This window comes from Mauremys mutica, chromosome 10 (assembly GCF_020497125.1).
Source record: "Mauremys mutica isolate MM-2020 ecotype Southern chromosome 10, ASM2049712v1, whole genome shotgun sequence".
NCBI lineage: Eukaryota > Metazoa > Chordata > Testudines > Geoemydidae > Mauremys > Mauremys mutica.
In genome coordinates, this window is record NC_059081.1 from 76322145 (window position 1) to 76392110 (window position 69966).

General features: G+C 54.9%; 1 protein-coding gene, 1 long non-coding RNA gene and 1 other non-coding gene across 6 annotated transcripts; 2 read left to right on the forward strand and 1 right to left on the reverse strand.

Annotated features, from left to right (window-relative positions):
• Positions 1-2647: 2647 nt before the first annotated feature.
• Positions 2648-28153, forward strand: LOC123343436. Of its 2 annotated transcripts, XR_006572239.1 has the most exons (4): positions 2648-2852; positions 14812-14902; positions 23330-23444; positions 28108-28153. It is a non-coding gene; the product is annotated as an uncharacterized LOC123343436 (long non-coding RNA). The 2 variants fall into 2 exon arrangements; XR_006572240.1 differs by lacking the exon at positions 28108-28153 and having other exon boundaries at positions 23330-23463.
• Positions 6429-29555, reverse strand: LOC123343435 (tripartite motif-containing protein 15-like). Of its 3 annotated transcripts, none has more exons than XM_044978560.1 (6): positions 29523-29555; positions 16619-17716; positions 16337-16359; positions 15570-15685; positions 14835-14876; positions 6429-7485 (listed from the first exon to the last, which is right to left on the reverse strand). In XM_044978560.1, the coding sequence occupies exons 2-6, from the start codon at positions 16877-16879 to the stop codon at positions 6971-6973; spliced, it is 957 nt and encodes a 318-aa protein (XP_044834495.1). In that variant the 5' UTR covers positions 16880-17716; positions 29523-29555; the 3' UTR covers positions 6429-6970. The 3 variants fall into 3 exon arrangements, with proteins under 3 accessions (XP_044834495.1, XP_044834494.1, XP_044834496.1); XM_044978559.1 differs by lacking the exon at positions 29523-29555 and adding an exon at positions 19634-19868; XM_044978561.1 differs by lacking the exon at positions 29523-29555 and having other exon boundaries at positions 17621-18065.
• On the forward strand, positions 24112-24193 carry TRNAL-CAA. Its single transcript has one exon. It is a non-coding gene; the product is annotated as a tRNA-Leu (tRNA).
• Positions 29556-69966: the final 40411 nt, after the last annotated feature.

The window sequence follows — 69966 nt, forward strand, 5'->3', positions numbered from 1 at the left end:
AGACACTATGGCCCCTTCGAACCGTTTGGCCCACGGTGGGATGAGAGATGTGAGAGGGCTTTTCGGGAAATCATTACTCGCCTAACTCATGCTCCCATCCTAGTCTTTGCTGATCCAAGCAAACCATTTATCCTGCATACTGATGCCAGTTTGGAGGGTCTGGGAGCAGTACTGTACCAGGAGGTGGAAGGCAATCACAAACCTGTAGCCTTGGCCAGCCGAGGACTGTCTGACAGTGAAACTCGATATCCCATCCACAAGCTGGAGTTCTTGGCCTTCAAATGGGCCATCACTGAGAAATTTTGAGACTCTTGTATGGTGCTCAGTTCCAGGTGTGGACAGACAACAACCCACTGACTTATGTGTTAACGAGTGCTAAGTTGGATGCTACAGGGCAGAGATGGGTGGCAGCCTTGGCTAGCTATGAGTTCAGCATTCAATACCGATCCGGGAGAAGCAATGTAGATGCAGATGCATTGTCCAGACGTCCGCAGACACCTGAGGTTGCTGTGATACCCACAGATGGAGTGAGAGCTATTTGCAGCGTGAGTCGCAGAGAGCCGGAGGCCCATGAGAGCCTTCATGGATGTGTTGCTGAAGCTTTGGGCCTGCCCCCTGAATGCGTGCCTTCTGCTTCAGTGAACTATATTGCATTGGACCAATCTCCCTTGCCCATGCTCAATGCGGCTGACTGGCAGGAAGCCCAGCTGCAAGATACTGACATCCGTGATACACTACTTGCCAAAAGGGAGGGGCGAAGCCCGGCTGCGGTTGTCCAGCCCAACCCAGAAGGTAAGCTGCTATTGAGAGAATGGACCAAACTAAAACTGATTCAGGGAGTGCTACACCGTGTGACCACAGATCCTTTACAAAAACAACGGACCCAACTAGTGCTGCCGAAAGAGTACAGAGCCCTGGCTATGAGGGCCCTGCATGATGACTTTGGACATTTAGGAATGGAGAGGACCCTGGAACTTATTCGCAGTAGGTTCTATTGGCCCCGGATGGGCGAAGATCCAGAATGATGTTGGGACAGGAATGTCTCCATGCTGATTCTGTAAGTGAGCAGTCTGTGCTTAGGGTGCTTTCCTGACTAAATGCCAAGATTCCTGTACTATGAACAACATCAATATCTACATGGGTTTAAGGTTAATTGGGTTCCAAACATTGGCCAGAGCTGGTATGGATAAAGTAGCTGTTTTCTTTAGCTCTTGGCAAGATCACATGAGACATACAGGAACCATGCTGCAAAAGCTAACCAAGTTATACCTTGAGTTTGTAAAGAGATTCATTCATGTTATTGAACATGACTTTGATAAACCATTTCTGTTATACACTGGTACGGCCTCTAGCCCAACACTAGCTGTAGTGAGACAGACCCAAGGATGGGGGGCTCTTGGGATGCAGTCAGCGATGTTTGTGACATCCCTTCCTGCATCAATTTTGCGTTGGGGGTGTGACGTTATTGATATAAACTGGGACCATATAGAACATGGGTTGCAACCAAGGTCCTGTAGTGGCACCAAATCTTAGGTAAAGGGGGTCATATAAGGTGTCTAAGACCAGATTATGGGTTGCTGGTTATAATTATGCTGTCTGTATGTCTGTATCATTTTTAGTTGAAGTTATAAATGTTGGGTCTGTGCTGTCTGTATTTCAAGTTGGGGCAGTGCTTCTGGGGGAAGCATCCCAGACAAGCTGGTGTTAGCTCTGCATAGCCTGCTTGATGGCCCATTAAGGACCATCAGCTACACAACTGACCCATGGAGAGAAGGCAGACACACCTTGTGACTCAGCAAGGTATGCAGAGACTTGTCCATGTGACTGCAGACTCCATTTTGCGGTGATTTTCCACAGTAAGAACAAAGAGGTTCTTACACCTGGAAAAGCCTATATAAGGCTGATGCATCATCTCCATCTGGTCTTCAATCCTGCTTTTTACCTCTGGAGGGACTTTGCTACAAACTGAAGCTCTACACAAGGGACTGAGGACCCGTCCCGGCGGGGGATGTTTTCCTGAGACTTGATTTGAACCTGCAGTTTATGCCATCACTGCTGCAAGCCTGAACTAAGAACTTTGCCATTACTGTATGTAATTGATTCCATTTAACCAATTCTACCTCTCATCTCTACCTTTTTCCCTTTGTAAATAAACCTTTAGATTTTAGATTCTAAAGGATTGGCAACAGCGTGATTTGTGGGTAAGATCTGATGTGTATATTGACCTTGGTCTGGGGCTTGGTCCTTTGGGATCGAGAGAACCTTTTCCTTTTATTGGGGTGTTGGTTTTCATAACCATTTATCCCCAGGATGAGTGCACTGGTGGTGATACTGGGAGACTGGAGTGTCTAAGGAAATTGCTTGTGTGACTTGTGGTTAGCCAGTGGGGTGAGACCAAAGTCCTTTTTGTCTGGCTGGTTTGGTTTGCCCTAGAGGTGGAAAAACCCCAGCCTAGGGCTGTGACTGCCCTGTTTGAGCAATTGGTCCTGATTTGGCACTCTCAGTTGGGTCCCGCCAGAACCGCATCGTCACACCTTGACGTCTACGTCCTTCTGTTGCTGGGGCAGAACAGAGATCCCACCCTCGTCGCCACGTTGTTATATCCTTGAGGGCAGCAGTTTAGGAAGAAATCACTGGAGACACAGAGAGCTGTAAACCTTGGAGCAGCCATTTATTGCCACACACTGAACTAACCAAACCAGCCAAAACTGGCTGGGCTATCCCCTAATAGTCTAACTCAGTTGCCAGAGCAACAACAAGATTCTGTTACCACGACAACCAAATACACAACACCCCACTATCCCAGTATTTGTCTGTAACCAGCCCTGGGTGCTGGGACAAGGGAGAGGAAGGTAAGGAAAGTTTCGATGAGCCTAGGCAGCCGTGTGAGCTGATGGCTTTGTCTAACCAGTTGGGGAAGGCAAAGTTAGTGGAAAATGAGTGTCCCTATATCTTCCCTGTTCCCTGTGTGGAGGATTGTGACAGTGAAGGAATGTGCCTGTGTCTGTCAGGGGTAATGACTTGCCTATGGAGGAAGCTACCCCAGTCTCCAAGCAGTTGTCTGTGAACAGTCCTGTGTGCTGGGACAAGGGAAAGGATATCCCAAGCTGTGTGTCTGGTGAAGGGGAAGGTTTCTCCAGCTCTTCTTTGTCTGTGGAGCAGAGAGAAGGTGCCTCTCAGCCTGTGATGGTTGAGAGCAGTGCAGTTGTCTCAGAGTTGGTTCTGGTTACAACTAACGCCCAGAAAGGGAATGGTCCTAAATTTGTGTCTGCTAGGGAGAGTGACACTGTAACTAACAAGATCCCAGAGGACAAATGACTCTGGTACTGTTGCTTAGTGTGTTGCTGGGAAAGGGTGTAGCAACTTTATCTAATCAAGTTGATACCCTAGCAAGGGCACAAAGAAACCATAAAACTGATTTGATTTTGTTGCCCACTGACAGTGTGGAAATTTGTAACCAGAAGGAAATGATTCCTGAACTTGTGTGTTTTGAGACTGACAACTTGTATGTTGCCTAGTCAAGGCACCGAGAGAATTTCTCTCCTGTGTGGAGGAGTCTCTGATGTCCAATCTGGTGTTAGCTCCAACTGAAGCATTTTCTAGGCTAAGGACATCTGAGAGGCTCTTCCCTGTATGGACTTGCTGACGCTTGATGCTGTGTGAGCACCAAATGAAGGTACCCCTTCAAGCTCTTTCTTGTGTAAATTATCCGATGGGGAATAATTTGTGAGCTCAGACTGAATCTTTTCCTGCAGTTATTGAAGCTTTTCTTGCATTCCAAGTATTTATCGGTTCTCTCTCTGATGTGAAGCAAGGTTTGATCATCAATGAAACTTTTTCCAGTCGAGGCATTTATAGATACAGTGCCATGTGGATTCTGAAATGTTTAGGAAGGTATGAGCTAGAACTGAAGCTTTTCCCACCATCCAACCATTTATGGGGTCCCTCTCTTGTGTGGATTGTCTGATGTATATTAAGATTTGAACCCTCATGGAGGCTTTCCCACAGTGCAGGGTGGGCAGAAAAGTTTTGCTACTCTGCAACATGGTCAAAGGGCCACAGCGGCCACATTTCAGGTCGGAATCTGGGATAGGGTTGGTTGGACTGAGGTCTACATGCTGCAGTGTGGACACCAGAGCCCCAGATTTGAGCCTAGGTTAGTGTAGATGCTCAAGCCCAGGGTTCTCCGACATGTGCCAGCTGCAGAGGTGAAAGTAAGCTGGTACGGTGTACCGGCAAGAACTGGTATGCTGTGCCAGACTAGACTGGCTTCCCTGGGCCCTCTAAATCACCGCTGGAGCCCTGCCGCCCTGGGGTAGCGGTGGCAGGGCTCCGGCGGTGATTTAAAGGGCCTGGAGCTCCGCGGAGGCCAGAGCCCCGGGCCCTTTAATTTGCCCCTGAGCCCCGGGGCTCCCAGCCACCTCTGCAGCTGGTAGCTCCGGGGTGATTTGAGGGCCCTGGGACCAGGGCCGGTGCAACCATTTCGGCAACCTAGGTAGTCGCCTAGGGCACTGGGATTTGGGGGGTGCCATTTTCTTCGACAGTGACCGCAGCGGCCAGATCTTTGGGGGGAGGGCCGCCTGCAGCAAGTAAGGGGGGGGGCAACATGCAGGGGAACTCCCCACCCCAGCTCACCCCTGCCCTGCCTCCTCCCCGAGCATGCCATAGCTGCGTCACTTCTCCTGCCTCCCAAGCTTGCGGCGCCAATCAGCTTAGGCACCGCAAGCCTGGGAGGCGGGAGAAGTGAAGCACCGACGGCGTGCTCAGGGTGCTGGTGCTCGTGCTTGTGCGCAGAGCAGGGGTGAGCTGGGGCAGGGGGGCGCCTCAGGGCAGAGGGGGGGGAGCTGCCGCGGGGGGGGGCGGACCTCAGGGCGGAGGTGCGGGGGGTTGGGGGGCAAAGTGGAAGTTTCGCTTAGGGCCCGAAACATCCTTGCACCGGCCCTGCCAGGACTCCCAGCCACAGCCAGAGCCTCAGGGTCTCTAAATATGGAAAGGCCCTGCCTCTTCTGGCTGAGGCCACACCCCCGCTCAGGACTCCGTCAAGTACTTTACGTTACTGTCACCCCTGGCCAGCTGACTCCAGACCCAATGACCCTGGGCTTACATTGCAGTGTAGACAAACCCAGAGTGACATACAGGCATATCCTCATTAGAGTGCAGTGACACAACCAGTTCAGGAGAAAAAAAATTCCATGACTATCTTCAAAACTCACATCTGGAAAATGAAAGGGAAATAAACAAGGAAACACTTTTATATGCTTTATATACATAAAGTAAATGACAGGCTTAAAGGGAACTGGAAGGGAACTTTCATAACAAGACCATGTGGGAAAAACATCAAAAAAATTGAAGTATTGTTCTGAAAGGCATTAAAGTGGAAATATTGCAAATCCACTCTGGGGTGGAATTAATGAGCAGAGGTGAAAATGGGACAGTGCACCAATGAGAACTGGCTGCCGGTACCGGCCCGCACACGGCCGATGTTAAAGCGCTGCTGAGTTGCTTTAACGTCGCTGCCCTTTTTTTTCCTGGCAGGGCCACTGATGTGGGTAGCAAAAGGGGCAGCAGCTCTGGGGGGACCCTTCAAATCGCTGCCACGGTCCCAGGATTCCTGGCTACTGCTGCTGCAGCACCAGGGCTCCTGGTCCCCAGCCCCGCCCCTTCCACCAGAGGCCCCGCCCCTTCCAGTGACCAGAGCCCCCCCCCACCTTGCCCAGGAGGGACCTGGGGTACCAGTAAGTCCCTCTGCTTACTTTCACTCCGTTAACGAGTTACAGTCACACATCAGAAAGATTTTATAGCTCTCCCTCTCGTGTTTTCTTTCCTTCTCCCTTTTCTTTTATTTCATCCAGTTCTGCACATCATTTTAGCTAGCGCTGTTCTCCATCCATTTATTTCTCTGTCTGCCCCAAATCTCTTTCATTCCCTATCACAGATCGTTCGAGCTCAGGTTCCCAGTTCTCTCCCCTTCCTCCCCCTCTGCCCCAAGTGTCTCCACTTGCTTTCACTCTTTTCGCATTAGTTCGCTGCCCACCTCACCTTTCCCCAGGTTTCTCGATTTACTCTTGTTTTACTTTATTTCCTGCCCCCCCCTTGATTTCTTCTCTCCCTTCTGATGAAACCTGCCTCTCCCCTCCCCGCAGCCAGCTCACCTTCATCCAAATGACATGCCCTCCCCCGCCTCCCGCCCCCTCACCACAGCATCCCTTCCCCAGGGGCCTGGAGGTCACACCTGCCAGTCCCTGGGACCGGGTCTCGATCTCCCAGGCTCCCTGCTGGTGCAGAGTATCCCCCTTCTCCCCACACCTCCCAAATCACAAGTAATTTGGTGTCTTTGCCACCCCCACAGCTGCCTGTCCCCGAGCCCACCTAGCAGTTACAGCCCCAACCCCCACATCACCTCTGTCCCTGACCCTCCATCAGTTCTCATCCTGCAGCCCCACACATGCCCCTCAGGAACCCTATGCACCTGCAGCAGCTCCAGGAGTTATTCACCCCCCCCCAGCCCTTCCCATCCCTGGGGCTGCAGGGAGGGAGGGGGAGTGTCATAGAGATTAGATATTGGGGTTGGGTAGACAGGTGTCCTCCAAGGTCATGAAGATGAGCCAGAGGCTAGGTAGATGAGAGGCCTCCAGTATCACAGACTAGGATGACTGTGATTAGAGACACCCATTTTTTCATGCCCATTGGCCTATTCCCACCATGTCTCAGTAGCACTGTCTGAGCCAGAATTCCCAGAGTCCTCCTGTGCCAGAGGACAGTGACATACGGCGGCAAAAGCCTTGGGTGGATGAGATTGGCGGAGGTAGAGAAGCCACCCCCTGTTTTCCATACTTTGGCAGGGCAGACACCTAGCAGGGCCGCCAGGGTCGTGGGCACTGCATGGCAGAAAGCCTGAAGGAAACAGGAAACTTCCAATGTCACAAAGACAAGGGTGTGTGAGACTCCAGGGCGATATCCCCCCCATGTCTCAGCAACACTGTCTGAGCCAGGATCCTGTCCAGACCCAGAACCAGGGACGGATTCGCTGCCCGGTGAAAGAGGCTGGCAGGAAAGTGAAGATCGGGGCCTCGTTATCAGCATCAAAAAATGCCACCTGCCCCCATTCACAGTCCAGAGAAACCCGGATCCTTCTGGGGACCCGGCTCAGGGGCAGGGGGGTCTCAGGGAAGGTGAGAGCCTGGAACTGACACCCCCACCACTGCACAGCCCAGATCCCCCCCTCAGGGTTATGACCGATCCAGCCCTTCCTCCTCACAGACTCTCTGGCCACCCCCACAGCCCAGCATTCCCCATCCCCCACCTCCACCCCCCAGCAATGTCTCCCCAGGGTGAATCCCTCACAGCCCAGCACACAGAGCTCAGTGTCAAATCGCTCAGGGTTGTCGGGCAGATCCTGCCGGGCGTGTCCCCATCTCACATGTCTCCGATCCTCAGACAGGGCGAGCTGGGGATGAGCCGTGTCTGGATCCAGAGTCACCGTCACTGGGGACAGAGAGAATCAGAGCGTGAGGGGCAGAGCTCAGCCCTGGGGGAGGCGGGGACCATTTCTCACACTCCCCAGCAGCCCTGGGACAGGCCTGGATCCCAGGGAGCTGCCTCGGCCCTGGGCGCCTGACACCGAGCAGAGACGTCACTGCAGTTCTCAGCCTGGGCAATGGGACCCACTTTTGTACATTCACATTTGGTGACAGAGGCTGCAGCCCCCTGCTCCTCAGCTGGCTCTAGCTCAGATGGCAGAGGCTGGAGCATAGGGGCCGACTCCGTGGGCGCTCTGAAAAATTGGGCAGCTCCCCACCCCCCTGCCCAGCTCACCTCCACCTCCGCTCCGCCTCCTCCCCTGAGCGCACCGCGTGCCCGCTTCCCCCCTAGCTCCCAGCACTTGCACCTGTTTCGCTCGGCCGGGAGGGAGGGGGCAGGAGGGGGAAGGCAGCACGCTCGGGGAAGAGGTGGGGCCGGGACGGGGATTTGGAGAAGGGGTCCAATAGGGGCAGGGAGGGGCTGAGACTTTGGGGAAGGGGTTGGAATGGGGGTGGGGAAAGGGTGAAGTCGGGGTGGGGCCCGGGGGCGCGAGCACCCACCGGCACTGGGGGAAGTTGGCGCCTATGGTCTGGAGAGGAAAAGGGTCACAGAGATGAGAGCACCTGGTCTCTGATTTACAACGCCAGCCTGGGGAGCTGCTCCTCTGCCCTGAGTGCCTGGGACCCAGCAGAGATGCCCTGGCAGCTCCTCTCCCGGCTGCTGGGACCTGCTGTGAGGGCTTCAGAAACTGCCTCTCTCCCCCCTCCCCTGCTGGGGCTGCGCCTTGGAGGGTGAGAGAGGAGGAACCTGACGTTGTGCAGAGGGGAGTGAGAGGAGGGAGGCACCAGATATAAACCCAGGGGGAAGCTGCACGCTGAGCCCATCCTCCTGTCCCTGGCCTGGGCGAAGAGGAGGGGACAGGGCGTAGGGGCAGAACCACTCCAGCCCAGAGAGTGGTCAGTAGGGGCTGGCCTTGGGAAGAGAGAAGGGAGGAGGTGGCAGCGTCAGAGGGACACTGTATCTCTAGCGGAGGAAGAACTGGTGGCAGGATTGTTTGTGTGACTTCTGCGCGGGATCTCCTCTGCATTTCAGGGGGAGGGGGGGTGTCACAGTCGGTGTTGGTTTGGTTTGTGTCTTTAGCTATTTGTTTATAAAACTGTTTTCATGCATTTTTTTCTCTGAAGTGAAAGTTAATCTCTCCTGAAATCTCTCACCTGGTCTGCATGAGCCTAGGGATTGCCCTCTTTTTGTCTGAATTTCGGAGCACAATCCATGAAGCAATGCGTGGGAGAGCCCAGCCCTGGCCTAAGGAAAGGTCGGATGTTGGAGAAGAGCAATGAGGGTGTGACGGTGCTGCCCGTGGGAGCCAGCTGAGGTCACTCAATCAGGGTGAACTGCAAACAGAACAGGGCAGACAAACCCCAAATGCTGGTGGTTATTCCAATACTTAGATTTACCAACCAGCACAAAACAGCTTCTACAGCACCTCACTGGTCACTTAGAAGTCCAAACCATGCAGTTCCCTTAAAGTGCCCAGCCTCAGGCCTCCGTCCAGACACACCTGTCAGATATGATGATGATTCCTAAGAATCTTACTTCATCATATAAAAGAAAGGGTTCTTCCAATCCCAAAGGATTAGCCACATACCCAGGTTCAATTATAACTTAGATCTTACCCAAAATACACGCTATAGCCAATTCTTATTAACTAAGCTAAAATTTATTAAAAAAGAAAAGATAGAGAGTGTTGGTTAAAAGATTAATCTACAGACAGTCTTGAATTCAATTCTTGAGGTTCAGATACACAGTAGAGATGAGCTTGTAGTTGCCAAAAGTCCTTTTAGAAATAGTCCAGAGGTTATAGTCCAAGTTCCATATTCAGGGTGGCTCCAGTCAATGACTGGTGATCTCAATCCTTATGGCTTAAGGTTTCCCCCTCTTGAAACCCAAAGCAGATCTGAGATGAAGAAGGATCGTGTCCCAGGGTTCTTATACATTTCCAGCAGCCTTTCGGCCTGAGAAAACAATAGGCTTAATTCCTTCTCCCAAACATCCTGGCAATTAGCACAGAGTAATTTACCCATTAAACAGTTCAGATACAGGTTAGCACAACCTTCAAAGAGACACATAGACAATAATACTATTTTACTCAAGTATCATTATAAATGTTAATATTCCTTTTTTTGATCTTTGAATTAAAACTATAGCAATAGACAAGACTTGTTTGCTTGCATCCCAAGACCTGAGCAAACATTTCCCCTTCTACCTCTAACAATGCAGACTTGCATTTCAAAGCTCTAGTCATTTACATATCTTCCTAACCCGTCCTCAAGGTTCACCCATGGGTCAGGTCAGTCTATGAGTTAATTAACTCTTTCTGGCCCTTTCCCCTTTCAATGAGATATTATATCACAGTCATAACGTCACACCCCCAACGCAAAATTGATGCAGGAAGGGATGACACAAACATCACTGACTGCATCCCAAAAGCTCCCCATCCTGGGTTTTGTTTTATTACAGCTTGTATTGGGTTAGAAGCCATGTCACTGTATAACAGAAATGGTTTACCCAACTCATGTTCAATAACATGATTGAATCTTTTTATGAACTTAAGGTAAAACTTGGTTAGAACAATAGTGGATTGGATCTGCTCTTGCAGCAGGGTTCCTGTATGTTTCATGTGATCTTGCCAAGAGCTAAAGAAACTAGCTATTTTATTTATACAAGCTTTGGCAAATGCCTGGAACCCAATTAACATTAAACCAATGTAGATATTAATGTTGTTCATTGTACAGGAATCTTGGCATTTAGCCATGCAAGCAATATGGTAGTGTGCCTCAGTTTCCCTTTTAACACAGCACATTAGGTCTGGAATGTCTTTTCTCCTATGAAAAGTTCCAAGACTGTTTATAGGCACTAACAGTGAAACATTAGTATAACCAGGCCTTTTAACATAAAGTGGGTTCTTATGCATTACTTTTAACATGTTCAAGGGATTTACCATAAGATTAGGCACATTGTACATTTTTACATTTCTTGGTAATAGCAACACATTAGTTACAAACATTACCATCAGCAATAACAACAAATTTATTGCAGGTGTCCATCTACCATCATGTTTGCTATGCCACACCTTTGGCTCAATACCATTGGGGTTTGGGCCTTTTAGGGTTACCCTGTGGCTTTCCTTTGCAAAATTAAGTTTTTTCTTTTCTCCTTGTCCTGAAGGATTAAACCCTGATTTCTTTTGTTTAACAGAATTCACTGGCTGATGGGGTGGGCTTTGTTTGCTAACAGCTATTAGCAAGTCTTTCTTCTCCCTGCCAGCCAAATAATTTGCATCAACACAGACACTAGCTTTTAGATTTTTAGCTGCTACCCATTCCAAGGCTGGACTTTGTTTTACAGAGATATCACACAATTCCAAATAGTTTGAGGGTGAGAGTTCACTTGCTTTCCCCTGCATCCTCAAGCATTTAGCCATAAAACTGTTTCGCTTTGAAACACCAGTAACCAAATTTCTTTTTAAATCCTGAAGCACAGACTGGTTACTTACAGAATCAGCATGGAGACAGTCCTGTCCCAACACCATGGTCTTTCCAACAGGCTGGCCACACACAGCCACCTGGTTATATGGCTGCTCAACTTTCTTAACAGCTTCTACTCCATCTGAGACCTTCTCTAAGCTACCCACACTGGATCTCTCAAAAGGAAAGTCAGTGGATCCATTCACAACAGAAAATTTCTGGCTGTTAGGAAATGAAACTTTTTTGATTAAATTACTTTCACACCCTTCAGTCGCAGTAAACTGCTTGCACAGATTACCAGGAGGATTTCTCTCCTTAGCAGCTTCTCTAAGCAACAATTTACCTTTCACAGAAATTTTGCTCTTACCCTCTTCACCCAGGGCTTGCTCTAAAGGAACACTTTCCTGAGCCACAACAGACTCTTTCTGGGTTTTACTTACATCCATGATCACCTTTGGCCCTTCAGGCAGATTTCTAGACAATTCCCTTTTAGGCAAACTCATAGACTCACTAGATAAAAGGTTAGAGGTTCTCTCCTTCCCTCTGCAACTTTCCTCATAGTCACTGGCAACTTGCATGTTGTCAGGCTCAACACCCACAAGTTTAGGAATTATTTCTTCCTTGTTACAAGTTGTTAAACTGCCAGCAGGTAACACAATTAAATCACCTTCATGCTCTCCTTGTGCCCTGGCTGGGATATCACCCTGATCAGACAGCGTTGCTGCACCCTTTTCCAACCACACATTAGCAACTGGCAAACCACAAGCACCAGAATTGTCTGTTCTCTGGGATTTTGCTAAGACACTAACTGGATGCAACCTAGTCACAGTGCCATTCTCCCCAGCAGACACAAACTCAGGACCATTCCCCTCCTGGGCTTTAGCTGTATTTACAACCAACTCCGAGACAACTGAATCACCCTCAACCATCACAGGCTGAAAGGCCCCTTCTGTCTGCTCCACAGACACAGAAAAGCTGGAGACACATTCTCCTCCACTAGACACACAGCTTGGAATGTTACTTCCCTGGTCCCAGCACACAGGGCTGTTCACAGACAACTGCTTGGAGACCCAGGTAGCTCCCTCCATAGGCAAGTCAATACCCCTGACAGACACAGGCACATTCCCTTCACTGTCACATTTCTCCACACAGGACACAGGTAAGGGACAGGGACACTCATCTTCCACTATCCCTCCCTTCCCAAACTGCTGACTGGACAAAGCCATCAGCTCACAAGGCTGCCTAGGCTTATCCAGACTTTCCCTGCCAGGCACATTGCCTCTCCCAACAGATAAACTGCTGCTCTTTTTACTACACTGAGCTACTTCCAGCAAATCACAGTTACCCATTTTAGGTTCACTTTTACAAGCTGTACTAGCCACCAATCCATCACCCATCACAGATCTACCCTTTCTTTCCTCAGTTAGGGCTTTCACCTGACCACCTACTTTAATCTGCTTCTGAGAAATATTCTCCTCACCAATGAGATTTTTCTGCTCCTGATCTAATTCCAGATTCACTTCTGAGACATTAGACAGACATTCAGAAACTTCATTCACAGACAAACAGCTATTTCCCACCAGGTTAGAATCCCCCTCTGCATAGCCATAGCAAAACTGGTTAAACACAGAAAACTGCCCAGAGTAATACCACATATCCACACAGTTATAAACTGGATTTTCAAGAGGATACAGTTTCTGCTGTTCTTCCATTGCTTTTTTGACTTGGAGCCGAAGTCTGGCAGTTTCTTGTTGCATCTTCTGGGTCTCCTGTTCCAGCTCCTGTTGCCTCTGTCGAGCTTTTTCCTCAGCAGCCAGTAATTCCAGACGCCCCTTACGAGCTTTTTCTTCTCTCTCATCAGCCTCCTTCTTTCTTTTAGCAGCTTCTTTCTCTCTTTCAGCAGCTTCTTTCTCTCTTTCAGCAGCTTCTCTTTCGAATTCAGCTATTTTTTGCCTTTCCAGCAATCGAAGATCTGCTAGTTTCTGTTCATGCTCCAGTTGCAGTTTATTTGCTGCCTTATTTATTCTAATTGTTTCTGCATTTTCTGTAGCATCAGGTAAGGGCCGTGCTCCTGCCTCCTGATCACTGGCCGTTAACAGATCTCTCATTTCTTGATTTGTAGCTTTCTTTCTAAAGCTTATCCCCTTTCCTGAACACAAATCTTCCAGGGCTTTTTTGTCAAGACCCTCATATGCTCTTTGCTCATCCATTGCAACTGCTCCTTAACCAACCAAACTCTCAATACCAAAATTCCAATTTGGATAGCGTGGGGTTCTGACCCAAAGCTTAATTGACCTGGTTCTGTGGATCCTGCCGACTACGCCACTGTGACGGTGCTGCCCGTGGGAGCCAGCTGAGGTCACTCAATCAGGGTGAACTGCAAACAGAACAGGGCAGACAAACCCCAAATGCTGGTGGTTATTCCAATACTTAGATTTACCAACCAGCACAAAACAGCTTCTACAGCACCTCACTGGTCACTTAGAAGTCCAAACCACGCAGTTCCCTTAAAGTGCCCAGCCTCAGGCCTCCGTCCAGACACACCTGTCAGATATGATGATGATTCCTAAGAATCTTACTTCATCATATAAAAGAAAGGGTTCTTCCAATCCCAAAGGATTAGCCACATACCCAGGTTCAATTATAACTTAGATCTTACCCAAAATACACGCTATAGCCAATTCTTATTAACTAAGCTAAAATTTATTAAAAAAGAAAAGATAGAGAGTGTTGGTTAAAAGATTAATCTACAGACAGTCTTGAATTCAATTCTTGAGGTTCAGATACACAGTAGAGATGAGCTTGTAGTTGCCAAAAGTCCTTTTAGAAATAGTCCAGAGGTTATAGTCCAAGTTCCATATTCAGGGTGGCTCCAGTCAATGACTGGTGATCTCAATCCTTATGGCTTAAGGTTTCCCCCTCTTGAAACCCAAAGCAGATCTGAGATGAAGAAGGATCGTGTCCCAGGGTTCTTATACATTTCCAGCAGCCTTTCGGCCTGAGAAAACAATAGGCTTAATTCCTTCTCCCAAACATCCTGGCAATTAGCACAGAGTAATTTACCCATTAAACAGTTCAGATACAGGTTAGCACAACCTTCAAAGAGACACATAGACAATAATACTATTTTACTCAAGTATCATTATAAATGTTAATATTCCTTTTTTTGATCTTTGAATTAAAACTATAGCAATAGACAAGACTTGTTTGCTTGCATCCCAAGACCTGAGCAAACATTTCCCCTTCTACCTCTAACAATGCAGACTTGCATTTCAAAGCTCTAGTCATTTACATATCTTCCTAACCCGTCCTCAAGGTTCACCCATGGGTCAGGTCAGTCTATGAGTTAATTAACTCTTTCTGGCCCTTTCCCCTTTCAATGAGATATTATATCACAGTCATAACGTCACAGAGGGAGACCCCCCTCTGCCAGGGTAAAGGAGAGGGATGTGTCTGCCCTAAGGGGAGAGTGCTCTCTACGCATTCCTCTCAATTTAATATTGAAAGGGCCTATGAATGTCTATGAAAACCCCAGGGTCAGAGTTAAGGGGGTTTGGATGTTGGTCACTATCTGTTTCTATTCACTGGCGTGGGCATGAACTGAGCACTAAGGTTGGTGTCAGGACTGTTTGTGCGACTTCAGCTTGGGATCTCCTTAGCAGTGAATGTTTTCTTTTTAAGTCTGGTCGGTGTTGGTTTGGTTGGAAACTTTAGCTTCAAATTAATGGAAATGTTTTCATGGAAATTTTCTCCTTTTTTAAAGATAACCTGCACCTGCAATCTTACCCTGTCTGTGTGCTCCTGTCTCTGGTTCAGATAGCAGAGTGTCTGGAGATGGAAAGGATAAAAGAGAGGTGAGATTTCATGCTGTCATATTTATAACATCCCCACTCTCAACTGACATAATTATGTCTTACTAATGAGAGCGAAGCAGAGCCACACCCACCTCTTTAATAATAACTAATCTGAAACCTTCTATTTCAGGGGTCACAAACCTTTGGCACGAGGCCCATCAGGGTAATCTGCTGGTGGGCAGCAAGAGAGTTTGTTTGCACGGCCCCCTGCAGCTCCCAGCTGCTGTGGGTTTCACACAAGAGGCTCCTGTGCTGGAGGGACTCACCAGGATTTACGCCTTCCCTTTTGGCCCACACCAGCTGCTGTATGGGTCCAGAGCACAATGAAGGGCTGGGTCCACATTTCAGAAGTGGCCAGAAATGTTGGGTTCTAAACTGCTCTCGAGCACATGCCCTGTGCTCGAGTTGTTAGTTGGGAGAGAGAAAGTGAGATACCCCAAGCTGTGCTATATTTTTACCTTAATGATTTTGCCAAAGCTCTCTAAATGGATCAACGTGAGATATCCTGGGGCCTGGGCCCCTGCTACATCTGCTCAATTTGACGACTTTCCATTTTGTATTAAATAGATACATAACCTAATTATTAACCAATTGGCCAGAGTCTAACTCCTCCCACAGTCTCAGAGACACACCGTGATTTCCCATCCTAGATCCCAACTCTCAGTACCTTTGAATTTCCTCAAAGTCTCCATTAAAACAATATTTTCTTGGGAGAAATCACTGAGTCTCTTCTGTAGCTCCAGAGAAATCTCCATGGGCTGCTGGAACTTCCCCGCCTCACACCTGGGGAGAGAGAATTTCATTGTTACATTTCAGTCACTAACTCGCCATCATTCCTGGCTAGCGGAAGTCCCTGCTCTGCGGGGCCTGCAGCACAAACCATGGCTGTGCCACCTTCCCCCAAAAGCCCAATTCATGTTCTTCTGCTCTGGCCTGCACACAGCAGAGGAGGAGCCAAGTCTCCAGGGCCAATTCTCTCCATGTTTCTTGTGTGCATCGTGCTATGAGATCTTTCTTTCAGGTAGTAGACTGAGACCTCAGCTGCACCCAAACCAGCTCATTCCACACAGGTCTCCAGACAGATTTCCAGTGGAAAAGACACTTGATCCCTGCTGAGCAGGGTCTGATCATTACCAGTATGTCAGGGATGAAGGGCTCGTATTGCATCTCCAGAACCCTGAAGCAGCCAGTCCCCCAGGATGACACATCTCATGGGAATACTTTAGGTCAGTCTTTCCCACTGAATGGATATTCCAGAGTCTTCTATAAAAGACTGAGACCCTCTGGGTTAAGTTGATCAGAGAAATGTGTATCCAAAAAGTGACCCTGCCTCACACATTTTGCTGTAGAGCCCTGTGGAGATGTGTTGTTAATGTTCTCTCCAAGCCCTTTCACAGCACCGTGAAGTACAAGGGGGGTGAGAGAGACACGTACCCGCTCACGGTGCTTCTGAAGTCCTAGAGAGGAATAAACAGAAAAACAACCTTAGTCCCACGTGCTATGACGCCATCCACTGGGCATCCCAGGGAAGGGAATTTGCAAAATATGAGGAAAAGCAGCTTGGCCTGGGGCCCAGGCCATGGATCTGCTGACTCAATGTCACCTTTATATCTACGAGTGACACTGAGATCTCCCACTGCTGCACCCCAATGCCCATGATTCAGGAGCTGTCCTGTCCCTGCGGTGGGATCTGGGATCTTTCTAACTTAGTCTCACCTGCAGGAGTTCACTCGCTGGCTTCTGACCCTTCCCCTCCAGCTCACTGATCAGCTCACTGAGGCGGGAAATCTCCTCAGAGAGTTTACTGGCATTGTCATTCTGTATCTTTACAACCTTCCTGTCCAGCTTCTCCAGCTGGGCCAGCAGGAGTTGCTCTTGTTCCTCCAGGAACTGCCACAGTTGCTGAAATTCAGACACAATCTTCTGCCTCTCATCTTGTGTCTGGTCTATTAAAAAAAAATGGCAGGCCAGGGACATAGAATCTAGGGTCCTTTCATGGAGTGCAAAATGTGCAGGAGACACAATTTCTTTGCAAACTCTAAGGTGTCTGACACTTGACTTTACCCTGTGGTTAACAGGGAGAGGATTTTCTAACACGTTCCCACTAGGGTGACCAGACCGCAAGTGTGAAAAATCGGGATGGGGGTGGGGGTTAATAGAAGCCTATACAAGACAAAGTCCCAAATATCAGGACTGTCCCTATAAAATCAGGACTTCTGTTCACCCTAGTTCTCACCAGCCCTAATATCTCTCAATGGGAAGTTTCTATGACTAACATGGGCGGGACACTGTGTTATCAGAGGTCTATGTTAATCCAGACCCAGAGCAGAGGAGGCAGGACTCAGCACTACATTGACAGAGATGCCAGGGGAGAAAAAAGAATTGAACAATTAAACAAGGCAAGAAATGCCTGCAGACTCAGGCAGACGGCGCTGCCTGGGATATAGGTCAGTTCACCTTGGGAGGAGTTTTGTGAAAGCCGCAAGGGCTAGAAATGAACTGGAATGGAAGTTTAGATTCTGCAGAACATGTTGTCCTGATCCAGGCAGAGGATTTCGCAGGGCCAGTGTATGTGTGTGCAGACATGAATCTAACATAGCAATCCCTGGTCATGGAGAAACACACACAAGTCCACTTTCTCCAAGGCCACAGAGGAGTCTGTTTCACAACAGACCTCCCACTGCAAGTCTCTGCAGGTTAATAGCACTGGGCACCTACCAGATATTCCCAGGTTTTTCCCTCTCCAATCACTTTAAATCCCAGCAGCTTTTCTCTCTCTTCCCGCAGAGTCTCCAAATAGGCCTGAACCTTTTCCTGAAGAAACATAAATGATTTGAGTGAGTTTATGTTGAGAGTTCAGAGTGTGTTTGTGGAGAGGGGTGTTTTTCCATCGCAACCCAAGATTCTGTAGGTGACTGTCAGCTCTACAGGGTCCATGATATCAGGAACCACAAGAAAATCAAACCTCATTAACAGAGACTAGGATTGTTTTCTATTCAGACAGTTTAGAATTATTTGTCCTCTTTCTACACTGAGTAAAACCAGCAAGAAGCTGGAGTCACATGGTGGTGTCATAACTATAAAGGAAAGGGAACAGCCCTCCTGTGTACAATACTATAAAATCCCTCCTGGCCAGAGACACCAAAATCCTTTTGCCTGGAAAGGGTTAAGAAGCTCAGGAAACCTGGCTGAGACCTGACCCAAAAGGACCAATAAGGGGACAAGATACTTTCAAATCTTGGTGGGGGGAGACTTTTGTTTGTGCTTTTTGTTTTGGGGGTGGTTCGCTCTTGGGACTAAGAGGGACCGGACATCAATCCAGGCTCTCCAAATCTTTCTGAACTAGTCTCTCATATTTTAGACTTGTAAGTAACAGCCAGGCAAGGCATGTTAGTTTATCTTTGTTTTCTCAACTTGTAAATGTTTGTTTTTGCTAAGAGGATTTACCTCTCTTTGCTGTAACTTTGAACCTAAGGCTAGAGGGGGTTCCTCTGGGCTCCTTGAATCTGATGACCCTGTAAAGTTATTTTCCATCTTGATTTTACAGAGATGATTTTTACCTTTCTTTCTTTAATTAAAAGGCTTCTTTTTAAGAACCCGATTGATTTTTCCTTGTTTTAAGATTCAAGGGGGTTGGATCTGCACTCACCAGGAACTGGTGGGGGGAAAGGAGGGGGAATGGTTACTTTCTCCTTGTTTTAAGATCCAGGGGTTTGGATCTGTGTCCACCAGGAACTGGGTGGAGAAGTCTCTCAAGGCTACTGGGAGGGAGATAGTCTGGGGGGAAGGTAGACAGAGTTTCCCAAATAACTCTTAAAGGATTTGGGTGGTGGCAGTAAAACCAGATCTAAGCTGCTAATTAAGCTTAGAGGTTCTCATGCAGGTCCCCACATCTGTACCCTAGAGTTCAGAGTGGGGAAGGAACCTTGACAGGTGGTGAATCAATAAACCTACATTTGACAGTTTCCGCTAACACCTTTGGCTGGTGCTTGGCCACATACACAATAACACAGTTCAGACTGCAACCCGGTCTAATCCCAATGGTATCCGCGCTCTGGGGCCCTTCTGTCTTTGGATTCCAGGTGCTGGGGGTCCGCACAGCGTTTGGCTCAGGGACCCCCCTAGTGCTGGTCGACCTCTGAGTATTAACCCCTCAGGGAGCAATACGGGAATTCAGAACCCCCGTGGGAAACCTCAGCTCCCTGCTGGGCCTGGGATTGTCATCAAGGCCTCGGCCTTGAAATGGCCACACTTCATTACAAGCAGGATCTGTCGGGGAGGCAACATGGCCCAGTGGCTGGAGCTTTGGCCTAGGCCTTAGAAGAACCGGTTTCTGTTCCCAGCCACTCATTCTTCTTTGAGTGCTTGCTCATGTCCATTCCATGTAGGGTGTGCGCGCGCTGCGTGCACGTTCGTCAGAGACTTTTTACCCTAGCAACTCAGTGGGTCGGCTGGGCGCCCCCTGGAGTGGCGCCACCATGGCTGCGGATATATACCCCAGCCGACCCACCCACTCCTCAGTTCCTTCTTACCGCCCGTGTCGGTCGTTGGAACTGTGGAGTGCAGCGTAGCTGACCTCCACCTCCCTAGCATTCTCTGATAGTTCTTATTCTTGTTGTGTAAATAGTTCTCAAATTCGTTAAATTTAGATAAGATAGTTAGCTTTTAGTGGTTTAGTTACAGTTTAGTTACAGTTTAGTGAGTTAGTCGGGCTCGGGGCTTAGGCCCTACCCGCACCGGAGCCGGAGCTCATGCCCGGCTCCCCAGGATTCAAGCTGTGCTCGGCTTGCCATCGCCCGATGCCTACAGGGGATCCACATTCCTCCTGTTTGAAGTGCCTCGGGGAGTCACACTTATCGGCTAAGTGCTCAATTTGTAAGTCGTTCAAGCCTCGTACAAAGAAAGAGAGAGAGACATTAGACTTAAGCAGCTCCTCATGGAGGCAGCTCTTACCCCTCCGTCTTCTGCACCGAGCGCAACCCCTTCGGAATCAAAGCGCGCCTCTTCGGCACTGGGCCGCACCGGTGCGGCCACTACACCTCGGCACCGGACGCCTGCTTCCAAGTCAGGCCAGAACCGCTCGCTTTCACCTCAAGCGAGAAAGTCTAAGACCCCTGCCGCCCCGGCACCGCCCGCGGTGCGGCACGAGGGCACGGCTCCACCGCACCGGCCGGTCCCTGCAGCCATGGCACTGCCTGCTGAGCCGTTGCCGTCGACTCCGGTCCACCAAGGGCCATCGAGTCCGGCACCTATCTCCCCGGCACCTGCCGCGGTGGAGTTGATCGTCCCATCCACGCCGGAGGTCTGTGAAGTGGCGAGGGACTTGATCGCGATCTCGGATGCGGCACCGCCGCCACCCCCGGCACCGCCGGTGCGGGTCATCCAATCAATTGGGAAACCGGCCCTGATCCATCGACCTTCAGTCAGTGCCCCCGACCGGCACCGCTCCCGATCACGGTCCCATCGGCGTTCCAGATCCCGGCACCGGTCGCGTTCGTCCCGCCACTCGCAGTACCGGCACCGCTCCTTGACAAGATGCCGGTCGGACTCGCGGCACCATTCCCGTTCCCGCTCGCCGTCTTATTACTCTCGACGTCGTTCGAGCTCCCGGCACTGATACCGGCACCGCTCCACCAGGAGCCGCTCTCGACGCCGATGCTCTCGGTCACGGTCGACCTCCCGGCACCGTCCCGGTCGCAGGTCCCGGAGCCGCTCTCGGTACCCGAGTCCCTCACGGCACCGCTCCCCGGTGCGGAAGAGCACCAGGTCGGTGGGGACGTCGGCCCACGGCCTATCTGCTCCACCATGGCCTTCTCGACACCTCTCGGCTTCGTCTCAGGCGGGTAGCCACTACTCCCAAGACCCAGAAGCAGATGTGCCGGAGGGTTTATTTCAGGACTCCCGCTCTGAATCGCAAAGAGTCCAGCAGTGGCCCTTTTGGACAGCTTGGGCTTATCACCAGGCCAAGGTGCTCCCATAGCTCTGTCGCAGACCGTCCCTTCCGACCGTCGGGCCCCTGAGGCAACCGTAAGTCGCCCTCCACCAGCTGGATGCACAGCTGGATGCACAGCTGCCTCCTACCACCACCTCACCCGAGCAGCTGGAGCAAGAGCCTCAGCAGGAGGAGCTCCTCCAGGAGGTCCTCGCCCCCGGTGTTTCATCCTCTTCCTCACCGGATGAGGCGGTGGCGGGTGCATCGTCAACGAGCCCACCCCCAGTGGACCTCGCTGCGCATCAGGACCTCCTCAGGCGAGTTGTGCTTAACATTAACCTCCAGGTGGAGGAGGTCGAGGACCCGGTCTGCAGCATTCTGTCGGCAGATGCGCCCACCAGAGTAGCTCTGCCCTTTATCAAGACTATCCAGGCGAAGGCTGATACGCTGTGGCAAACGCCGGCTCCCAGCCTGTCTTTTTCCTTCCTGATCTATTTTTATAAGAACATTAAAATGGCCGTACTGGGTCAGACCAAAGCTCCATCTAGCCCAGTATCCTGTCTACCAACAGTGGCCAATGCCAGGTGCCCCAGAGGGAGTGAACCTAACAGGTAATGATCAAGTGATCTCTCTCCTGCCATCCATCTCCATCCTCTGACGAACAGAGGCTAGGGACACCATTCTTACCCATCCTGGCTAATAGCCATTAATGGACTTAGCCACCATGAATTTATCCAGTTCTCTTTTAAACGCTGTTCTAGTCCTATAGTTTCTTTTTCCTGTCCCTCTCCTTCTGCTTCTGTTCAATCAAAATCTGACTTAGCTGGCCAAGGCTGTGTGTTCTGAACACTGCTGTAAGCCTGTGAGCAGAAAGCAGCTAAATGCCGTGCCCCAAGCAGCCCGATGGGGGTACAAGCTTGCTAGGTCTCTGAGCGGCTGGCAAGGCCTTGTGCTAGGCCAGAGCCAGAAGCTGCATCTTCTATCTTTGCTGTTCTCTTCTTTCCCCGTTTGTGTGCGTTCGCCTTATCTTGGACTTTATGGGATTGGACTTTCACAAGAGACACCACAACAGTGACAGCTCCAGCCCATCTCAGCTGATCTCTCTGATTTCCCCAGGACAGCTGTTACCTTCTTCAAAACCATCCAAGAGACCGTCACAGAAGGAACTTTCCTTCTAAAAACTCTCCCAGCTAAAGAGACAGGGCACAGGGGATGCTGTTAAAGACAAGCCTTACTGACTACTTTACATTTCCATTGCTTTAACTCTGTCTCTGTTTCTCTCTGTGTTTCAGTAACACACTAGCAGGGATGTGAGAGGTGTGTTTGCCATGGCACTAAGCGGGCTGAAGTCTCTCTACCAAACCCCCAGCTTTGTTTCACCCGTTCAGTGTTGGACGGTGACAGGGGCACGTTAACACCTTTCACTCTTTCGGGGCCCTTGAGCCTGTTTAAATGACCACAGAAGTTCCCGCCCCCTGTGTGAGTGGCATGGGGGACTGAGCGTCTTTTCTCCTTTCTCCCCTCGAGGATGCCAGAAGCCCCATAGACGGGGCGTGGCTCCTCCCCCTGCACACGCCATTAGTCTGGCCACAGGCTGAGACAACACAACTGTCCCAGGGCACAACTGCAACGTGGTGAAGGTGACACCTGGGTCGGAATCTGCTTTGGTTTATTAAAAACCCGGGTTTCGGCATTTCCTACAAAACTAAATCTGTTTTCTAAATCGCTTCTCTGCTCAGGCTGCGTCTACGCCCCCTTGTGTCGGTAGAACGTATGTCGCTCAGGGGTGTGAATGAGTCACCCCCAAGGGACACAGTTACACTGACCCAAGCGCCGGTGTGGGCAGGGCTATGTCGCTGGGAGAGCTTCTCCTGCCAACATGGCTACGGCTCTCGCTGGGGGTGGGGAGTCTCAGCGGCTACACTAGGGAGCTAACGGCGGGGCCACTGCACCGGTGCCAGCGTGAGCTCCCCAGAGCAGCCACCACCTCAGGGCAGTGACGATGGCCCTGACTGGGGACACAGTACGGGCCTGTCACCTCCAGGGCACTGGGTTCTCTTCTGCCCCCGGCAGGAGTGAACAAACGTCTGTATGACGTGGTGACCATTCACAGACCGGTGAGGAATGAGCTGGTGTGAGGGGAGCTGATCTCAGTCCAGTGGCAGGTGGGCAGATGGCCACAGAACAATGACCAGCAGGAACATTGGAATCTATTGGCCATCAAAGCATGGAGGCTGAGGAGTGAATTGCCCACGGGACCGAACTCATCCTGTCCCCAGAGCTAGTCTCGGTAAATCGGGGTGAAGCACATTGACGGGACACCTCGGGGAAGCTTGCACAGCCATTGCTGGGGCTGCAGCTAGTCTGTGGCTGGATACACAGAGACTCATTCTCCAGTCCCTCAATTCAGCATTTGTCACGGGCAAGAAATTCAGAGTAAAATACGACACTAAAATATGATAATGATTAATGGGGAAAAACCTGTTTCTTTCTAGGTGTGAAACAGGGAAGTTCCAGCAGCTGGAGGACACGTCTCCTGATCTGGAAATCAGTCTTGGTTATTGGTGCCAAGAAAACCGGTGCTCTGAAGGAGACTGAGGAAAATCAAAGGTACCGAGAAGGGAGCTAGGCGGGAAACGTTTCGGACTTCCGGAAGTGACGGGCTCTGACCAATTAGTGGCAATAGATGCTAACATAAAACTGAAACAAATCAGAGTGAACCAATAAATGATCATTCCTGACTCAGGGGAAAAGGCTGGGTGGGGCCGAGTTCCAAGGCAACAGCAAACGGTTCATAATCTGCAGTCATTTGAATGTGATTCATTTTTCCACTAACAAGTTTCTCTGAAGTGGTGAGAAATCCAGGGTCCGGGGAAGGGAGCCGTGGCCCATTCTCTTGTCGGACAGTCCAGTTGTGGCTTAGTCCTGTTTATACATAGAGAAAAGAGTCCAATACAAACAGTTTAATCCAGCGAGAAAGTCAGTCCATTGGCAGATAGAGCCGGGAGCTGGTGGGGGGCAGAGCTGGATTCTACCTCACTGTCTGACCTTGGTCAGGTCAGGTCACCTCTCCCTGTCTCGATCGTTACAGTGTGGAGAGGAACAATGACAGACCCCACAGGAGGGTGCTGGTTTGGTGCTTAACCACATGGCAAAGGAACGAGAGCCCCAAATTCCCCCTGGTGCTTTGGGAGCCAGGTTTGCTGTTTGAATTCTGCAGTTCAGATGACGTCAGGCCTGGGCGTTTCTCTGGCCTTAGGGGCCTGCTTTGCTCACAGCTGTGATGGCCACGTGGCTAAGGCGTTGGACTCAAAATCCAAGAGGTTTTCCCTGCACAGGTTCAAATCCTGCTCACAGCGAGGCCTGTGTTTTAGCCAGGGGTGGCTGAGCCTCCCCCAAATGGCCGCCCATGCAGGGGGGAACACTGGGGATGTGGGGCGAGTCACCCCTCTGTGGGCCCATTGTCATCTTTCCAGAGAAGTGGGGGCTCAACCTGCACCCCTTTCCGCTCTGCCTCTTAACCCAATGCCCTGCTCTGCCTCCTCCCCTCCCCCCTCCGCCTCTTCCCCCAAGGCCTGCGCCCCACCCCCGCTCAGCCTTTTCCCCCGAGCCCCCTCCCTCTCTCTGCCTCTTCCTGCCCCTGCTCCGCCTCCTTCCCCAAGGACCCTCCACCCCCCGCTCACCTAAGGCAGGAAAAAGTGATGGGGGCCTGGCCCCCTGGCAGCCCCCCTTAGGGGAAAGGGGCAGAGAGGAGAAAGCAGCAGGTGAGTGGCGTCTTGGGGGAAGAGTGAGGGGCAGGTAGGGGGTCTGGGGGGAGGGGGCGGAGGGCAGTGAACAGCAAGTGGGCGGGGCCTTTCAGGAAGGTGCTTTAGTCAAAAAGAAGCTATTGTGATACACAGATGGGCTGGGATATGCTGGGAGTCAGATTAGATGCTCTAATGGTCCCTTCTGGTCTTAAGGCTACTAATTTATGAAAAACTGATGTTTTATTGTGTAGCGGCTCCATGCACAGACTGAACAGTCATTGTCAACGAGGCTGGCCAGGGGCAGGACATCAGCTTTGAGGGGAGGGGTGGGTGTGGCAGTGACATCACAAAGGCCTTTTGCAGGAACTCGGCCTATTGGGCAAAGGTGGTGGGGAGGGGGTGACCTCACAGAGAGACCCCGACATCAGCCGGGCAGGACCGAGGTGCAGGGCCAGGCCAGTCTCTGAGACCCCCCCCCTGGCTTTGCTGCCACAAGTCTCCTTTGCGAGGTCTCTCCTCGAGGGCTGAGAGAGAATTAGGATTCACGGCTGTGAGCATGAGGAGGAACCTCTGTGGAGTTTTCTCCTTTCCTGCCACTGACTGTGCCGAAAACAAACTTCCCTTTGACAAGGTAAGAGGCTGAGAGAGGTTTGGAACCTGTTCAGTCTGATCCACCTGGCGCAGGCAGCACTCTAGGCCCAGGAAACACTGGCTTCAGGTGCCAGAAGTTGATTTCCTACCTAGGATTTGATGGTTGGAATCCCTGGGGACATTGGGGTTTGTCCTTTTTGGTTTCCCTTTTCCTCTTTCCTCCCTCCTTTCGCCTCTTCTCTTGCTTCTTTTCTCCCTTTCCCCTGCTTCCCTCCCTCTACCAAGGAGGGGTGTGTGGAGTGCGGGCGGGGGAGGGGGTTGCTCTCATTGCGGGAGGTCCTCACCAAGAGGTGGGGCTGGATCTGAGAGTGATCCCCTCTGATGGTGACCTGGGCCGTCCTTTGGGACATCCGGTGAGACCCCTCAGCCTCCCGCCCCTCAGAGGGGCTCAGGGCTGATTGGCCGAGCAGGTGGCTATCGACAGCGAGGAGACTCCAATGTACAACCAATCCAATGTACGGGATTAATCTGGCTACTTCTCTCCATTAATTGCCTCTTGGCAGGTCATGATTTCCCCTAATGTTCTAGGTCTTGTAAAATACTTGCTGAATAGTTACTATGAACCACTGTTGGTCTGTAGCTCACTTGAGAGCCTGCACCCGGCTCCGCTCTGCCTCTTAACCCGATGCCCTGCTCTGCCTCCTCCCATCCCCCCTCCGCCTCTTCCCCCAAGGCCTGCGCCCCACCCCCGCTGGGCCTGTTCTCCCGAGCCCCCTCCCTCTTCCTGCCCCTGCTCCGCCTCCTTCCCCAGGGACCCCCCACCCCTCGCTCACCTAAGGCAGGAAAAAGTGATGGGTGCCTGGCCCCATGGCCCCCTGGCAGCCCCCCTTAGGGAAAGGGGCAGAGAGGAGAAAGCAGCAGGTGAGTGGAGTCTTGGGGGAAGAGTGAGGGGCAGGTAGGAGGTCTGGGGGGAGGGGACGGAGGGCAGTGAACAGCAAGTGGGCGGGGCCTCGGGGGATGAGGATGAGCAGGGGCGGGGCCTCTGTGGCCGGGCCATGGTCTGGGCACCGGTGGCCCCCCAACTTCTAGGGGTCACTCATCTGAAACCCAGGATGAAAGTGACATGGGCCTGAGTCTTGTTGGGGCTGAGGCTACATCACACCTTTACCTTCAGGGCTCTACCGGGGCATAAAGCCCCCGGACACGGCCAGAGACAGGGCGAGGGGCCTCAGCACGGGAGAGAGTCAGGCCCAGAGTTAGACGAGGGGGGCAGAGAATATTCTTCATTCTGGTTAGTTACACGTCGCCCTTGCTAGAAATCCTTCCTGTATTTGCTCCAGTTGGCTCCCTGCAGAAGTGAGGTAATAATTGGAGACATACCAATCTCCTAGAGCTGGAAGAGACCTTGAAAGGTCATCGAGTCCAGCCCCCTGCCTTCACTAGCAGGACCAATTTTTGCCCCACATCCTGAAGTGGCCCCCTCAAGGATTGAACTCACAACCTTGGGTTTAGCAGGCCAATGCTCAAACCATTGAGCTATCCCTCCCCCAAGTGAGAGTAAGCTCGGCCGTGCCTGTAGCCCTGGGCCCTTTAAATCACCCCTGGAGACCCCGGCCACAGCCGCTGCCCCGGGGGCTCCAGCAGCAGGGCTCGGGCGGCCATTTAAAGGGTGCAGGGCTCTGCTGTGGTAGCAGCAGCCGGAGTCCCGGGCCCTTTGAATGGCCCCAAGCTCTGGGGCTCCCAGCAGCCTCCGCAGCTGGTAGCTCTGGCGGTGATTTAAAGGGTGCAGGGCGCCCAGCCGCTTCTACTGCAGTCGGAGCCCTGGGCCCTTTAAATCTCGATTCAGAGGGCCTGGGGCTCTAACAGCCCCGCCTCTTCCACCCGAGGCCCCGCCCTTTCCGGTCCAGGCCCCGCCCCCCGGCTCAGGACTCCCGCGTACCGGTAAGTCCTTGAAGTGACTTTCACCCCTGACTCCCTGACTCTGTAGCGCTGCCCCGTCCCCCTGTTTGTTCCTCAGAATTAGCCGGTTCTGTCACTTCCTAGCAGCAATCCCGCCATAACACGACAGCCTGAAATCGCAGCTCTCCCCTCCCCTCGCGCTGGACTTGCTGCCAGCCGAACTGGAGAAAACGTGGGGAACGGCTCTGGCAGAGGGTGTGAAAAAGACCCAGGGAAAGGGGGAGTTTCACAGGGATTTCCTCAAGTGAGGAGAAACGTGGGGTCCCAGTTAGTGCCCAGAAACCCCTTCAGGGATCAAACCAAGCAGAGGCCCAGCTCACCCCGCTCGGGGCTCCACGGGGGAGTGAGCAGGGGGCTGCTGTGACACACACAGACTGTGGCTGAGGAGGGGGCTGCCAGGCCTCCCCCCCCCAGTCTGACACTGAGGGAGGAGGGGGGTGTTATATCCTTGGGGGCAGCCGGTTTAAGAAGAAATCACTTGAGGCCAGAGAGCAGACAGCTAACTAAACTGCCATTTTATTTACAGACACAGAGCTCACCCAACCGGCTGAAACCGGCTGGGCTATCCCCTAATAATCTAACTCAGTTGCCATAGGAACAAAAACCATGACAACCAAATACACAACATATTCCTCCCCCCCCTAATAAGAAAATCCCTTAAATACAACACACACTAGACTAGAGAAGGAGGGTAGACTGCCTCCATTCCCGGCTAAACCCTGGGGATTATTTTGCCCCATAACCGTGGGTTCACCCTAGCTAAAGATCCAGCCGATGAGGAGGCCTTCTGTCTCTGGGTGGATTACGGTGAACTTCTGGTGTTGTTGCACCCGAAAGTACCATGGGCTCAGGGTCCGCAGCACAAACGGGTGAGGAGGTGGTATCAGCTCGTGCTGGGCAAAGGGGCATCTCAGCCGCCGGCACTAATGGAGGAGAACAGTCAGGAACAGGTGATTCATGATTCGGTGTCTCACCAGAAGAGGTGAAGTCAGACCCGTCAACTGCAGATGTGTCCTGAGGACTGGCATGACCTGGCAACAGCTGATCTACATGTCGCCGCCAGGTAAGATTCTCTGCAGTCCGGACTGTGTAGGAAACAGGTCCTGTTTGAGTGATGACTGTGTCCGGGACCCATTTAGCTCTGGAAGTATAATTCTGAGCCAAAACTGGCTGCCCTGGGCTAAAGGTTCGGTCTTTTAGATATTTTGGTGGACTGTCAGGTTTAATGTTCAGTGTCACAGTGATTCCCTTCATACTTCCCAAATCATCTCCAAAAACAGCAGCATGTTTCCTTAGTATAGGGGTTAGACTGGTTTCTTCTTTAGTCATCCGGTGCACTTCTGCCCAGTTCAGTTGAATCTTTCCATGCCAAGACCTACCCCTTAAGGCTGGGTAGTTACCTCTCACCACAAACAGTGGCAATTTAGCCGCCTGTCCATTGAGCTCCACCTTAACATCAATACTGCCCAACAGGGGCACAGCTTCTCCCGTATACGTCTTCAGAACAGTTTTTGTTGCCTTAAGCGGAAGATGCTGTAGCTTTTCTTTATACACAGTCTCGGAGACCAGCGAGACGGCTGCACCGGTGTCCAGTTCCATGCGTATAGGTTTGCCATCCAACAACGGGGTTACCCAGTATTCATGTGAGCCCCCTGCCAAAGACAAAACATGCAGTGGCACTTCCTCTTGCGCTGAGGTGTCACCTTGATCATCCTGGGTCTGCTCTAGGGTATGCAGGGTTCTGACTCTGCACAGTTTTGTGGGTCGGTTCTTGTGACACTTTTTGCACCCTAGGGGATGCACCGATGGATTGTGCCTCCCTTGTAGCCAGTTCCATGGAGGCAGCAATATCAACAGCCTTCTGTAAGGTAAGCTGAGCCTCTGTCAGTAGGCGCTTCCCACAGTATAGCTTCACTGTAGAGGCCACACACTAACCTGTCACGCAGGGCCTCATTTAACATCTCTTTAAATTCACAGTGTTCTGCTAGCTTTTTTAAAATGGCTACAAATTGTACAACGGTTTCATCTTCCTTTTGGTCTCTTTGGTGGAACCTAGATCTTTCAGCAATTACCAGTGGTTTGGGGGAAAAAATGGGACCCCAGGATTTCCACAATGTCACTGTAAGATTTAGTCTCAGGCTTAACAGGGTGTAGTAAGCTGCGTAGCAGGGAGTAGGTTTTAGCCCCTACAACACTTAAGAATATTGGCACCTTCTTCGCTTCTGTAATGTCATTTGCAATAACAAAAAGCTCAAAACGCTCAGTATACACATGCCACTGCTCTATATTCTCATCAAAAGGTTCCAGGGGCCTGGTCAGAGTAGCCATGATTTTTAGTTTCACTTTCACAGTCAGTGTAAACAAGCAGTATTTTTCTTTGTTTATTCTTTACCTTGACTTCTACTTCCTTCTGTTACTGGAGCAGCACCGGAATCCCATCCATCGTCGCCACTTGTTATATCCTTGGGGGCAGCCGGTTTAGGAAGAAATCACTTGAGGCCAGAGAGCAGACAGCTAACAAAACTACCATTTTATTTACAGACACAGAGAGCTCACTCAGCCGGCCGAAGCTGGCCGAGCTATCCCCTAATAATCTAACTCAGTTGCCATAGGAACAAAAACCATGACAACCAAATACACAACAGGGGGCAGCTGGACAGACCTGCAGTAACCACATGGATTGTGAGGTTTGCTCCACTCCTGTCGTCAGCGGTGCCGATGTTACTCCCTGAGCCTGCTGGGCTCCACCTCGAACTCTCTGCTTCTCTCTCATCCCTGCAGCGACTGTGACCAGGGGTCGGCAGCCTTTGGCTCCGGCCCATGAGGGTTAGCCGCTGGCAGGCCGGGGCGGTTTGTTTACCTGGAGTGTCCGCAGGCACAGAGCCCTGCCGCTCCCAGTGGCCGCAGTTCCCTATTCCCAGTCAATGGGAGCTGCAGGAAGCAGCAGCCAGCACATCCCTCGGCCTATGCTGCTTCCCGCAGCCCCCATTGGCCTGGAACAGTGAACGGCTCCATGCCTGCGGATGCTCCAGGTAAACACACCGTCTCGGCCCGCCAGCGGCTTACCCTGAGCGACCCCTGATTGGGACTCTGGATCCAGACACGGCTCCTCCCCAACTGGGCCTGTCCGAGGATCGGAAAAAGTGTCAGATGGGGACACACCTGGCAGAATCGGTCCAACAAGCCCGAGAGATTTGTCTCTAGGCCTGTGTGCTGGGTGATCTGCCGGTCCCGCACCTTCGGCATCCACCGCCGAATTGCCGCCGAAACCGCGGGACTGGCGGAGCTCCCGCAGAAACGCCGCCGAAGGCAGCCTGACTGCCGCCCTCACGGCGACCGCCAGGCCACCCCTCCTCCCCCGCCCCGGCTTGCCGCCCCAGGCACGCGATTGCTGCTCTGATCCCTGGAGCCGCCCCTGCATGGGGACAATCAGCTGGTCTTCTGCAGTCTCTGGTGTTCACCTCACTGGGGCCTGGGAAGACTCCCATCTGTCACTCTAGCAGAACCTCTTCTACCCCCTTAGCTCCTGGCCTCTATGAGCCTGGAGGGTCAATTTCTCAGGGGGTCACTCAGGCCATGGTGAAGCCAGGTGCCTGTGGGAGCAAACAGGGCTGGGTCAATGTGTTAGGAGGCCATTGACCCTCCACACAGAGCTGTGGGAAATATAAAAATAAAGACAAAACCTCGCTTCTTAACTCTGCATAAAACAGATTCCAGTTAGGTCACATTTACACTCATGAGCGTATTTCTGGAAAGCGTTATGGGTGCAACGTCGCAGCACTAATGAAATTTAGCCTTCGAAAGGTGTGGTGGGGGAGAAGGATGCTCCAGCCTCTCAGAATGTTTGTCGAAGTGGTTAGAGGCTCACCCAGAAAAAGGGTGTTTGAGTTGCAGACTAAATGCACCTTGTCATAGGTCTCACCCCCACTTGGAGCTGTTGGGTTCACAAGATGGGGACCTATGGATGGATCCTTCTAAACTTAAATCCTAGTTTAGATCTACTACGCTGCCACCAGTCAGTTTTCTAAGTGTCTGACACACTGCCTGTTCCCCCAACTTTCCCTGGGGAACACAGATTCAATCTCCCTGAATCTTTACACACAGGAAAGCAGCCCACTTCCCCCCTCCCTCTCTCCTAGCCACTCTGGAGAGATATACACCGAGTCAAATCCTTGACTCAACACAAAGAGGGACTTACCTCCCCCTCCCCTTCCCTAGTCCTGGAGAGAGATACCTTGATTCAAACTCCTTGAATCAAGCCCAGGAGGAACTCACTCTTCCCCCCTCCCCTTCCCCTGAATTTCCACAAGAGAAGGAATTAACCAAGTCCAAAGAAAAGAAAAGAATTTATTAAAGAAAAAGCAAAGTAACTGTCTCTGTAACCAAGATAGAACAATACACAAAGTTTAACCTGTAAACCTGGAGAGAATTCCCCCGCCCCCTTTCCTTCTCAGTAAAAGCAAAGTAACGGCAAACAGGAATAAAGCATTTCCTTCAGCAACACACAATTGCAAATGTAGAAATCAAATTATAAGACTAATCCGCCTTTCTAATTAATACTCACTATTAGATAGTAGAAACTACTCCAGGAGAACTTGGAGACATGACTGGCCTCTCTTAGATTCAAAGAGAGAACTCTAACAAAGAACACAGACAAGGGCTTCCCTCCACAGAGATTTGAAAATCTCTTGTCCCTGATTGGTCCTCTGGTCAGGTGTTCACAGGTACTGCATGTTAACCCTTTACAGGTAGAAAAAAACCTTAACCCTTAACTAACTGTTTATGACACACCTTTTTTTCCTGTGCTCCACCAATGGCACCTTATGATGGGATGCTCTGTTCACCACGGGCTGGTGCTGCCTCCTGACTATCCTGAGGATGAGCTGTGTGTGGCCAATGCCCCTGCTTGTGGTCACACGCTGTATCTCTGCCTGTCACTCTCAGGCTGCAGCCCCTCTCTCACTCCAGAAGCTGCTGCTACCTCTTCGTGGACCTGGCCCTTTGGACAGGGCTCTCTATTGTTTTCCCCTTCTGGGGCAGAGTCCTTCAAACTCTCTCCCATTAGAGAGGGATCCTGTGCCCTGATCCTTTGACTCCTGCCGTTGCCCAGGCAGGCTTCCAGCTCTCTGTCCCTCTCATGCCACTTCCCCAGTGGTGGGAGAGGAACCCAGGCCGGCCGTGTACTCCAGGGGCCAGCCCAGCGACTCTAGAACACACAGCCAAGGTCTGTTCAGTCTCCAGGGTGCGAAGGATTCACAGTGCCTGGAGGGGAGCTGGCTGAATACAGCGCACAGCTGTGTGTGAGGCACAGGTCCTGGGGGTGGCTCCACATTGTCTGTTGTTCTTCCTAATGAAACTCTTCTGCCCGTCTGAGTTGGCAGCAACAAGGGCCGGGTTCAGTATGTAGGGGTTCTATTTCAATAACACAAACCAGCTCGAGCCCCCACCCAGAGACCTGGGACAATTACATATCACCCCCCTAAGGGGCAAGACTTCCCCGCTCACAAGCACAGAGTCTGTGTGTAGCAAAATCCTTTTAATAAAGGAGGGACACAATGTGGCATCATGTTGGGGAAACACCACAAACAGGATTCATAACACAAACCATGAGCAAAAGACGCACCCCCAAGTAAGTTTGGCAGTGTCCTTTTCCCCTCAGGGTCTAAAAGTCCAGCAACCCAACAGTCTCCCCCAACCGCAGTTTCTGTCCTTGGTCAGTGCAGCCTCCAGAGTTCAGAAGTTCCTCTGCAGAGTTTACCTCCCAGCCTGGGTGGAAGCAGGAGAAGGTATGGGGGGGGGAAGGGGGTTGTGCATCTTACATGGTCCACTGCTCAGGTTGACAGCTGATTGTCACGCCTCTCCATGGCGTTCTCCTGCAATCTTCACCACCAGCTGCGCCTCTCCATCAGCCACCCTGCTATCCGCTCCTCTCCGCCAGCCACCCTGCTATCGGCTCCTCTCCGCCAGCCACCCTGCTGTCCGCTCCTCTCCGCCAGCCACCCTGCTATCCGCTCCTCTCCGCCAGCCACCATGCTATCCGCTCCTCTCCGCCAGCCAATCTGCTATCCGCTCCTCTCCGCCAGCCACCCTGCTATCCGCTCCTCTCCGCCAGCCACCCTGCTAACAGCTCCTCTCCGTCACCCACTATGCTATCCGCTCCTCTCCACCAGCCACTGTACTATCAGCTCCTCCCCGTCAAACAATCTGCTATCCGCTCCCCTCTGCCAGCCACCCTGCTATCCGCTCATCTCCGCCAGCCACCCGGCTATCAGCTCCTCTCCGCCAGCCACTCTGCTATCCGCTCCGCTCCGCCAGCCACCCTGCTCTCCGCTCCTCTCCACCAGCCACTCTGCTATCCGCTCCCCTGCGCCAGCCACTCTGCTATCCGCTCCTCTCCGACAGCCACCCTGCTATCCACTCCTCTCCGCCAGACACCCTGCTATCCGCTCCTGTGTTAGCCAATCTGCTATCCGCTCCTCTCCGCCAGCCACCCTGCTATCCGCTCCTCTCCGCCAGCCACCCTGCTATGCGCTCCTCTCCGCCAGCCACCCTGCTATGCGCTCCTCTCCGCCAGCCACCGTGCTATCCGCTCCTCTCCACCAGCCACTCTGCTATCCGCTCCCCTCCGCCAGCCACCCTGTATCCGCTCCTCTCCGCCAGCCAATCTGCTATCCGCTCCTCTCTGCCAGCCACCCTGCTATCCGCTCCTCTCCGCCAGCCACCCTGCTATCCGCTCCTGTGTCAGCCACCCTGCTATCTGCTCCCCTCCGCCAGCCACCCTGCTAACCGCTCCTCCCCACCAGCCAATCTGCCATCCGCTCCTCTCCGCCAGCCACTCTGCTATCCGCTCCTTTCCGCCAGCCACCCTGCTATCCGCTCCTCTCCGCCAGCCACCCTGCTATCCGCTCCTCTCCTCCAGCCACCCTGCTATCCACTCCTCTCCGCCAGCCACTCTGCTATCCGCTCCTCTCCATCAGCCACTCTGCTATCCGCTCCTCTGTGTCAGCCACTCTGCTATCTGCTCCTCTCCGTCAGCCACCCTTCTATAGGCTCCTCTCCGCCAGCCACTCTGCTATCCACTCCTCTCCGCTAGCCAACCTGCTATCCGCTCCTCTCCGCCAGCCACCCTGCTATCCGCTCCACTCCGTCAGCCACTCTGCTATCCGCTCCTCTGTGTCAGCCACTCTGCTATCCGCTCCTCTCCGCCAGCCACTCTGCTATCCGCTCCTCTGCGTCAGCCACTCAGCTATCCGCTCCTCTGTCAGCCACCCTGCTATCCGCTCCTCTCCGCCAGCCACTCTGCAATCTGCTCCTCTCCGCCAGCCACCCTGCTATCCGCTCCTCTGTCAGCCACTCTGCTATCCGCTCATCTCCGCCAGCCAATCTGCTATCCGCTCGTGTGTCATTCACGCTGCTATCCGCTACTCTCCGCCAGCCACCTTGCTATCCGCTCCTCTGTCAGCCACTCTGCTATGCGCTCCTCTCCGCCAGCCACTCTGCTATCCGCTCCTGTGTCAGCCACCTTGCTATCCGCTCCTCTCCGTCAGCCACCGTGCTATCCGCTCCTCTGCATCAGCCATTCTGCTAACCGCTCCTCTCCGCCAGCCACCCTGCTATCCGCTCCTCTGTGTCAGCCACTCTGCTATCCGCTCCTCTCCGCCAGCCACTCTGCTATGCGCTACTCTCCTCCAGCCACCCTGCTATTCGCTCCTCTCCTCCAGCCACCCTGCTATTCGCTCCTCTCCGCAAGCCACCCTGCTATCTGCTCCTCTCCGCCAGCCACTCTGCTATCTGCTCCTCTCCGCCAACCACTCTGCTATCCGCTCCTCTCCGCAAGCCACTGTGCTATCCGCTCCCCTCTGCCAGCCACTCTGCTATCAGCTCCTCTCCGACAGCCACTCTGCTATCCGCTCCTCTCCGTCAGCCAATCTGCTATCCGCTCAATCTGCCTCAGCCAATCTGCTATCCGCTCAATCTGCGTCAGCCACTCTGATATCCGCTCCTCTCCGCCAGCCACACTGGTATCCGCTCCTCTGTTTCAGTCACTCTGCTATCCGCTCCTCTCCGCCAGCCACCCTGCTATCCGCTCCTCTCCGCCAGCCACCCTGCTATCCCCTCCTCTCCGTCTGCCACCCTGCTATCCCCTCCTCTCCGCCAGCCACTCTGCTATCCGCTCCTCTCCGCCAGCCACCCTGCTATCCGCTCCAATCCGCCAGCCAACCCGCTATACGCTCCAAGCCGCCAGCCACCCTGCTATACGCTCCAAGCTGCCAGCCACCCTGCTATCCGCTCCTCTGCGTCAGCCACCCTGCTATCTGCTCCTCTGTGTCAGCGTCTCTGCTATCCGCTCCTCTGCGTCAGCCACCCTGGTAACTGCTAATCTCCGTCAGCCACCCTGCTATCCTCTCCTCTCCGCCAGCCACCCTGCTATCCGCTCCTCTACGTCAGCCACCCTGCTATCCGCTCCTCTCCGCCAGCCACTCTGATTTCTGCTCCTCTCCGCCAACCACTGTGCTATCCGCTCCTCTCCACTAGCCACTGTGGTATCCGCTCTTCTCCGCCAGCCACTCTGCTATCAGCTCCTCTCCGCCAGCCACTCTGCTATCGGCTCCTCTGCGTCAGCCAATCTGCTATCCTCTCAATCTGCGTCAGCCAATCTGCTATCCTCTCAATCTGCGTCAGCCAATCTGCTATCCGCTCAATCTGCGTCAGCCACTCTGATATCTGCTCCTCTCCGCCAGCCACCCTGCTATTGGCTACTCTCTGCCAGCCACCCTGGTATCCGCTCCTCTCCTCCAGCCACCCTGCTATCCGCTCCTCTGTGTCAGTCACTCTGCAATCCGCTCCTCTCCGCCAGCCACTCTGCTATCCGCTCCTCTGTTTCAGTCACTCTACTATCCGCTCCTCTCCGCCAGCCACTCTGCTATCCGCTCCTCTCCGCGAGCCACCCTGCTATCCCCTCCTCTCCGCCAGCCACCCTGCTATACGCTCCAAGCCGCCAGCCACCCTGCTATACGCTCCTCTCCGCCAGCCACGCTGCTATCCGCTCCTCTCCGCCAGCCACCCTGCTATCCGCTCGTCTCCGCCAGCCACCCTGCTATCCACTCCTCTGCGTCAGCCACCCTGCTATCAGCTCCTCTGTGTCAGCCACTCTGCTATCCGCTCCTCTGTGTCAGCCACTCTGCTATCCGCTCCTCTCCGCCAGCCACCCTCCTATACGTTCCAAGCCGCCAGCCACCCTGCTATACGCTCCAAGCCGCCAGCCACCCTGCTATCCGCTCCTCTGCGTCAGCCATTCTGCTATCCGCTCCTCTGCGTAAGCCATTCTGCTATCCGCTCCTCTGCGTAAGCCAATCTGCTATCAGCTCAATCTGCGTCAGCCACTCTGATATTCGCTCAATATGCGTCAGCCACTCTGCTATCAGCTCCTCTACGCCAGCCACTCTGCAATCCGCTCCTCTCCGCCAGCCACACTGGTATCCGCTCCTCTGTTTCAGTCACTCTGCTATCCGCTCCTCTCCGCCAGCCACCCTGCTATCCGCTCCTCTCCGCCAGCCACCCTGCTATCCCCTCCTCTCCGCCAGCCACCCTGCTATCCCCTCCTCTCCGCCAGCCACCCTGCTATCCGCTCCTCTCCGCCAGCCACCCTGCTATCCGCTCCAATCCGCCAGCCACCCTGCTATACGCTCGAAGCCGCCAGCCACCATGCTATACGCTCCAAGCCGCCAGCCACCCTGCTATCTGCTCCTCTGCGTCAGCCTCTCTGCTATCCGCGCCTCTGCGTCAGCCACCCTGGTAAAAGTTAATCTACGTCAGCCACCCTGCTATCCGCTCCTCTCCGACAGCCACGCTGCTATCCGCTCCTCTCCGTCAGCCACCCTGCTATCCGCTCCTCTGCGTCAGCCATTCTGCTATCCGCTCCTCTCCGCCAGCCACCCTGCTATCCGCTCCTCTTTGTCAGCCACTCTGCTATACGCTTCTCTCCGCCAGCCACCCTGCTATCCGCTCCTCTGTGTCATGACTGTGCTATCCGCTCCTCTCCGCCAGCCACTCTGCTATCCGCTCCTCTCCGCCAGCCACCCTGCTATCCGCTCCTCTCCGCCAGCCACCCTGCTATCCGCTCCTCTCCACCAGCCAATCTGATATACGCTCCTGTGTCAGCCAATCTGCTATCTGCTCCTCTCCGCCAGCCACCCTGCTATCCGCTCCTCTCCGCCAACCACCCTTCTATCCGCTCCTGTGTCAGCCTCTCTGCTATCCGCTCCTCTCAGTCAGCCAATCTGCTCTCCGCTCCTCTCTGCCAGCCACCCTGCTATCCGCTCCTCTCCGTCATCGACTCTGGTATCCGCTCCTCTGTGTCAGCCAGTCTGCTATCCTCTCCTCTGTGTCAGCCACCCTGCTATCCGCTCCTCTCCGCCAGCCACTCTGCTATCCGCTCCTCTGCGTCAGCCACCCTGCTATCCGCTCCTCTGCGTCAGCCACCCTGCTATCCGCTCCTCTCCGCCAGCCACCCTGCTATCCGCTCCTCTCCGCCAGCCACCCTGCTATCCTCTCCTCTGAGTCAGCCACCCTGCTATTCGCTCCTCTGCGTCAGCCACCCTGCTATCCGCTCCACTTCGTCAGCCACCCTGTTATCCGCTCCTCTGCGTCAGTCACCCTGCTATTCGCTCCTCTGCGTCAGCCACTCTGCTATCCGCTCCTCTGTGTCAGCCACCCTGCTATCCGCTCCTCTCCGCCAGCCACCCTTATATCTGCTCCTCTCCGCCAGCCACCCTGCTATCCGCTCCTCTCAACCAACCAATCTGCTATCTGCTCCTCTCTACTAGCCACCCTGCTATCCGCTCCTCTGTGTCAGCCACCCTGCTATCCGCTCCTCTTTGCCAGCCAATCTTTTATCCGCTCCTCTCCGTCATCCACCCTGCAATCCGCTCCTCTCCGCCAGCCATCCTTCTATCCGCTCCTCTTCGCCAACCACCCTGCTATCCGTTCCACTCCGCCAACCACCCTGCTATGCGCTCCTCTCAACCAACCAATCTGCTATCTGCTCCTCTCTACTAGCCACCCTGCTATCCGCTCCTCTGTGTCAGCCACCCTGCTATCCGCTCCTCTGTGTCAGCCACTCTGCTATACGCTCCTCTCCGCAAGCCACTCTGCTATACGCTCCTCTCCGCCAGCCACCCTGCTATCCGCTCCTATCCGCCTGCCACCCTGCTATCCGCTCCTCTCCGCCAGCCAATCCGCTATCCGCTCAATCTGCGTCAGCCACTCTGATATCCGCTCCTCTCCGGCAGCCACCCTGGTATCCGCTACTCTCCGCCAGCCACAATGGTATTCGCTCCTCTCCATCAGCCACCCGGCTAACCCCTCCTCTCCGCCAGCCACTATGCTATCCGCTCCTCTCCGCCAGCCACCCTGCTATCCCCTCCTCTCCGCCAGCCACCCTGCTATCCCCTCCTCTCCGCCAGCCACTCTGCTATCCGCTGCAATCCGCCAGCCACCCTGCTATACTCTCCTCTCCGCCAGCCACCCTGCTATCCGCTCCTCTCCACCAGCCAATCTACTATCCGCTCCTCTGTGTCAGCCACTCTGCTATACGCTCCTCTCCGCCAGCCACCCTGCTATCCGCTCCACTCCGCCAGCCACTCTGCATTCCGCTCCCCTCCGCCAGCCACCCTACTATCTGCTCCTCTGTGTCAGCCACCCTGCTATCCGCTCCTCTGTGTCAGCCACACTGCTATCCGCTCCTCTCCGCCAGCCACTCTGCTATCCGCTCCTCTCCGCCAGCCACCCTGCTATCCGCTCCTCTCCGCCAGCCAATCTGCTATCCGCTCCTCTGTGTCAGCCAAACTCCTATCCTCTCCTCTGTGTCAGCCACCCTGCTATCCGCTCCTCTCCGCCAGCCACTCTGCTATCCGCTCCTCTGCGTCATCTAATCTGCTATCCGCTCGTCTCGGCCAGCCACCATGCTATCCGCTCCTCTTTGCCAGCCACTCTGCTATCCGCTCCTCTCCGCCAGCCACACTGCTATCCTCTCCTCTCCACCAGCCAATCTGCTATCCGCTCCTGTGTCAGCCAACCTGCTATCCGCTCCTCTCCGCCAGCCACCCTACTATCCGCTCCTCTGTGTCAGCCACCCTGCTATCTGCTCCTCTCCGCCAGCCACTCTGCTATCCGCTCCTCTGCGTCAGCTAATCTGCTATCCGGTCCTCTGTGTCAGCCACCCTGCTATCTGCTCCTCTCTGCCAACCACCCTGCTATCCGCTCCTCTCCCCCAGCCACCCTGCTATCCGCTCCTCTCCACCAGCCAATCTACTATCCGCTCCTGTGTCAGCCGCCCTGCTATCTGCTCCTCTCCGCCAGCCACTCTGCTATCCGCTCCTCTGCGTCAGCTAATCTGCTATCCGGTCCTCTGTGTCAGCCACCCTGCTATCTGCTCCTCTCTGCCAACCACCCTGCTATCCGCTCCTCTCCCCCAGCCACCCTGCTATCCGCTCCTCTCCACCAGCCAATCTACTATCCGCTCCTGTGTCAGCCGCCCTGCTATCCGCTCCTCTCTGCCAACCACCCTGCTATCCGCTCCTCACCACCAGCCAATCTGCTATCCGCTCCTCTGTGTCAGGCATCCTGCTATCCGCTCCTCTGAGTCAGCCACTCTGCTATCCGCTCCTCTGTGTCATCCACCCCGCTATCCGCTCCTCCCCGCCAGCCACTCTGCTATCCGCTCCTCTCAGTCAGCCACTCTGCTATCCGCTCCTCTCAGTCAGCCACCCTGCTATCCGCTCGTCTGCGTCAGCCACTCTGCTATCCGCTCCTCTGTGTCAGCCACTCTGCTATCCTCTCCTCTGTGTCAGCCACCCTACTATCCGCTCCTCTCCGCCAGCCACTCTGCTATCCGCTCCTCTGCGTCAGCCACTCTGATATCCGCTCCTCTCCGCTAGCCACTCTGCTATCCGCTCCTCTCCATCAGCCACCCTGCTATCCTCTCCTCTCCGTCAGCCACCCTGCTACCCGCTCCTCTGCGTCAGCCACTCTGATATCCGCTCCTCTCCGCTAGCCATTCTGCTATCCGCTCCTCTCCATCAGCCACTCTGCTATCCGCTCCTCTCCGCCAGCCTCTCTGCTATCCGCTCCTCTGCGTCAGCCTCTCTGCTACCCGCTCCTCTGTGTCAGCCACCCTGCTATCCGCTCCTCTGCGTCAGCCACCCTGCTATCCGCTCCTCTCCGCCAGCCACCCTGCTATCCGCTCCTCCGTCAGCCACTCTGCTATGCGCTCCACTCCGTCAGCCACCCTGCTATCCGCTCCTCTGCGTCAGCCACCCTGCTATCCGCTCCTCTGCGTCAGCCACTCTGCAATCCGCTCCTCTGTGTCAGCCACCCTGCTATCCGCAACTCTCCGCCAGCCACTCTTCTATCCGCTCCTCTCCGCCAGCCACCCTGCTATCCGCTCCTCTCAACCGACCAATCTGCTATCCGCTCCTCTCCACTAGCCACCCTGCTATCCGCTCCTCTGTGTCAGCCACCCTGCTATCCGCTCCTCTTTGTCAGCCAATCTGCTATCCTCTCCTCTCCGTCAGCCAATCAGCTATCCGCTCCTGTGTCAGCCAATCTGCTATCCCCTCCTCTCCGCCAGCCATCCTGCTATCCGCTCCTCTCCGCCAGCCACCCTGCTATCCGCTCCTCTGTCAGCCACTCTGCTATGCGCTCCACTCCGTCAGCCACCCTGCTATCCGCTCCTCTGCGTCAGCCACCCTGCTATCCGCTCCTCTGCGTCAGCCACTCTGCTATCCGCTCCTCTGTGTCAGCCACCATGCTATCCGCTAATCTCCGCCAGCCACTCTTCTATCCGCTCCTCTCCGCCAGCCACCCTGCAATCCGCTCCTCTCCGCCAGCCATCCTGCTATCCGCTCCTCTCCGCCAACCACCCTGCTATCCGTTCCACTCCGCCAACCACCCTGCTATGTGCTCCTGTGTCAGCCAATCTGCTATCCGCTCCTCTGTCAGCCACCCTGCTATCCGCTCCTCTTCGCCAGCCACCCTGCTATCCGCTCCTCTCCGCCAGCCAATCTGCTATCCGCTCCTGTTTCAGCCAATCTGCTATCCGCTCCTCTTTGTCAGCCACCCTGCTATCCGCTCCTCTCCGCCAGCCACCTTGCTATCCGCTCCTCTCTGCCAACCACCCTGCTATCCGCTCCCCTCTGCCAGCCAATCTGCTATCCGCTCCTGTGTCAGCCAATCTGCTATCTGCTCCTCTCCGCCAGCCATCCTGCTATCCGCTCCTGTGTCAACCAATCTGCTATCCGTTCCTGTCCGCTAACCACCCTGCTATCTGCTCCTCTCCGCCAGCCACCCTGCTATCCGCTGCTCTCCACCAGCCAATCTGCTATCCGCTCCTGTGTCAGCCACCCTGCTATCCGCTCCTCTCCGCCAGCCAATCTGCTATCCGCTCCTGTGTCAGCCAATCTGCTATCCGCTCCTCTTTGCCAGCCACCCTGCTATCCGCTCCTCTCTGCCAACCACCCTGCTATCCGCTCCTCTCCGCCAACCACCCTGCTATCCGCTCCTGTGTCAGCCAATCTGCTATCCGCTCCTATCAGTCAGCCAATCTGCTATCCGCTCCTCTCCGCCAGCCACCCTGCTATCCGCTCCTCTCCGCCAGCCACCCTGCTATCCGCTCCTCTCCACCAGCCAATCTGCTATCCGCTCCTGTGTCAGCCACCCTGCTATCCGCTCCTCTCCGCCAGCCACCCTGCTATCCGCTCCTCTCCGCCAGCCAATCTGCTATCCGCTCCTCTTCGCCAGCCACCCTGCAATCTGCTCCTCTCCGCCAGCCACCCTGCCTTCCGCTCCTCTCCGCCAGCCAATGTGCTATCCGCTCCTGTGTCAGCCAATCTGCTATCCGCTCCTGTGTAACCCAATCTGCTATCCGCTCCTCTTTGCCATCCAATCTGCTATCTGCTACTCTCTGCCAGCCACCCTGCAATCCGCTCCTCTCCGCCAGCCACCCTGCTATCCGCTTCTCTCCTCAGCCAATCTGCCATCCGCCCCTGTGTCAGCCACCCTGCTCTCCGCTCCTCTCCGCCAGCCAATCTGCTATCCGCTCGTCTCCGCCAGCCAATCTGCTATCCGCTCCTGTGTCAGCCAATCTGCTATCCGCTCCTGTGTCAGCCAATCTGCTATCTGCTCCTCTCCGCCAGCCACTCTGCTATCCGCTCCTCTCCGCCAGCCAATCTGCTATCCGCTCCTCTTCGCCAGCCACCCTGCAATCTGCTCCTCTCCGCCAGCCACCCTGCCTTCCGCTCCTCTCCGCCAGCCAATGTGCTATCCGCTCCTGTGTCAGCCAATCTGCTATCCGCTCCTGTGTAACCCAATCTGCTATCCGCTCCTCTTTGCCATCCAATCTGCTATCTGCTACTCTCTGCCAGCCACCCTGCAATCCGCTCCTCTCCGCCAGCCACCCTGCTATCCGCTTCTCTCCTCAGCCAATCTGCCATCCGCCCCTGTGTCAGCCACCCTGCTCTCCGCTCCTCTCCGCCAGCCAATCTGCTATCCGCTCGTCTCCGCCAGCCAATCTGCTATCCGCTCCTGTGTCAGCCAATCTGCTATCCGCTCCTGTGTCAGCCAATCTGCTATCTGCTCCTCTTTGCCAGCCACTCTGCTATCCGCTCCTCTCCACCAACTACCCTGCTATTCGATCCTCTCCACCAGCCAATCTGCTATCCACTCCTCTCCGCAAGCCACCCTGCTATCCGCTCCTCTCCGCCAGCCACCCTGCTATCTGCTCCTCTCCGCCAGCCACCCTTCTATCCGCTCCTCTCCGCCAGCCACCCTTCTATCCGCTCCTCTCCGCCAGCCACCCTGCTATCCGCTCCTCTCCGCCAGCCAATCTGCTATCCGATCCTCTCCGCCAACCACCCTGTTGCTATCCAGTCCTCTCCGCCAGCCACCCTGCTATCCGCTCCTCTCCGCAAGCCACCCTGGTATCCGCTCCTCTCCGCCAGCCAATCTGCTATCCGATCCTCTCCGCCAACCACCCTGTTGCTATCCGGTCCTCTCCGCCAGCCACCCTGCTATCCGCTCCTCTCCGCAAGCCACCCTGGTATCCGCTCCTCTCCGCCAGCCAATGTACTATCTGCTCCTCTCCGTCAGCCAATCTGCTATCCGCTCCTGTGTCACCCAATCTGCTATCCGCTCCTGTGTCACCCAATCTGCTATCCTCTCCTCTTTGCCAGCCAATCTGCTATCTGCTCCTCTCCGCCAGCCACCCTGCAATCCGCTCCTCTCCACCAGCCAAACTGCTATCTGCTCCAGTGTCAGCCAATCTTCTATCCGCTCCTCTCCGCCAGCCAATCTGCTATCCGCTCCTGTATCAGCCACCCTGGTATCCGCTCATCTCCGCCAGCCAATCTGCTATCCGCTCCTGTGTCAGCCAATCTGCTATCTGCTCCTCTTTGCCAGCCACCCTGCTATCCGGTCCTCTCCACCAGCCACCCTGCTATCCGCTCCTCTCCACCAGCCAATCTGCTATCCGCTCCTGTGTTAGCCAATCTGCTATACGCTCCTCTTCGCCAGCCACCCTGCTATCCGCTCCTCTCCACCAGCCAATCTGCTATCCGCTCCTGTGTCAGCCAATCTGCTATACAAGACGGTTACTCACCATAGTAACTGTTGTTCTTCGAGATGTGTTGCTCCTATCCATTCCAGTCAGGTGTGCGCGCCGCGCGTGCACGGCTCTTCGGAACTTTTTTACCCTAGCAACTCCGGCGGGCCGGCTGGCGCCCCCTGGAGTGGTGCTGCTATGGCGCCTGTTATATACCCCAGCCGGCCCGTCCGCTCCTCAGTTCCTTCTTGCCTGCTACTCCGACAGTGGGGAAGGAGGGCGGGTCTGGAATGGATAGGAGCAACACATCTCGAAGAACAACATTTACTATGGTGAGTAACCATCTTTTCTTCTTTGAGTGATTGCTCCTATGCATTCCAGTCAGGTGATTCCCAAGCCTTACCTAGGCGGTGGGGTCGGAGAGAGACGTGGCAGAGTGTAATACCGCAGAGCCGAAGGCTGTGTCGTCTCTTGTCGAATGAGTGGTGAGGCGGCATGGTGGCACGCGAGCCAACTCGTAGCAGGTCCGGATACATGCTGTGACCCATGAGGAAATCCGTTGGGAGGAGATCGGCTCGCCTTTCATGCGGTCAGCAACCGCTAAGAACAGCTGGGTCGAACGCCGGAAGGGCTTCGTCCGTGCGATGTATAAAGCGAGCGCCCTGCGGACGTCCAGGGTGTGAAGCTGCTGCTCCCTAGGCGAGGAATGCGGCTTCGGGAACAAGACCGGGAGGAAGATCTCCCGGTTGAGGTGGAAGGCCGATACCACCTTGGGGAGGAAGGCCGGATGCGGTCGAAGCTGTACCTTGTCTCCGTGGAAGACGGTGTATGGTGGACCCACCGTTAGAGCACGGAGCTCAGAGACTCGTCTTGCCGATGTAATGGCGATGAGAAAGGCTGTCTTCCAGGAGAGGTAGAGCAGGGAGCACGTGGCCAAGGGCTCGAAGGGGGGACCCATCAGCTTGGCCAGGACGAGGTTCAAATCCCAGGTCGGAGCAGGACGCCGCACTGGTGGGTAGAAACGGTCCAGGCCTTTAAGGAAGCAGGAAACCATCTGGTTGGAGAAGATGGATCGACCTTCCACAGACGGACGAAAGGCGGACACTGCTGCCAGGTGAACTGTTAGGGAGGAGACCGCAAGACCTTGCTCCTTAAGGTACCAGAGGTAGTCCAGGACGGTCGGGACAGGTACTACAAAGGGATTGAGGCCCCGCTGGTCACACCAGAGCGCGAACCGCTTCCATTTCACCAGATAGGTGGAGCGAGTGGAAGGCTTCCTGCTTTCTAGGAGGACTTGCTGAACCGCCGCTGAACAGCCCCTCTCTGCGTGGGTCAACCACTCAGGTACCAAGCTGTAAGATGAAGGGACTGGAGGCTCGGATGGTGGAGCCTTCCGAAGTTCTGAGTAATGAGGTCCGGCCACAACGGGAGGGGGATGGGATCCCGAACAGAGAGCTCGAGCAGCAGGGAGTACCAATGCTTCCTCGGCCAGGCTGGGGCTATGAGGATGACGGTGGCTCTGTCCCTCCGAAGCTTTTGTAAAACTCGATGGACGAGCGGGAACGGACGGAAGGCATAGAGGAGGTGATCCTTCCAGGAATACAGGAAGGCGTCCGACAGGGAGCCCGGCGCGTGACCCGAGAACGAGCAGAACAGGTGGCACTTCCTGTTTGCCTTGGAGGCGAATAGGTCTATCCGGGGAAACCCCCACCTGCGGAAGATTGTGTGCACCACGTCGGGACGGAGAGACCACTCGTGGGAGAAGAAAGACCTGCTGAGATGGTCGGCCAGCGTGTTCTGTACTCCCGGAAGAAAGGACGCTTCTAGGTGAATAGAGTGGGCCACGCAGAAGTCCCACAGGAGCATCGCTTCCTTGAAGAGGAGGGAGGAGCGGGCTCCGCCCTGCTTGTTCACGTAGAACACTGCTGTTGTATTGTCCGTGAACACTGTCACACAGCGGCCTTGCAGGTGGGTGCAGAAGGTGAGACAGGCCAGACGGATCGCTCGCAGCTCGCGGACATTGATATGTCCCTGGGTGTGAAGGTCGCCCAGGTGAGCTCCCCAACCGAGCGCTGAGGCATCTGTGGTCAGAGTGGCGGACGGGTGAGGAGGATGGAACGGGACTCCCGCACAGACAATCTCCGGGTCGAGCCACCAGGTGAGGGACTCGAAAGTTGGCCTGGAGACTGTGACCACCATATCGATGGGATCTCGATGCGGCCGGTACACCGACGCGAGCCAAGTCTGGAATGGGCGGAGACGAAGCCGCGCGTACGCGGTGACGTAGGTGCATGATGCCATGTGGCCCAGGAGGCGGAGGCAGGAGCGCACCGTCGTGGTCGGGAAGGAGACAAGGTCCCGGATGAGGGAGACTATCGTCTGGTGTCGAGATCGAGGTAGGCAAGCCCGGGCTAGCGAGGAGTCGAGGACCGCCCCAATGAACTCTACCCCCTGCGTCGGGGTCAAGGTGGACTTCTCGGCGTTGATGAGAAGACCGAGTTGTCGGAAGAGGGACAGTATGCCCGTCAACTGGCCCCTCACCAGTTGTTGAGACTGTCCGCGAACTAGCCAGTCGTCGAGATACGGGTAGACATGTATCCGACGACGGCGGAGGGCTGCGGCCACCACCGCCATGCATTTGGTAAATACCCTCGGCGCGGTGGAGAGCCCGAATGGCAACACGGCGAACTGGTAGTGTGTGTTGTTGACCACAAACCGGAGGTAACGTCGATGGGGAGGATAAATCGCGACATGGAAGTAGGCGTCCTTCATGTCGAGGGCGGCGAACCAGTCTCCCGGATCCAGAGAGGGAATGATGGTCCCCAAGGTGACCATGCGAAACTTGGGCTTGAGCAGGTACTTGTTCAGCTCGCGAAGGTCCAGGATAGGACGTAGCCCCCCTTTCGCTTTGGGGATGAGAAAATAACGGGAGTAGAATCCCCTGCCCCGCCTGTCTTGAGGCACTACTTCTATGGCACCCACGCTCAACAGAGTCTGAACCTCTTGTAAGAGGACTTGCTCGTGAGAGGGGTCCCTGAAGAGGGACAGGGAGGGTGGGTGGGAAGGTGGGGGCGAGACAAATTGAAGGCGGTATCCCGACTGGACTGTTTGGAGCACCCAGTTGTCTGTTGTTAATTGGGACCACGCCGAAAAGAAATGGGAAAGGCGGTTGTAAAATAGAGGGGAAGGATCCGGTAGGGAGAGTGATGGGCCGTCCTCGAGCGTCCCATCAAAAGGCCTGCTTGGCCCCCTGAGGGGCTTTGGAAGAGGCCTGGCCCTGGTTCCGCCGATTGCCGGACGGACGACGGCAATTTTGAGGCGGTCGCCGGCTGTTGTACGGACGATAGCGCTGCTGGTAGAAGGGCCGGGTGGGTTGCTGCCGGAAGGGCCTACGTTGTGTCGCCGGCGTGTGCATCCCTAAGGTGCGGATGGCGACACGACCGTCCTTTAGGGTCTGGATCCGAGAATCCGTCTTTTCGGAAAAGAGGCCCCTTGTGTCAAAGGGCAGGTCCTGCAGAGTATACTGCACCTCCGTTGGCAGGTTGGAGGACTGCAGCCAAGCGATGCGCCGCATCGACACGCCGGAGGCTAAGGTCCGAGCTCCGGAGTCCGCAGCGTCGAGGGCGGCCGTGATGGAGGACCTAGATGATTTCCTTCCCTCCTCTAACTTCGCCGCGAACTCCTGGTGGGAAGCTGATGGCAGAAGCTCCGTGAACTTCGCCAGGGACATCAGGATGTCAAAGACGTACCTGGCGAGGAGAACCATTTGGTTCGCGATGCGCATCTGTAGGCCGCCTGCCGAGTAGACCTTGCGGCCTAGCAGGTCCATTCGTCGGGCGTCCTTGGACTTAGGCGCAGGTGCAGGTTGACCGTGCCTCTCGCGGTCGTTAACCGATTGCACGACCAATGAGTCCGGGGTCGGGTGGGTATAAAGATACTCATAGCCCGTCGGGGGAATTTACGCTCAACCCCGCGGGCCGTGGGAGGGATGGATGCGGGTGTTTGCCAGAGCGTGGTGGCGTTGTTCTGAATTGTCTTTACAAATGGTAACGCTACGCGCACGGGAGCGTCCGCGCCAACCAAGTTGGTAATGGGGTCCTCGTCTTCCTGGACCTCCGCTACTGGGAGATCCATGGCCGTCACCACCCTGCGAAGCAGGTCCTGGAGGGCCTTTAGGTCAATGGGCGGCGGGTCCTTGGCTGAAGCGCCGGCCACCGCCTCATCCGGGGAGGACGATGAGGACAAGCCCTGCACGACGGGTTCCGCCGCAGGGGCCGCTGACTGCTCCTCGGCTGGGTCGTCCTGCATGTAGGACTGGTGGTCCGGCGGAACGGAGGGCTCGTCGAGGTGAGGAGGCCGGCCGGCTAACCGTTGAATCGGGGACCCTGCGCTCGGAGGCCGAGTGTCTCGGGGGAAACGGCACACCTTGCGTTTCGTACTGGGCCCAGGGAACCCAGAAGCCCCACTGTTGAGCCCCCTGATGCTCGCCGTGTGGGGTCGGTGGCAGGTGCGCGTTGCTGTCAGCACCGGAGGCCACCGATGCTGGGCGGGATGGCCAAGGAGGCGCTGATGCGCTAATGGATTGTACCGCCGACGGTGGTAGTATGTCCGCAGACGGTGCCGAGGCATGGTGTCTGTCCATCCGGTACCGGGACGGTGACCGGGACCGTCGGCCACCGCGGTGCCGGGAGCTCGACCGGTGCCGGGAGCTCGACCGGGAGCGGGATTCGCGGTGCCGGGAGTGGCTGCGCGATTCGCGGTGCCGGGAACGGTGCCGGGACGGAGACCTCCTGTGGTACTGACGCGACGGTGATCGTGACCTGGACTGGTGCCGGGAGTGCGACCGGTACCGGGATGACGAACGGTACCGGGACTCCGACCGGCGTCGGGATGGCGACCGGTACCGAGACGGCGAGTGGTGCCGAGGCCGGGAGCGACGGGATGGTGACCTCCGTTGGGACCGGGAGCGTGACCGGGACCGGGAGCGTCGCTTGCGTCAGCGTTCCGTGGAGAGCGGCCGGATCATCATCGCCGGCTTTCCGATGGACTGGACAGCCCGCACCGGCGGTGCCGGGGGCCGGAGGCTCGGTGCCTCTACGAGCTGTATCAGCTCATGCGCCGCGGAGAATGTCTCCGGCGTCAACGGCAGTCGTGGCTCAACCGCGGACGGTGCCGGGGAGTGTGGCGGTGCCGGACTCGACGGCCCTTGCGGCGCCGGAGTCAACGGGCCGATGCCCGCCTGGTGTACGGCCACCGCGGGTGTCGCCGGTGGCGCAACAGTTTTGGCTGAGTCCTCAACGCAGGACTGAGCGATCGCCTTTGCCAGCCTGCGCTTCCTAGCAGGCGAAAGGGAGCGGTGCCGGGGCTTTGCAGTCGCTGGCTGAGGCCGCGGTGCCGCGGTGCCGGAGCGGCTCGGGGCAGCCGGTGCGCTCTGCACCGATGAGGCTCGCGGTGCCGGCGCGGCCGGTGCCGGGGACTGCAGCGACGCCTCCATGAGGAGCTGCTTAAGTCTATTGTCCCGCTCCTTACGCGTTCTGGGCTTGAAGGCGGAACAGATCTGACACTTGTCTGTCCGGTGACCTTCGCCGAGACAACGAAGACAGGCGTCGTGCGGGTCCCCGATGGGCATAGGCCTCTGGCAGATTGCGCAGGGCTTAAAGCCCGGTGCCTTGGGCATGAGCCCGCACCGGGGGAGGAAAGGGAGGGGAAACCCCATAACCTTATCACTAAAACCTAACTAACTAACTATACAACTATCTACACTAACAATGAACGAACTATATACAAAAAACCTTTAGCGAGAGCTAGGGTGGTGGAGGACGGAGAGCACTCCACAGTTCCAACTGGCCGTCACAGGCTGTAAGAAGGAACTGAGGAGCGGACGGGCCGGCTGGGGTATATAACAGGCGCCATAGCGGCGCCACTCCAGGGGGTGCCAGCCGGCCCGCCGGAGTTGCTAGGGTAAAAAAGTTCCGAAGAACCATGCACGCGCGGAGCACACACCTGACTGGAATGCATAGGAGCAATCACTCGAAGAAGAAGCTCCTCTTCGCCAGCCACCCTGCTATCCGCTCCTCTCCTACAGCCAATCTGCCATCCGCTCCTGTGTCAGCCAATCTGCTATACGCTCCTCTTCGCCAGCCACCCTGCTATCCGCTCCTCTCCTCCAGCCAATCTGCCATCCGCTCCTGTGTAAGCCAATCTGCTATATGCTCCTCTTCGCCAGCCACCCTGCTATCCGCTCCTCTCCTCCAGCCAATCTGCCATCCGCTCCTGTGTAAGCCAAACTGCTATCAGCTCCTCTCCGCCAGACACCCTGCTATCCGCTCCTCTCCACCAGCCACACTGCTATCCGCTCCTCTCCGCCAGACAATGTGCTATCCGCTCCTCTCCGTCAGCCAATCTGCTATCCGCTCCTGTGTCCGCCAATCTGCTATCCGCTCATCTTTGCCATCCAATCTGCTATCCGCTCCTCTGCTCCAGCCGCCCTGCCATCCGCTCCTCTGCTCCAGCCGCCCTGCTATCCGCTCCTCTGCTCCAGCCGCCCTGCTATCCGCTCCTCTGCTCCAACCGCCCTGCTATCCGCTCTTCTCCGCCAGCCACCCTGTTATCCGCGCCTATTTGACAGCCAATCTGCTATCCGCTCCTCTCCGCCAGCCAATCTGCTATCCGCTCCTCTCCGCCAGCCAATCTGCTATCCGCTCCTCTCCGCCAGCCAATCTGCTATCCGCTCCTCTCCGCCAGCCAGCCTGCTATCCGCTCCTGTGTCAGCCAATCTGCTATACGCTCCTCTTCGCCAGCCACCATGCTATTCGCTCCTCTCCTCCAGCCAATCTGCCATCCGCTCCTGTGTAAGCCAAACTGCTATCAGCTCCTCTCCGCCAGACACCCTGCTATCCGCTCCTCTCCGCCAGCCAATGTGCTATCCGCTCCTCTCCATCAGACAATCTGCTATCCGCTCCTGTGTCAGCCAATCTGCTATCCGCTCCTCTCCGCCAGCCAATCTGCTATCCGCTCCTCTCCGCCAGCCAATCTGCTATCCGCTTCTCTATGTCAGCCAATCTGCCATCCGCTCCTGTGTCAGCCAATCTGCTATCCGCTCGTCTTTGCCATCCAAACTGCTATCCGCAACTCTCCGCCAGCCACCCTGCTATCCGCTCCTCTCCGCCAGCCAATTTTCTATCCGCTCCTCTCCGCCAGCCACCCTGCTATCCGCTCCTCTCCTCCAACCACCCTGCTATCCGCTCCTCTCCGCCAACCACCCTGCTATCCGCTCCTCTCCGCCAGCCAATCTGCTATCCGCTCCTGTGTCAGCCAATCTGCTATCCGCTCCTCTTTGCCAGCCAATCTGCTATCCGCTCCTTTCCGCCAGCCACCCTGCAATCCGCTCCTCTCCACCAGCCAATCTGCTATCCGCTCCTCTCCACCAGCCAATTTGCTATCCACTCCTCTCAGTCAGCAAATCTTCTATCCGCTCCTCTCCGTCAGCCAATCTGCTATCCGCTACTCTCCGCCAGCCACAATGCTATCTGTTCCTCTCCGCCAGCGAATCTGCTATCCGCTCCAGTGTCAGCCAAACTGCTATCCGCTCCTCTCTGCCAGCCAATCTGCTATCCGCTCCTCTCCGCCAGCCAATCTGCTATCCGCTCCTCTCCGCCAGCAACCCTGCTATCCGCTCATCTCCGCCAGCCACCCTGCTATCCGCTCCTCTCCGCCAGCCAATCTGCTATCCGCTCCTGTGTCAGCCAATCTGCTATCCGCTCCTCTTTGCCATCCAATCTGCTATCCGCTAATCTCCGCCAGCTACCCTGCTATCCACTCCTCTCCGCCAGCCACCCTGCTATCCGCTCCTCTACGCCAACCAATCTGCTATCCGCTCCTCTCCGCCAGCCAATCTGCTATCCGCTCCTCTCCTCAGCCAATCTGCCATCCGCCCCTGTGTCAGCCACCCTGCTATCCGCTCCTCTCCGCCACCCAATCTGCTATCCGCTCGTCTCCGCCAGCCAATCTGCTATCCGTTCCTGTGTCAGCCAATCTGCTATCTGCTTCTCTCCGCCAACCACCCTGCTATCCGCTCCTCTCCGCCAGCCACCCTGCTATCCGCTCCTCTCCGTAAGCCACGCTGCTATCCACTCCACTCCGCCAGCCACCCTGCTATCCGTTCCTCTCCGCCTGCCACCCTGCTATCCGCTCCTCTCCGCCAGCCAATGTGCTATCCGTTCCTCTCCGTAAGACACTCTGCTATCCGCTCATCTTTGCCAGCCAGTCTGCTATCTGCTCCTCTCCACCAACCACCCTGCTATCCGCTCCTCTCCGCCAGCCACCCTGCTATCCGCTCCTCTCCACCAGCCAATCTGCTATCCGCTCCTGTGTCAGCCACCCTTCTATCCGCTCCTCTCCTGCAGGCACCCTGCTATCCGCTCCTCTCTGCCAGCCAATCTGCTATCCGCTCCTGTGTCAGCCAATCTGCTATCAGCTCCTCTTTGCCAGCCACCCTGCTATCCGCTCCTCTCCGCCAGCCAATCTGCTATCCGATCCTGTCCACCAGCCAATTTGCTATCCGCTCCTCTCAGTCAGCAAATCTTCTATCCGCTGCTCTCCGTCAGCCAATCTGCTATCCGCTCCTGTGTCAGCCAATCTGCTATCCGCTCCTCTCCGCCAGCCAATCTGCTATCCGCTCCTCTCCGCCAGCCAATCGGCTATCCGCTCCTCTCCGCCAGCCAATCTGCTATCTGCTCCTCTTTGCCAGCCAGTCTGCTATCCGCTCCTCTCCGCCAACCACCCTGCTATCCGCGCCTCTCTGCCAACCACCCTGCTATCCTCTCCTCTCCGCTAGCCACCCTGCTATCCGCTCCTCTCCACCAGCGAATCTGCTATCCGCTCCTGTGTCAGCCAATCTGCTATCCGCTCCCCTTTGACAGCCACCCTGCTATCCGCTCCTCTCCGCCAGCCAACCTGCTATCCGCTCCTCTCCGCCAGCCAATCTGCTATCCGCTCCTGTGTCAGCCAATCTGCTATATGCTCCTCTCCGCCAGCCACCCTGCTATCCGCTCCTCTGCGTCAGCCAATCTGCTATCCTCTCCTGTGTCAGCCAATCTGCTATCCGCTCCTCTCCTCCAGCCACCCTGCTATCCGCTCCTCTCCGCCAGCCACCCTGCTATCCGCTCCTCTCCGCCAGCCACCCTGCTATCCGTTCGTCCCGCCAGCCAATGTGCTATCCGCTCCTCTCCGTCAGCCAATCTGCTATCCGCTCCTGTGTCAGCCAATCTGCTATCCGCTCCTGTGTCAGCCAATCTGCTATCCGCTACTCTCCGCCAGCTACCCTGCTATCCGCTCCTCTCCGCCAGCTACCCTGCTATCCGCTCCTCTCCGCCAGCCACCCTGCTATCCGCTCCTCTACGCCAACCAATCTGCTATCCGCTCCTCTCCGCCAGCCAATCTGCTATCCGCTCCTGTATCAGCCAATCTACTATCAGCTCCTCTTTGCCAGCCAATCTGCTATCCGCTCCTCTCAGCCAGCCACCCTGCAATCCGCTCCTCTCGGCCAGCCACCCTGCTATCCGCTCCTCTCCTCCAGCCAATCTGGTATCCGCTCCTCTCCGCCAGCCATCCTGCAATCTGCGCCTCTCCGCCAGCCACCCTGCTATCCGCTCCTCTCCGCCAGTCAATCTGCTATCTGCTCCTCTCCTCAGCCAATCTACCATCCGCCCCTGTGTCAGCCAACCTGCTATCCGCTCCTCTCCGCCAGGCAATCTGCTATCCGCTCGTCTCCGCCAGCCAATCTGCTATCCGTTCCTGTGTCAGCCAATCTGCTATCTGCTTCTCTCCGCCAACCACCCTGCTCTCCGCTCCTCTCTGTCAGCCACCCTGCTATCCGCTCCTCTCCGCAAGCCACCCTGCTATCCACTCCTCTCCGCCACCCATCCTGCTATCCGTTCCTCTCCGCCAGCCACCCTGCTATCCGCTCCTCTCCGCCAGCCAATGTGCTATCCGCTCCTCTCTGTCAGCCAATCTGCTATCCGCTCCTGTGTCAGCCAATCTGCTATCCGCTCCTCTCCACCAACCACCCTGCTGTCCTCTCCTCTCCGCCAGCCACCCTGCTATCCACTCCTCTCCGCCAGCCACCCTGCTGTCCTCTCCTCTCCGCCAGCCACCCTGCTATCCGCTCCTCTCCGCCAGCCACCCTTCTATCCGCTCCTCTCCACCAGCCAATCTGCTATCTGCTCCTGTGTCAGCCAATCTGCTATCCGCTCCTGTGTCAGCCAAACTGCTATCCGCTCCTCTCTGCCAGCCAATCTGCTATCCGCTCCTGTGTCAGCAAATCTACTATCCGCTCCTCTCCGCCAGCCAATCTGCTATCCGCTCCTGAATCAGCCAATCTGCTATCCGCTCCTCTCCGCCAGCAACCCTGCTATCCGCTCATCTCCGCCAGCCACCCTGTTATCCGCTCCTCTCCGCCAGCCAATCTGCTATCCGCTCCTTTGTCAGCCAATATGCTATCCGCTCCTCTTTGCCAGCCACCCTGCTATCCGCTCCTCTCCGCCAGCCAATCTGCTATCCGCTCCTCTCCGCCAGCCAATCTGCTATCCGCTCCTCTCCGCCAACCACCCTGCTATCCGCTACTCTCCACCAGCCACCCTGCTATCCGCTCCTCTCCACCAGCCAGTCTGCTATCCGCTCCTGTGTCAGCCAATCTGCTATCCGCTCCCCTTTGACAGCCACCCTGGTATCCGCTCCTCTCCGCCAGCCAACCTGCTATCCTCTCCTGTGTCAGCCAATCTGTTATCCGCTCCTCTCCTCCAGCCACCCTGCTATCCGCTCCTCTCCGCCAGCCACCCTGCTATCCGCTCCTCTCCACCAGCTACTCTGCTATCCGTTCGTCCCGACAGCCAATATGCTATCCGCTCCTCTCCGTCAGCCAATCTGCTATCAGCTCCTGTGTCAGCCAATCTGCTATCCGCTCCTGTGTAACCCAATCTGCTATCCGCTCCTCTTTGCCATCCAATCTGCTATCCGCTACTCTCCGCCAGCTACCCTGCTATCCGCTCCTCTCCGCCAGCCACCCTGCTATCCGCTCTTCTCCGCCAGCCAATCTGCTATCCGCTCCTGTGTCAGCCAATCTACTATCCGCTCCTCTCCGCCAGCCACCCTGCAATCCGCTCCTCTCGGCCAGCAACCCTGCTATCCGCTCCTGTCCTCCAGCCAATCTGCTATCCGCTCCTCTCCGCCAGCCACCCTGAAATCCGCGACTCTCCGCCAGCGACCCTGCTATCCGACCCTGTGTCAGCCACCCTGCTATCCGCTCCTCTCCGCCAGCCAATCTGCTATCCGCTCGTCTCCGCCAGCCAATCTGCTATCCGTTCCTGTGTCAGCCAATCTGCTATCTGCTTCTCTCCGCCAACCACCCTGCTATCCGCTCCTCTCCGCCAGCCACCCTGCTATCCGCTCCTCTCCGCAATCCACCCTGCTATCCACTCCTCTGCGCCAGCCACCCTGCTATCCGTTCCTCTCCGCCAGCCACCCTTCTATCCACTCCTCTCCGCCAGCCAATCTGCTATCCGCTCCTCTCCACCAGCCAATCTGCTATCTGCTCCTGTGTCAGCCAATCTGCTATCCGCTCCCCTTTGACAGCCACCCTGCTATCCTGCTCCTCTACGCCAGCCAACCTGCTATCCTCTCCTGTGTCAGCCAATCTGCTATCCTCTCCTCTCCTCCAGCCACCCTGCTATTCGCTCCTCTCCGCCAGCCACCCTGCTATCCGCTCCTCTCCGCCAGCCACCCTGCTATCCGTTTGTCCCGACAGCCAATGTGCTATCCGCTCCTCTCCGTCAGCCAATCTGCTATCAGCTCCTGTGTCAGCCAATCTGCTATCCGCTCCTGTGTAACCCAATCTGCTATCCGCTCCTCTTTGCCATCCAATCTGCTCTCCGCTACTCTCCGCCAGCTACCCTGCTATCCGCTCCTCTCCGCCAGCCACCCTGCTATCCGCTCCTCTCCGCCATCCAATCTGCTATCCGCTCCTGTGTCAGCCAATCTTCTATCCGCTCCTCTCCGCCAGCCACCCTGCAATCCGCTCCTCTCGGCCAGCAACCCTGCTATCCGCTCCTGTCCTCCAGCCAATCTGCTATCCGCTCCTCTCCGCCAGCCACCCTGAAATCCGCGACTCTCCGCCAGCGACCCTGCTATCCGACCCTGTGTCAGCCACCCTGCTATCCGATCCTCTCCGCCAGCCAATCTGCTATACGCTCGTCTCCGCCAGCCAATCTGCTTTCCGTTCCTGTGTCAGCCAATCTGCTATGTGCTTCTCTCCGCCAACCACCCTGCTATCCGCTCCTCTCCACCAGCCACCCTGCTATCCGCTCCTCTCCGCAAGCCACCCTGCTATCCACTCCACTCCGCCAGCCACCCTGCTATCCGTTCCTCTCATCCAGCCACCCTGCTATGCGCTCCTCTCCGCCAGCCAATGTGCTATCCGCTCTTCTCCATCAGCCAATCTGCTATCCGCTCCTCTCCGCCAACCACCCTGCTATCCGCTCCTCTCCACCAACCACCCTGCTATCCGCTCCTCTCCGCCAGCCAATCTGCTATCCGCTCCTCTCCACCAGCCAATCTGCTATCCGCTCCTGTGTCAGCCACCCTTCTATCCGCTCCTCTCCACCAGCCACCCTGCTATCCGCTCCTCTCCGCCAGCCAATCTGCTATCCGCTCCTGTGTCAGCCAATCTGCTATCCGCTCCTCTTTGCCAGTCACCCTGCTATCCGCTCCTCTCCGCCAGCCTATTTGCTATCCGCTCCTCTCCGCCAGCCAATCTGCCATCCACCCCTGTGTCAGCCACCCTGCTATCCGCTCCTCTCCGCCAGCCAATCTGCTATCCGCTCCTGTGTCAACCAATCTGCTATCCACTCCTCTCCGCCAGCCAATCTGCTATCCGCTCCTCTCCACCAGCCAATCTGATATCCGCTCCTCTCCGCCAGCCAATCTGCTATGCGGTCCTCTCCACCAGCCAAACTGCTATCAGCTCCTCTCCTCAGCCAATCTGCCATCCGCCCCTGTGTCAGCCACCCTGCTATCCGCTCCTCTCTTTCAGCCAATCTTCTATCCGCTCCTCTCCGTCAGCCAATCTGTTATCCGCTCCTCTCCACCAGCCACACTGTTATCCGCTCCTCTCCGCCAGTTAATCTGCTATCCTCTCCTCTCCGTCAGCCAATCTGCTATGCGCTCCTGTGTCAGCCATCCTGCTATCCGCTCCTCTCCGTCAGCCACCCTGCTATTGTGACGGAGCGATTCTGGCGGGACCCAACTGAGAGTGCCAAATCAGGACCAATTGCTCAAACAGGGCAGTCACAGCCCTAGGCTGGGGTTTTTCCACCTCTAAGGCCAACCAAACCAGCCAGACAAAAAGGACTTTGGTCTCACCCCACTGGCTAACCACAAGTCACACAAGCAATTTCCTTAGACACTCCAGTCTCCCAGCATCACCACCAGTGCACTCGTCCTGGGGATGAATGGTTATGAAAACCAACACCCCAATAAAAGAAAACGGTTCCCTCGATCCCAAAGGACCAAGCCCCAGACCCAGGTCAATATACACATCAGATCTTACCCACAAATCACGCTGTTGCCAATCCTTTAGAATCTAAAATCTAAAGGTTTATTTACAAAGGGAAAAAGGTGGAAATGAGAGGTAGAATTGGTTAAATGGAATCAATTACATACAGTAATGGCAAAGTTCTTAGTTCAGGCTTGCAGCAGTGCTGGAGTAAACTGCAGGTTCAAATTGAGTCTCTGGAACATCCCCCACTGGGATGGGTCGTTCAGTCCCTTGTGTAAAGCTTCAGTTTGTAGCAAAGTCCTTCCAGAGGTCAGAAGCAGGATTGAACACAAGATGGAGATGAAGCATCAGCCTTATATAGACTTTTCCAGGTGTAAGAATCTCTTTGTCTTCACTGTGGAAATTTACAGCAAAATGGAGCCTGGAGTCACATGGGCCAGTCCCTGCATACTTTGCTGAGTCACAAGGCGTGTCTGCCTTCTCTCCATGGGTCCATTGTGTAGCTGACGGTCCTTAATGGGCCATCAAACAGGCTAGGCAGAGCTAACACCAGCTTGTCTGGGAGGCTTCCCCCAGAAGCACAGCACAAACTTGAAATACAGACAGCATAGAGCCAACATTCATAACTTCAACTAAAAATGATACAGACATATAGACAGCATAATTATAATCAGCAACCCAGAACCTGGTCTTAGACACCTTATATGACCCCCTTTACTTAGGATTTGGAGCCACTACAGGACCTTGGTTGCAACCCATGTTCTATATGGTCCCCATTTATATCAATAACGTCACACCCCCAACGCAAAATTGATGCAGGAAGGGATGACAAAACATCGCTGACTGCATCCCAAGAGCCCCCTTTCCTTGGGTCTGTCTCACTACAGCTAGTGTTGGGCTAGAGGCCGTACCAGTGTATAACCGAAATGGTTTATCAAAGTCATGTTCAATAACATGAATGGATCTCTTTACAAACTCAAGGTATAACTTGGTTAGCTTTTGCAGCATGGTTCCTGTATATTTCATGTGATCTTGCCAAGAGCTAAAGAAAATAGCTACTTTATCCATACCAGTTCTGGCCAATGTTTTGAACCCAAATAACATTAAACCAATGTAGATATTGAGGTTGTTCATAGTACAGGAATCTTGGCATTTAGCCATGAAAGCAATATGGTAGTGTGCCTCAGTTTCCCCTTTCATACAGCACATCAGGTCTGGAATGTATTTTCCCCTGTGAAAAGTTCCAACACTGTTTACATGCATTAACTGTGAAACATCAGTATAGCAAGGCCCTTTAACATAAAGTGTGTTTTCATGTATTCCTTTCAACATGTTTAAGGGATTTTCCAAAAGATTAGGCACATTGTACATTGTTACAGTTCTTGGCCATAGCAACACATTAGTTACAAAAATTAGCATTAGCAATAACAACAAATTCATTGCAAGTGTCCATTTACAATCATGTTTGTCATGCCACACCCTTGGCTCAATACCATTGGAGTTTGGGCATTTTAGGGTTAACCTGTGGCTTCCCTTTGCAAAATTCAGTCTTCTCTTTCCTTCTGGATTAAACCCTGATTTCTCTTGCTTAACAGAATTCACTGGCTGATGGGGCGGGCCCTCTGTGCTAACAGCTATTAGCAATTCTGTCTTCTCCCTGCCAGCCAAGTAATTCGCATCAACACAGACACTAGCTTTTAACTCTTCAGCTGCTATGGATTCCAAGGCTGGACTTTGTCTCACAGAGGTACCACACAAATCCAAAGAGTCTGAGGGTGAGAGCTGGCTTGCTCTCCCCTGCCTCCTCAAGCATTTAGCCATACAACTGTTCTGCTCTGAAACACCAGTAACTGAATCTGTCCTCAGATCCTGAAGCACAGACTGCTCACTTACAGATTCAGCATGGAGACATTCCTGTCCCAACAGCATTGTCTCCCCAACAAGCTGGCCACACACAGCCAGGTGGTTATAGGGCTGCTCAACTTCCTTAACAGCTTCTACTCCACCTGAGACCTTTTCAAAGCTGCCCACACTGGATCTTTCAAAAGGAAAGTCAGTGGATCCATTCACAACAGAAAATTTCTGGCTGTTAGGAACTGAAACTTCCCTGATTAAATCACTTTTACACCCTTCAGTTGCAGTAAACTGCTTGCACAGGCTACCATGAGGATTCCTTTCCCTAGGAGCTTCTCTAAGCAGCAATTCACCCCTCACAGAAATTCTGCCCTTCCCCTCTCCACCTAGGGCTTGCTTTACAGGAACACTTCCCTGAGCAACCACAGCCGCTTTCTGGGTCTCACCTACACTTAGACTCACTTCAGGCCCCACAGGCGGATTTCTACACAATCCCCTTTTAGGCACACCTACAGACTTTCTAGATAACAGGTCAGAAGCAGTCTCCTTCCCTTGGCCATGAACAAGTTCAGGAATCTTTTCCTTCTTGCTACAAGTTGTCAAACTGTCAGTAAGTAACACCATTAAATCACCTTCATGCTCTCCTTGTGCCCTGGCTAGGGTATCACCCTGATCAGACAGAGTTGCTACACCCTTTTCCAACCACACATTAGCAACTGGCAAACTACAAGCACCAGAATTGTCTGTTCTCTGGGATTTTGCTAAGACACTAACTGGATGCAACCTAGTCACAGTGCCATTTTCCCCAGCAGACACAAACTCAGGACCATTCCCTTCCTGGGCTTTAGCTGTATTTACAACCAACTTCGAGACAACTGAATCACCCTCAACCATCACAGGCTGACAGGCACCTTCTGTCTGCTCCACAGACACAGAAGAGCCGGAGACACATTCTCCTTTACCAGACACACAGCTTGGGATTTTACTTCCCTTGTCCCAGCACACCGGGCTGTTCACAGACAACTGCTTGGAGACTGGGGTAGCTTCCTTTATAGGCAAGTCAATACTCCTGACAGACACAGGCACATTCCCTCCACCGTCACATTTCTCCACACAGGAAACAGGTAAGGGATATGGACACTCATCTTCCACTATCCCTCCCTTCCCAAACTGCTGATTAGACAAAGCCATCAGCTCACAAGGCTGCCTAGGCTCCTCCAAACTTTCCCTTCCAGGCACATTGCCTCTTCCAACAGATAAGCTGCTGCTCTTTTCACTACACTGAGCTACTTTTAGCAAATCACAGTTACCCATTTCAGGTTTACTTCTACAAGCTGCACTAGCCACCAATCCATTACCCATTACAAATTTACCCTTTCCTTCCTCAGTTAGGGCTTTAACCTGACCATTTACTTTAATCTGCTCCTGAGAAACCTTTTCCTCACCAATGAGATTTTTCTGCTCTTGATCTAACTCCAGATTTCCTTCTGAGACATCAGACAGACATTCAGAAACTTCATTCCCAGAAATACTGCCTTTTTGCACAGACAAACCTTTGGAGCAACCCTCCTCAGGCAAATCATTGCCCACAATAGACACAGGTTTAAGATCATTCCTCTCCTGTGACTGGCTACCTGGACTGAACAAAGCTGTAACATTCTCCCCAATTAAAAGATCTTTAGGCAATAACTTCCTGACGCCAGCTATCACTTCATGCTGAGCCCCATTCCACTCAAGGTGGATTCTAGCTAAAGGCACACGGACAGTAAACTCACAGAGGATCACAACATTCACACTCTGATTTGGTAAATAATCTTCCTCTTTGACCAGATCTGCTTTAACAAGAGTGATGTTAGAAGCCATAATTTGCCCTAAACAGCTTTTACCATTGACTTTTACACACTCTATGAATTTTCCATTACCATTCCCATCCATAGCACTGGCACAATTTATGGGGCCACCCCCTACTGAACACACAGTAACAGCATTGACATAAAAGATGGCATTGTTGGGGTACATTTGGTTACCCCCAGACAACTGCTCAGAGTTATACAACATACCAACATTGTTACAAACTGGACTTTCAAGAGGATACAGTTTCTGCCGTTCTTCCCTTGCTTTTTTGACTTGGAGTTGGAGTCTAGCTGTCTCCTGTTGCATCTGTCGAGTTTTCTCCTCAGCAGCCAGCAGCTCCAGACGCCTCTTACGAGCTTTTTCTTCTCTCCTAGCAACTTCTTTCTTTCTCTCATCAGCCTCTTTCTCCATTCGAATTTCTGCCAGTTCTTGCTCATAATCAAACTGCAGACTGTCTCTCAAGGCTTGCAGTTTCCTTGCTTTTCCTGATGCTCTCTGTCGCATGGTCACTGATCTTTAACCAACCAAACTCTCAATCCCAAAGTTAAAATTTGGATAGCGTGGGGTTCTGACCCAAAGCTTAATTGACCTGGTTCTGTGGATCCTAGCACGACTACGCCACTGTGACGGAGCGATTCTGGCGGGACCCAACTGAGAGTGCCAAATCAGGACCAATTGCTCAAACAGGGCAGTCACAGCCCTAGGCTGGGGTTTTTCCACCTCTAAGGCCAACCAAACCAGCCAGACAAAAAGGACTTTGGTCTCACCCCACTGGCTAACCACAAGTCACACAAGCAATTTCCTTAGACACTCCAGTCTCCCAGCATCACCACCAGTGCACTCGTCCTGGGGATGAATGGTTATGAAAACCAACACCCCAATAAAAGAAAACGGTTCCCTCGATCCCAAAGGACCAAGCCCCAGACCCAGGTCAATATACACATCAGATCTTACCCACAAATCACGCTGTTGCCAATCCTTTAGAATCTAAAATCTAAAGGTTTATTTACAAAGGGAAAAAGGTGGAAATGAGAGGTAGAATTGGTTAAATGGAATCAATTACATACAGTAATGGCAAAGTTCTTAGTTCAGGCTTGCAGCAGTGCTGGAGTAAACTGCAGGTTCAAATTGAGTCTCTGGAACATCCCCCACTGGGATGGGTCGTTCAGTCCCTTGTGTAAAGCTTCAGTTTGTAGCAAAGTCCTTCCAGAGGTCAGAAGCAGGATTGAACACAAGATGGAGATGAAGCATCAGCCTTATATAGACTTTTCCAGGTGTAAGAATCTCTTTGTCTTCACTGTGGAAATTTACAGCAAAATGGAGCCTGGAGTCACATGGGCCAGTCCCTGCATACTTTGCTGAGTCACAAGGCGTGTCTGCCTTCTCTCCATGGGTCCATTGTGTAGCTGACGGTCCTTAATGGGCCATCAAACAGGCTAGGCAGAGCTAACACCAGCTTGTCTGGGAGGCTTCCCCCAGAAGCACAGCACAAACTTGAAATACAGACAGCATAGAGCCAACATTCATAACTTCAACTAAAAATGATACAGACATATAGACAGCATAATTATAATCAGCAACCCAGAACCTGGTCTTAGACACCTTATATGACCCCCTTTACTTAGGATTTGGAGCCACTACAGGACCTTGGTTGCAACCCATGTTCTATATGGTCCCCATTTATATCAATAACGTCACAGCTATACATAGCTCCTCTCCGTCAGCCACCCTGCTATCCACTCCTCTCCGCCAGTCACCCTGCTATCCGTTCCTGTTTCAGTCAATCTGCTATCCGCTCCTCTCCGTCAGCCAACCTGCTATCCACTCCTCTCCGCCAGTCAATCTGCTATCCGCTTCTCTCCGCCAGCCACCCTGCTATCCGCTCCTCTCCGTCAGCCACACTGCTATCCGCTCCTCTCGGTCAGCCAATCTGCTATCCACTCCTCTCCGTCAGCCACCCTGCTATCCACTCCTGTGTCAGCCAATCTGCTATCCGCTCCTGTGTTAGCCAATCAGCTATCCACTCCTGTGTCAGCCAATCTGCTATCCGCTCCTCTCCGTCCGCCGCCCTTCTATCCGCTCCTGTGTCAGCCAATATGCTATCCGCTCCTCTTTGCCAGCCACCCTGCTATCCGCTCCTCTCCGTCAGCCCCCCTGCTATCCGCTCCTCTCCGTCAGCCCCCCTGCTATCCGCTCCTCTCCGTCAGCGACCCTGCTATCCTCTCCTCTCCGCCAGCCAGTCTGCTATCCTCTCCTCTTTGCCAGCCAATCTGCTATCCGCTCCTCTCCGCCAGCCACCCTGCTATCCGCTCCCGTGTCAGCCAATCTGCTATCCCCTTCTCTCTTCTATCCGCTCCTGTGTCAGCCAATCTGCTATCGCCTCCTCTCCGTGAGCCAATCTGCTATCCGCTCCTGTGTCAGCCAATCTGCTATTCTCTCTTGTGTCTGCCAATGTGGTATCCGCTCCTGTGACAGCCAATCTGGTATCCGCTTCTGTGTTAGCCAATCTGCTATCCGCTCCTCTTTGACAGCCACCCTGCTATCCGCTCCTCTCCGCCTGCCACCCTGCTCCTCTCCGCCAGCCAATCTTCTATCCGCGACTTTCCGTCAGCCAATCTGCTATACCCTCCTGCGTCAGTCAATTTGCTATCCGCTCCTCTCCGCCAGCCACCCTGCTATCCGCTCCTCTCCGCCAGCCACCCTGCTATCCGCTACTCTCCGTCAGCCACCCTGCTATCCTCTCCTCTCCACCAGCCAGTCTGCTATCCACACCTCTTTGCCAGCCAATCTGCTATCCGCTCCTGTGTCAGCCAATCTACTATCCGCTCCTCTCCGTCAGCCAATCTGCTATTCGCCCCTCTTTGCCAGCAACCCTGCTATCCGCTCCTGTGTCAGCCAATCTGCAATCCGCTCCTGTGTCAGCCCATCTGCTATCCGCTCCTCTCAGCCAGCCACCCTGCTATCCGCTCCTGTGTCAGCCACCCTGCTATCCGCTCCTGTGTCAGCCACCCTGCTATCCGCTCCTCTCCGTCAGCCACCCTGCTATCCGCTCCTCTTCGTCAGCCAATCTGCTATCCGCTCCTCTCCGTCTGCCAATCTGCTATCCGCTCCTCTGCGCCAGCCAATCTGCTATCCGCTCCTGTGTCAGCCAATCTGCTGTCCGCTCCTCTATGCCATCCAAACTGCAGTCCGCTCCTGTGTCAGCCAATCTGCTATCAGCCAATGTGTCAGCCAATCTGCTATCCACTCCTCTCCGCTATCCAATCTGCTATCCGCTCCTCTCCGTCAGCCAATCTGCTGTCCGCTCCTGTGTCAGCCAATATGCTATCTGTTCCTCTTTTACAGCCACCCTGCTATCCGCTCCTCTCCGTCAGCCACCCTGCTCCTCTCCGCCAGCCAATCTGCTATCCGCGACTTTCAGTTAGCAGATCTGCTATCCTCTCCTGCGTCAGTCAATCTGCTATCCGCTACTCTCAGCCAGTCAATCTGCTTTCCGCTCCTCTCCGCCAGCCACCCTGCTATCCGCTCCTCTTCGCCAGCCACCCTGCTATCCGCTACTCTCCGTCAGCCACCCTGCTATCTGCTCCTCTCCATCAGGCACCCTGCTGTCCGCTCCTGTGTCAACCAATCTACTATCCGATCCTCTCCATCAGCCACCCTGATATCCGCTCCTCTCCGTCCGCCACCCTGCTATCTGCTTCTGTGTCATGCAATCAGCTATCCGCTCCTGTGTCATCCAATCTGCTATCCGCTCCTCTCCGCCACCAAATCTGCTATCCGCTCCTGTGTCAGCCAATCTGCTATCCTCTCCTCTTTGCCAGCAAAACTGCTATCCACTCCTCTCTGTCAGCCACCCTGCTATCTGCTCATCTCCGGCAGCCACCATTCTATCCGCTCCTGTGTCAGCCAATCTGCTATTCGCTCTTGTGTCAGCCAATCTGCTATCCGCTCCTGTGTCAGCCAATCTGCTATCCCCTCCTCTCCATGAGCCAATCTGCTATCCGCTCCTGGGTCAGCCAATCTGCTATTCGCTCTTGTGTCAGCCAATCTAGTATCCGCTCCTGTGTCAGCCAATCTGCTATCCGCTCCTCTCCGTCCGCCACCCTGCTATCCGCTCCTGTGTCAGCCAATCTGCTATCCGCTCCTGTGTCAGCCACCCTGTTATCCGCTCCTCTAGGTCAGCCACCCTGCTATCCGCTCCTCTCCGTCAGCCACCCTGCTATCCGCTCCTCTTTGCCAGCCACCCCGCTATCCGCTCCTCTGCGTCAGCCAATCTGCTATCCGCTCCTCTCCAGCAGCCACCCTACTCCTCTCCGTCAGCCAGTCTGCTATCCGCTCCTCTCCGTCAGTCAATCTGCTATCCGCTCCTCTCTGCCAGCCACCCTGCTATCCACTTCTGTGTCAGGCAATCTGCTATCCGCTCCTCTCCGCCAGCCAATCTGCTATACGCTCCTCTCCGTTAGCCAATCTGCTATCCGCTCCTCTGTGTCAGCCACCCTGATATCCGCTCATCTCCGTCAGCCACCCTGCTATCCGCTCCTGTGTCAGCCAATCTGCTATTCGCTCTTGTGTCAGCCAATCTGCTATCCGCTCCTGTGTCAGCCAATCTGCTATCCCCTCATCTCCATGAGCCAATCTGCTATCCGCTCCTGTGTCAGCCAATCTGCTATTCGCTCTTGTGTCAGCCAATCTGGTATCCTCTCCTGTGTCAGCCAATCTGGTATCCGCTCCTCTCCGTCCGCCACCCTACTATCCGCTCCTGTGTCAGCCAATCTGCTATCCGCTCCTGTGTCAGCCAATCTGCTATCCGCTCGTATCCGCCAGCCACCCTGCTATCCGCTCCTCTCCGTCAGACACCCTGCTATCCGCTCCTCTCCGTCAGACACCCTGCTATCCGCTCCTCTCCGTCAGCCAATCTGCTATCCTCTAATCTCCGTCAGCCACCCTGCTATCCGCTCCTGTGTCAGCCACCCTGTTATCCGCTCCTGTGTCAGCCACCCTTCTATCAGCTCCTCCTCGTCAGCCACCCTGCGATCCGCTCCTCTCCTTCAGCCACCCTGCTATCCGGTCCTGTGTCAGCCACCCTACTATCCGCTCCTGTGTCAGTCAGTCTGCTATCCGGTCCTCTCCGCAATCCACCATGCTATCCGCTCCTCTCCGTCAGCCGCCCTGCTATCCGCTCCTCTCCGTCAGCCACACTGCTATCCGCTCCTCTCCATCAACCAATCTGCTATCCGCTCCTCTCCGTCAGCCCATGTGCTATCCAATCCCCTCTGCCAGTCAATCAACTCTCCGATCCAATCCGCCAGCCACCCTGCTATCCGTTCCTCTCCGTCAGCCACCCTGCTATCCGTTCCTCTCCGTCAGCCACCCTGCAATCCGCTCCTGTGTAAACCAATCTACTATCCGCTCCTGTGTCAGCCAATCTGCTATCCCCTCCTCTCCGTCAGCCAATCTGCTCTCCGCTCCTCTGTGCCAGCGAATCTGCTATCCGCTCCTCTCTGTCAGCCAAGCTGCTATCCGCTCCTCTCCGTCAGCCAAGCTGCTATCCGCTCCTCTTTGCCATCCAAATTGCTGTCCGATCCTCTTTGCCAGCCAATATGCTATCCGATCCTCTTTGCCAGCCAATATGCTATCCGCCACTCTGTCAGCCAATCTGCTATCCGCTCCTCTATGCCAGCCAATCTGCTATACGCTCCTCTCCGCCAGCCACACTGCTATCCCCTCTTCTCCGTCAGCCAATCTGCTATCCACTCCTATCCGTCAGGCACCCTGCTATCCGCTCCTGTGTCAGTCAATCTGCTATCCGCTCCAGTGTCAGCCAATCTTCTATCCACTCCTTTGTCACCCAATCTGCTATACTCTCCTCTAAGCCAGCCACACTGCTATCCCCTCCTCTCAGTCAGCCAATCTGCGATACCTTCCTCTCTGTCAGCCACCCTGCTATCCGCTCCTCTCCGCCATCCACATTGCTATCCTCTCCTCTGCGCCAGCCACCCTGCTATCCGCTCCTCTGCGCCAGCCAATCTGCTATCCGCTCCTCTCCGTCAGCCACCCTGCTATCCGTTCCTCTCCGTCAGCCAATCTGCTAACCGCCCCTCTCCGTCAGGCAACCTGCTATCCGCTTCTCTCCTCCAGCCAATCTGCTATAAGCTCCTCTCCGCCAACCACCCTGCTATCCGCTCCTCTCCATCAGCCACCCTGCTATCGGCTCCTCTCCGTCAGCCAGTCTGCAATCCGCTCCTGTGTCAGCCAATCTGCTATCCACTCCTCTCTGTCAGCCAATCTGCTATCCGCTCCTGATAGCAGATTTCCTGACACTGGAGAGGGTGGCAGGGTGGTTGGCGGATAGCAGCTTATAGCAGATTTGCTGGCAAAGAGGAGCGGATAGCAGGGTGTCTGGCGGACAGGAGCGGATAGCAGGGTGGCTGGCGGACAGGACCGGATAGCGGGGTGGCTGGCGGACAGGACCGGATAGCAGATTGGTTGGCGGAGAGCAGAAGATAGCAGATTGGCTGGCGGAGAGGAGCGGATAGCAGGGTGGCTGGCGGAGAGGAGCGGATAAGCAGGGTGGCTGGCGGAGAGGAGAGGATAGCAGGGTGACTTACAAAGGAGCGGATAGCAGGGTGGCTGGCAGAGAGGAGCGGATAGCATGGTGGTTGGCAGAGAGGAGCGGATACCAGATTGGCTGGCGGAGTGGAGCGGAGAGCTGATTGGCTGGCGGAGAGGAGAGGATAGCGGAGTGGTTGACGGAGAGGAGCGGATAGCACGGTGGCTAGCTGAGAGGAGCGGATAGTAGGGTCGCTGGTGGAGAGGAACGAATAGCAGGGTGGCTGGCAGACAGGAGCGGATAGCAGATTGGCTGGCGGAGAGGGGCGGATAGCAGAGTGGCTGGCGGAGAGGAGCGGATAGCAGAGTGGTTGGCAGAGAGGAGCGGATAGCGGGGTGGTTGGTGGAGAGGAGCGGATAGCAGAATGGCTGGTGGAGAGGAGCAGAGAGAAGAATGGCTGGTGGAGAGGAGCAGAGAGCAGATTGGCTGACGGGAGGAGCGGATTGAAGATTGGATGGCAGAGAGGAGCAAATAGCAGGGTGGTTGGCAGACAGGAACGGATAGCAGATTGACTGGCGGAGTTGAGCGGATAGCAGTTTGGCAGACGGAGAAGAGCGGATAGTAGACTGGCTGGCGGAGAGGAACGGATAGCAGATTTGCTGGCGGAGAGGAGCGGATAGCAGATTAGCTGGCGGAGAGGAGCGGATAGCAGATTGGCTGGCGGAGAGGAGCGGATAGCAGGGTGGCTAGGGGAGAGGAGCGGATAGCGGGGTGGTTGGCGGAGAGGAGTGGATAGCACATTGGCTGGTTGAGAGGAGATGATAGCAGGTTGGCTTCTGGAGAAAAGCGGATAGCAGATTGGCTGACACAGGAGCGGACAGCAGGGTGGGTGGCGGAGAGGAGCGGATAGCAGGGTGGGTGGCGGAGATGAGCAAATAGCAGATTGGCTGGCCAAGAGGAGCGGATAGCAGGGTGGCTGACACAGGAACGATAGCAGCGTGGCTGGCGGAGAGGAGCGGATAGCAGATTGGCTGACACAGGAGCGGATAGCAGGGTGGGTGGCGTAGAGTAGCGGATAGCAGGGCGGGTGGCGGAGAGGAGCGGATAGCAGATTGGCTGACAAAGAGGAGCTGATAGCAGGGTGGCTGGCGGAGAGGATCGGATAGCAGGGTGGTTGGCGGAGAGGAGTGGATAGCAGGGTGGTTGGCGGAGAGGAGTAGATAGCAGATTGGCTGGCCAAGAGGAGCGGATAGCAGGGTGGCTGGCGTAGCGGAGCGGATAGCAGATTGGATGACACAGGAGCGGATAGCAGGGTGGCTGGCGGAGAGGAGCGGATAGCAGATTGGATGACGGAGAGGTGCGGATTGTAGGATGGCTGGCGTAGAGGAGCGGATAGCAGGGTGGCTGGCGGAGAGGAGCGAATAGCAGGGTGTATGGCAGAGAGGAGCGGATAGCAGGGTGGATGGCGGAGAGGAGCGGATAGCAGATTGGATGACACAGCAGCGGATAGCAGACTGACTGGCGCTCAGGAGCTTATAGCAGAGTGGCTTTGGGAGAGGAGCGGATAGCAGGGTGGCTGGCAGAGAGTAGCAAATAGCAGGGTGGCTGGCAGAGAGGAGCGGATAGCAGGGTAGCTGGCGGAGAGGAGCGGATAGCAGGGTGGCTGACACAGGAGCGGATAGCAGATTGGCTGACACAGGAGCAAATAGCAGGTTGGCTGGTGGAGCGGACAGGATAGCAGGGTGGCTGGAAAAGAGGAGCGGATAGCATATTGTCTGACGGATAGGAGCTTAAAGCAGATTGGCTGGCAAAGATGAGCGGATAGCAGATTGGCTGACACAGGAGCGGATAGCAGATTGGCTGGCCGACAGGAGCGGATAGCAGATTGGCTGCCGGAGACCAGCAGATAGCAGATTGGCTGGCGAAGAGTAGCGGATAGCAGGGTGGTTGGCGGAGTGGAGTGGATAGCAGGGTGCCTGGCGGAGAGGAGCGGATAGCAGATTGGCTGTCACAGTCGCAGATAGCAGATTGGCTGGCGGACAGGATCGGATAGCAGATTGGCTGGCGGACAGGAGCGGATAGCAGATTGCATGACACAGGAGCGGATAGTAGATTGGCTGGCGGAGAGGAGCGGATAGCAGATTGGCTGGCGGAGACGAGCGGATAGCAGGGTGGCTGGCGGAGAGGAGCGGATAACAGATTGGCTGACACAGGAGCGGATAGCCGATTGGCTGACACAGGAGCGGATAGCAGATTGGCAGGCGGAGAGGACAGGATAGCAGGGTGGCTGGAAAAGAGGAGCAGATAGCAGATTGGCTGACGGATAGGAGCTTATAGCAGATTGGCTGGAAAATATGAGCGGATAGCAGATTGGCTGACCTAGGAGCGGATAGCAGATTGGCTGGCCGACAGGAGCGGATAACAGATTG

Coding starts and splice junctions, on each gene's coding strand:
- LOC123343435 (XM_044978560.1), bottom strand. CDS start 16,879: ATGTCCCTGGCCTGCCATTTTTTTTTAATAGACCAGACACAAGATGAG. Junction 14,877..15,569: donor GACTTTGAGGAAATTCAAAG/GTACTGAGAGTT, acceptor TTCCATCTCCAG/ACACTCTGCTATCTGAACCA. Junction 7,486..14,834: donor GACAGGAGCACACAGACAGG/GTAAGATTGCAG, acceptor CTCTGTCCCCAG/TGACGGTGACTCTGGATCCA.